Here is a 70423-nt window from a genome sequence, read left to right as displayed (position 1 = left end):
TATATAATAAATATCTATACTTTGATAAAAAAAAATCATAATAAAAATTAAATGATTACAATTTTCAAATTACATGGAGCATTTTAACTTTTTATTTTTATTTTCTGACAGAAAATTACATGAGTTATTTTAATTAAATTATTTGTTACCTTTGGGTTTTTTTTTCTTTTAAATTTTATATGGTTAATTTAATGATAATGCGAAGATGTGAGTTGGGGGGTATTAGGTAAGAGAACGAGATGATAGTTTTGGTGGGAAGGAAGAGGCGTTATTTAATGTTGCCGTTTCTGTGGGTCCCAATAATAACAATGTCACTTCTTTTCTTTCGCCACTTTTATATTGTTTTCCCTTTTTTGCTTAAATAATATTTCATTTCCACCTTTTTAACTTCTTTGATGAGTAGGCCCACCATATATATCAAAAATTGGAATGGGATGAATCGGAATGAAAATGTTATTTTTCGATGTTATTTATCAAAAATTTTCTTAAATCGAAATTATAATTCTTTTAATGTTGTTTACTATAACTATTTAGAATAGGAATCGATTTTATGACGATTAATCGTATATCCATTTCTTTGCTAATTTTTTTAATTACAATAATTTTATTTATTTTATTACTATTATTATTAATAGTAAATATTTGTTATTATAATAATTTATTTAATATTAATAATTAAAACAAAATTACAAAATTAGAATCATCAACATTTAATAATAAATTTTATTATTATAATATTTAATAATGAATTCTATTTTAGAAAACCAATTGATATTAATCAATAACAATAAAGTAAAATTTAAATTTAAATTTAAATTTAAATTTACAATATTTTATAATAAAATTACATTAACTAATAAAAATAGTACAAAATTTTATTAGAAAAAAACGATTAGTATAAATGAAAAATAAATAACTAAAGTATACAATAATTTAATAAAAAAAAGTGATTGGTCTCCGAGAAAGGGTGAAAATAAAAAATTACTTGCAAGTCGTAATCAACACATATCTTCAACTAATTGGTTATAAGTTTGAATCTCCACCCACATATATCAAATAAAATATATAATTACAACTCGATATCTATATATTATCTTCTTATTTAATATATCCACGCCATTTTGGAAAGTCATTGCTCACGCAAGTTCAACGTTATCCACTGAAATGCATGGCTTTTTCGGCGACCAACAAAATTTCTTCGTCACATTACCAATGACTATCTCAAAATCTGCCCTTCCAATATTTTAATTAAATAACAATGCACAAAATTAAGTCCAAGCAAATTAATGTGTTAGGTTGACTATTAAATAAATCTCCCATAACTCATGTCTCTGCTTGTAAAATTCTTAGCTTAGGACCTTTATTTGAGAGGTAAAAATGTCTTGCAACACTGATCGATGTTTTTCTTTATTTCAATAACATGTGAGATTGGGGATTCAAACCTTGACGAACCTCTACCTATACTCTAGTATAGAATGACTTAAATAAAAATGTTTTATATTTGAAAGAAACAATACTACTTAAGTATTTTTCTTAAAAGCAATTTTTTTTGTAATTTTCAAAATCACTTTTGATTATATGATCCAACATCGTGAAATTTTTTAATGAAGAAAAAAGTTGCAATGGGTAAAAAAGACAGTGTGGAATGATTTGAGATTTGAGTCAAAACATTTTGGTTGAAACTTTAGACACACATGTTATGTTCTAAGGAGTAATATTTAAGTGTCGACTGTTAGCACCTATCTCATGATCGCTATTATTTTTTTGACAAATAAGATCGATAAATATAAAAACTGATAATAATGAATTATCAAATTTTCAATGGATCAGCCTATTCTAAAATTTATCTTTTTTTTTCTAAAACTTCTCTATTTAAATTTAGTCGCTCAAACATTTCAATCTATATAATTTTTGTTTCTTCTCTATGGAAAATATTTTATTTCTAACATTTTGCTCCTTCTATTAACGCTAAGTTTAAGAATAATGTAATTTAAAAGTCAAATTACAAAAACAATGTAGATTTAAAAATAATAGCAAAATAAATGTAATTTAAATAACAAAATTACAAAATTAAGATAAACATCCAAACTATTGACAAAAATAGATTAGAGGCTAATTATGTATGCAATTTATGGGCCAACACCTCATAGATGAGGTGAATATTGGGGATAAGTTAGCAAGAGAAATAACATATATTGTACGCTATTTTAGTGGAAGTTTCATTTATAGAAGTCGGGTACAATGTACGCGATTTTCATTTAAAATATTTACATATTTTGTTTGGAAAGGAAAATATTTATATATTTGTGTAGGTAGTTTTATTTATTTATTTTTCCTATAAAATAGTATTTATTTATTAGTATTTTAGCTATTTCATATCTACATGCATACACATCAAACAAAAAAAAATATAAGTAAAAAGATAATTGTCCAATTTATATAAAAAATATCACATATATGTAATAGCAATATATAGATTTAAAATAAAATAAAAAAAATTTACAACAATTAGATCAAGGGATCAGAAATCTATTTAATAAACAAAGTAATCAACCAATTGTATTGTATACACTAATGTTATTCTGAAGTAATTACATGCAATAACAATGGTACGTAGGAAATTAATAAAAAAAAAAGTGTCAATATGCAAAATGAAAATAAAAGAAAAAACAGAAAGTAAAAGATGACATTGTTTTGGATGGCAAACAAATGTTAGGAAATTCAACTATAGATGAAAACTTGAATGAGGTGGTCCATTTTATATTCATACTAAAAATGATTTCTAAAATCAAGCGAATTCATCTCATTATCGTGTAATATTCATCTTTATATTCATATTAAAAATGATTTCTAAAATTGAGCGAATTCAATATTATATACGAGAGTTAAAAATGATATTCTAAATTTATAGACCAAACATATTTATTTGAGAGAAAAGAATTCTAAAAAAAATATATTTGGAAACAAAGTAATAAACTAAAGTGATTAACGTAGGTTTAAACTCAACTCTATCTGCGCGCCAACGAATTTTGAATCTTGAAAACTAATACGATTAAGATTTTGATTAGAAAAGGAAAAGAACCCTACCCTAACTCTATTTAAATCCTCATAAAATATATATATATATATATATATTTAAATCACTCCCCATTTTATCACAATAGACGTATTCTTAACCAAAACCAATCCGTACTTTTTCCAAATTTCAGTAAGAATACAAATTAAATAATATTTAAAAATAATTGTAGATAGTTTTATAATTTGATAATTTCAATTTAAATCAAACAAAAAAATTATTAAAAAACCTGACAAATCTTAAGTTAGATTTTGAAATTCAAAGAAACGAAAAAAAAAGTTTAGATCATCTGACAAATCTGAGTCTTCTTACATGCGGAATTTAAAAAGAAAAAGACAAATTATGGAATATATATATATATATATATATATATATTATCTTTACAAAATTGAATAGAATTCAAATACTATTTTGAAACTAAAAAACGTGTAACTAGTTTTATAAGTTAGATATTTATAATTTTCAAATAAATAAAAATTTACAACTAAACAAGGTCAAGATAGTCCTATCATTTCAAATTTCAAAATCCAAAATAATAAATAAATAAAATCTCCTTATAAATAAAATCTCCTTTTTCTTAAAAAATTATGTTTAAAGCTAATCAAAACGTATTAATTAAAATCTTATATTTTCCATTCAAATTTGGGTTAAGTTGAAGGATAACTTAAAAAACAAATTATTTGGAAAATATCATAAAATAAATGTAATTTAAATAAAAAATTATAAAATTAAATTATGCATAAAAAATAGATTAAATGTTGGTCAAAGTAAAAATTCGCATATTGGGTGCGATTTTAGTGGGAGTCGCTGTATTTCCATTAAAATATGTATAATAAAAATACTCATCATCTTCTAGTCATATATATAGTCTGTTGAACCATGTCTAGCATAGAAAATAATTACTCGCTATTCTCTTGATTTTTTTTTTTGAAATAACTCTTAATTTTTTAATTAATGGTTAAATAATACAAGTTAAAATGCAGAAAAAATTACTGTATCTCATTATTTACTATTTACAATAATTGCGTTTATAAAAATATTTAATGTTCTTTTATTCATTTATTTTGTTTGATAGAATAAGTTTTATTAATATGAACATATATTGAGAAAAAATTTATCGACCCTGAGTTAAATTAGGGTTTTTTCATGAAACCAAGCATTTATTAGATTAATCGAGACATATGTTGCAGAGCATACCAAGATTAAATAACAAAACACTATCGTGAATGTATGTGTAGCTTAACTAGTTAAAATATCAATATTTGATTAAGAGATTAGAAGTTCGAACTCACATTCTACATATTGATGTATTAAAAAAACACACAGAAAACAAAGACATAACACTACCCCTAGATAAAAACATTAAATATCATGTCATACGAAAGGTACAGTCTAGACTACCAATTCGAATATGATTTCATAGATAAGACACCTAAGCTATGTTTGCTAAGTTGTTTTATGAAAAGTAAGTGATAGTTATTTTTACCAAAAATTATAAGTCAAAGTTAATATCTCCGAGAAAACTCAAAGATGATCGAGGATCGTACAAAACAAGTTAGCACTTAGAAGTTCTTAACAGTACAAGATTCTAGAGAATGAGTTTCAAATAAAAAACGTTTGCATACCTCTTTCCTTTATCTCCCATGTATTTTAAAAGGGATGATAATCGTTGGAGTCGTACACTCAATTTAACATTTATCTCCGTAATTTCGGACACGAGATGTATCATAAGACGGAAATATAATTGAGCAGTTTACCATTCAGATGTTGGCGATTACTTCTTATTGTAGAGTCGTTAAAGCTTGGAGACTCGACGTTTATTATTTAGGAACTATATTGATAAAAAACAAGTGTCTAGTCTAGCTACTAACCGAATGATAACGCGTCTTCTCATCCATTAATATTGAAAGACATTTGAAATGGTAGGGGTATTTAAAAGAAGAGAAAAATAGCAAAAAAAAAAAGAAGAAAGAGAAAAAAAATTAAAATAAAAACCTTCCCCTCCTGATTATTCGTTTAAATCAACGGGGCAACCGTCTCTGCACGCGCCTCAAGCCTGCGAAGGAAAAACAGAAAAAAGAAAGTAAAAAAAAAATGTGCCGGCAAAATAATAATATTCCGATAATGGGCAACGCGCCAAAGGCAAAGGGGGAAAGGAAAAACGAACTGAAAGCGAAGCGAGTGAGAGAAAAAAGCGAGTGACGGAGCATCCATTCTCTCTCTTCATCACAAAACAAACACCCAGCGGCGAGTGGTTTACAAACCCTAATTTCCCAAAATTCCTCAACTCTCTGCCCCACTCGCGGCGACAATCCCCACTCGCCCGCGCTCTCTGTTTCAGCTTCTTCACTCCCCCAGAGATTCTCTATATCCCCTGCACTTTCAGGTTTTACTTTGTTCCGCCTCACTCTCTTCAAACCCATCACGAAAAAATGTTTCTTTTAGATTTTTCTTTCGTTTTTGACTCTGTGATTTGCTTGTCATTTTTGGCCACGTTGAATCTTGTTATGGTTGCTGTAATGTCTGCTTGCGTTTGTATGGGGTGAAATTACTGTCCGTGTCAATCATGTTGTTTGTTTCTCGAGAAAGTGCGGGAGAGTGGAGGTTGGTGTTTCGGGTTTTTCGTGTGGAGCAATGGAAGGAATGTCGACGACGGTGGAAATTTTATGAAATTCCATGTCAAGTTTTGAGCTGCTGGCAGTGTATGTGTATCGTGTTCTCTGGGCTGCGTCTAAGTTCAAGTTCGATCTCCTGTGGTTTGATGGTGGCCAAATTACGCGGGGAATTTGGCGAATTTTAGTATGAACGATCTCCTCTGGCGAACTTCAACACCGAGAGGGATGCTACTAAATTACTGTGGCGTCAGATTGAATTCGAGGGTAACCTATAACTTTACTTAATATCATGACTTACTGCCTGGGACATGGGGACATGGGTAGTGCCGGAGTCACCTTGAATGATCCTTCAACTTTCTAATTCAATGGCTTATGATGCCTAAAATTATACTTAGTTGATCTGTTCATAATACAAAAGTAGCTTGTATCTGGTCACTTTTGATATAATCTTTAAGCTACGTGCCAGTCCAAAGCTCAGCCCAATGACCTTTCTCTTAGTTTTTGTCTCAAAGCTGACCAATTTAGGTAACGACAGATTGCTAAGTAAACATGTATGAGTGAAGCGATGGTACCATTCTAGCGTCTTGTATTACGTGAAGTTGAATTACTTTATGTGTCCTTTTCCATTGTTCAGTAGAATGCTCGAGAGGAATGCTTTTGGCAACAGGGGGAAGGTTCAGTGGAGTAGGGTTCCTATTATATAATTTCAGGAAATATGGATATAATGTACCAGTAGAAATCTACAATTGATGTATCAGAAATTTGCTTCTTTGTGTCTAATAGTGTGAGCTTTATTTACAAAGCACTTTGCAGATATTCTATTGTTTTTATTTGTCCCTTTCTTCCTATTCTTCTTTTTGTTGCAGGTAGAGGACTAATCATTGTCTTTCCTACTATATCGAGTAAAAAATTATGTGTGTGTATAGCTTTTCCTTATTTATTGTTACCTTGCAAAGTGTTCTGCCTTCATTTTAAATTATTATTATTATTTTGTAAATAGACCACAATGGAGGTGAGGATAATAAAACCTCATGTGATATTCCATGCATGGGGCAGTTTCTTTGGAAGAATTATGTTGTATGTCTGACTCGAGTATGATTTCACAGATAAAAAGTAGTAATCTTGTACAGGTCTTTTTCATTTGTTGTGAAAGTTTGCAATCTTGACAGCAGATGGTTCAAAATATCATTATCTAGATATATATACGAGAGTGGACATATTCTGTTGCTATCCCAAGATATTAAATGTTATTTTCTTTACAAGCAAACAGCCTTTGATTTCGTGAAATAATGTTATTGAGTTCACTAGCAAGCAAGCAGCAAAAACATGTGACAACATGCTCCATAAGTTATGGGCATAGTAGGTATTGACCCTATAACTTAAGAGGCTGTGAAATTTTGTTGGCAGGTTAGATGGCCATGCTTTATATGTAATCAAGTAAAAATCAAAATTTAGTCTTTGAGATGTTTACTATTTAATTAATTAATGTCCATTTCAGGTATCTCCGAAGTTCATTAGCCACCGACGCTTCTCATCATGGATATAGATCTTAGGTTACCTTCCGGTGAGCATGACAAAGATGAAGAACCAAATGCAATTAATAACATGTTGGATGTAGAAGAGAAACTTCATAATGGAGATATTGAGAGTGGAAATATGGTTGATGCTACAGATGCAATGCACGTTGAAGATGGTGGAGATTTGAATTCCCCAATGTTAGATATGGCAATGTTTAAAGATGACACAAATCTAGAACCACTTCCTGGTATGGAATTTGAATCACATGGTGAAGCATATTCCTTTTACCAGGAATATGCTCGCTCTATGGGATTCAACACGGCAATACAAAATAGCCGTCGTTCAAAGACATCAAGGGAATTTATTGATGCAAAATTTGCTTGTTCTCGTTACGGTATTAAGAGAGAGTACGATAAATCCTTCAACCGGCCACGTGTAAGGCAAACTAAGCAAGAAAGTGAAAATGCAACTGGTCGACGAGCGTGTGCAAAGACAGACTGCAAAGCAAGCATGCATGTGAAGAGGAGGGCAGATGGTAAATGGGTTATACATAGTTTTGTTAAGGAGCATAACCATGAGCTTTTACCAGCTCAAGCTGTCAGTGAACAAACAAGAAAGATGTATGCTGCAATGGCTAGGCAATTTGCTGAATACAAAAGTGTAGTAGGTCTCAAGAATGACTCCAAGAATCCATTTGATAAAGTTCGTAGTTTGGCCTTTGACGTGGGAGATGCAAGGACTTTACTTGACTTTTTTACCCAGATGCAGAATTTGAACTCTAACTTTTTTTATGCTGTAGATATTGGTGAAGATCACCGGCTAAGGAATTTATTTTGGATTGATGCAAAAAGTAGGCATGACTATATTTATTTCAATGATGTAGTGTCTCTTGATACTACCTATATCAGAAATAAGTATAAGTTGCCCCTTGCTTTCTTTGTTGGGGTGAATCAACATTATCAATTTATGTTGATTGGATGTGCTTTGCTATCAGATGAAAGTCCAACAACATATGCTTGGCTGTTGCATACATGGTTGAAAGCAATTGGTGGACAGGCTCCAAAAGTTGTTATCACTGACCATGATAAAGTCTTGAAGTCAGTTATTCCAGAGGTGCTTCCAAATGTTTATCATCACTTCACTTTGTGGCATATATTCGGAAAGATTTCCGAAAACCTTGGTAATGTAATAAAACAGCATGAGAATTTTATGGCAAAATTTGAAAAATGCATCTATAGGTCATGGACAAATGAAGAATTTGAAAAAAGATGGTGGAAACTGGTTGAAAGATTTGAACTCAAAGAAGATGAACTGGTTCAGTCCTTGTGGGAAGGTCAAAGACACTGGGCACCAATGTACGTGAAGGATGTATTTTTGGCTGGAATGTCTGCGGCACAGCGGTCTGAGAGTGTAAATTGCTTCCTTGATAAGTACTTGCATAAAAAGACCACTGTGCTGGAGTTCGTGAAACAGTATGAAACAATTCTACAGGATAGGTATGAAGAGGAAGCAAAAGCTGACTCTGATACATGGAACAAACAACCCACTTTAAAATCTCCTTCACCATTTGAGAAAAGTGTTTCAGGGCTGTACACACACGCAGTATTTAAAAAGTTTCAAGTAGAAGTTTTAGGTGCCGTTGCTTGCCATCCTAAGAGGGAAAAGCAAGATGAGAAAAGCATTACCTATCGAGTTCAAGATTTTGAAAAGAATCAAGACTTCATTGTTGATTGGAATGAATTGAAGTCAGAAGTTTCTTGTCTATGCCGGTTGTATGAATATAAAGGTTATCTTTGTAGACATGCAATGATTGTTCTTCAAATTTGTGGCCTATCTGCTATTCCAGCTCAATATATTTTGAAGCGGTGGACGAAAGATGCTAAAAATCGACAATTAATGGGAGAAGAATCTGAGCCACTACAGTCTCGGGTGCAGCGTTACAATGATCTATGCCAGCGAGCATTGAAATTGATTGAAGAGGGATCTTTGTCCCAAGAAAGTTACAGTATTGCAGTACATGCACTTGATGAAACGCTTGGAAATTGTATAAGTGTCAATAATTCCAATAGAACTCTTTTAGAACCTGGTACATCAGCAGCTCATGGTCTACTCTGTATTGAAGAAGACAATCAGATTAGAAACATGGGCAAGACAAGCAAGAAAAAGAATCCAACAAAGAAGAGGAAGGTTAGTTGTTTTAAGTGTGGGTGTCTGTGATTTTTTTTAATTTATTTAAGTATTACATCTTGAAAATGATATCTTTGAATCGCAGGTGAATGCTGAGCCTGATGTCATGACTGTTGGAGCACAAGACAGCTTGCAGCAGATGGTTTGTCTATTATTATTATTGTTGTTGTTATCCATGTCAATTTTCAATTTTTGCTTATATTTGCCCTACTCATTTTTGGTATATTATAAAATACCTAAACACCATAATTGGACCCCAAGGGTTGACTCTTGGAGTTAATAAATTTATGTTAATTTCAAAATATCTTGGAGCAACCTACCTGAGATACTGAAATACTATGATTTCTTTTTCCTTTTGAAATTGGTACTGAAGAATAAATATCACTCCATAGAAAATTAAATCAATAGAAGTAAGAGGGGATCAGTCGTCGCCCCAATTTAGGCCTCAAGGATTTGTAGGAACATGTTGACATAATTTCTTTTGTCTTCAAACAGTCTTTTGCTTCTTTCAATCAATCATAATAATAGATTTAATATCATTCCTTTGTAAGATTTGGCTTTACCAATTATGAACTGCCACCAAACAAAATAAATTTCAGTAATTAAACTTGTTATACCATTAGGGAGAGTCGGAGATGGTTAGAGAGATAAACAGTTTCACGGAAATAGTCCAGCAAGAAAAAACTAGCAAAAACTCAAAAAAAGTGATTAATGTTTCCTCCACCTCATTTGCGGTCGATAAACATCTGAGAGGAGAGGGGCAGGCCCTGATTTCCTTCTTGTAATTTGTCCCGAGTGTCGTTACTTTTGAGAACTAAGGACCAAAGGAAGAATATTTCTCATTCAGAGCTTTTCCTTTCAAAATCAGCGTGAAAAGGTCCCTTGATGTTTTTTTCTGTATTCATGAGGTGCAAAGTCAGATTTTGAGGAAAGAAAAGTCTCCAGAACCTGCAATCTTCCAAATCCTGCTAAAAAATTGAGATGACCACCCAATCATTTTCTTATTGAAGTTGATCGAATCTTCCACTTCTATTTTCTGGAAACTCTTTCTAATTTCTTAATTCCAGCAATCTTTCACAGTTAAATTATTGGATGTTCTAGTGCTAGTCTCTGGTTTTGGGCTTTGCCAATGTACAAATTTATATTTGGAAAAAAAAAAAAGAAAGGACTTGGGCATTATAATTGATTAAAGGTTTTTTTAAAATATGTTTTTGTTTAAAGATAAGCTACAAAGTATTATCATTATGTAGCCGATTCTTTTCCCTTTCTTATTTTCAGGATAAATTAGCCTCAAGAGCAGTAACCCTTGATGGCTATTTTGGCACACAGCCAAGTGTGCAAGGAATGGTATGATTTTCTTGAGTCTCTTTTTACTATCTTAACTAGTGAACTGGCAAAGTTTTTAGTTCTATGAGCTCTTATCTTCGCAGGTACAGCTTAACTTAATGGCACCAACCCGTGATAATTATTATGGAAACCAACAGGCCATTCAGGGGCTGGTAAGCTTTATGGATACACAAAAAAATATATGCGTGGGTACAGACTTTAGTATAAAATACATAAACTCTTCATTTATTTCTTATTTATTAGTAACTATTTGAAATTCTGGGTTCTTCTATTTATAGGGGCAATTAAACTCAATAGCACCTAGCCATGATGGTTACTACGCTGCTCAACAGAGTATTCACGGACTGGTATGTTACATTTTGAGACAGCTGTTGTTCAGCCTATTTGTATTCAAGTCGTCACATTTTACAATTCCTGCAGGGACAAATGGATTTTTTCCGAGCGCCAACTGGTTTCACCTATAGCATGCGGGTTAGTTAACCGAACACAATGGATATCTTCCACTGTATTATGCAATTTTTATGTCATCCACATTCAATACATTTCCTTGTGGCAGGATGATCCAAATGTACGAACTACTCAGTTGCATGATGATGCATCAAGACATGCATGATTAATCACTAATCTTAGTGAAGGTGCTTCACAAGTGGAAATAAATGTAATCTATTTGTATTTAGCCATAAAATGAACTCTGCACATTAAGAATCAGTAATAACAGATCATTTTGCAGGTGCAGGGAACAGCACATTCTTCTAGTGTCTTTAAAATAGAATGTACCTTGCCAAGTTAGTGGCTGGAGATGTACCAAATGTTGGTCCTTCTTAAGTGATTGTATCATATAAAAGAGTATGCTGTATCTCATCATTGCCAATTATTTTACATGGTTCTTACTGAAAGATGATAATACCAATACAGCCTAGAGTTATTTGTATTTGTAATTGTTTGACCCAAATTGAATTAGTTGGAAACAAAACGTATTCGAGTACGAGCTGAACTGTTAGTTTCTTGTTTTAAGGTGTAACTAGAGTAGGTAGAGCTGGAATAACTGGTTTCTGGTTCAACAATTTTTGAGTAAGATGGAATAGAACTTAGAAGGAACACTTGCTCTGTGGACACAGGTCCAAGGAGAAGCAAAAGGTTTTTAAATCAAAGCCTTCTTATGGAGATGGTGGTTAGAGCAAGATATCAGAGTTTTTTTCCATGAGAAATAGGAAGTGGGAAGGAATTTTTTGGTCTCAATCCCAATCCCTTTTGTAGTTATACTCTTTTGTCATGAAATACTCCTTGGAGCAGTGTTTTGTAAGCTCATTTGGTTTTGAGTTTATTCTGGTTTCTGCTGTACATGAATGAAAAATTTTGTTTGTTAATTTGGGTTGAGTAACAGGATATGCATTTTCCATGTGGAGCAACTCAGCATCACTTTGGAAAGGAATAGAGTCTGATTTGGAACTGAGCTTTTGTTGAGGAAGTCAAGCCATGGTCTCTCTCTCTCTCTCTCTCTCTCTCTCATTTAGATTAAGCATTGGAAGTTCATTAATATGGTTCTTTATTATGAATATTGTATTCATATTTTACAGGAGTGATGCTTATGGAGCAATTCAGAAGGTATCGCTGGAGCATTTTCAAGTCAGAAGAGTAATATACTTGCAGAAAGAGGAGCAAAATAGGTTTGTTGCATGTGGTGTAGAGTTATATTTCTCGACCTCTATTTTTTTTTTTCATAACATCCTTTTTTCTTTCAACTTTAATTCAATTTATTGACTTGAAATGCAAGTATACATAACATATATATGTATGCGTGTATAATGATATTTAGACACAAAAGAGCATGTACCAAAAAAAAAAAAACAAAAACAAAAGAAAGTTTGAATAAGAGCTAAAATTTTGTTTTACGGAAGATTAGAGGAATTGTCTCATGGATAAATTAATTGACATATTTATAATTATAAAACTTTCTTTTTTAAATAAAAGAAAAACACTCCAAGGTTTTAAATGTTGATAAATGCAGAGGTTTAAATTTCATGAAAATGTGGATGGAAATATTAAGAAACTATTGATAGATATTTTTGGAAAGGTTTAAAAAAAAAAATTCTAAAAAAATATTTCAAACAATCATTCTATCATTTTAAAATAACTTGAAAAATGATTAATATTAATGTTATGATGACTTTTTTTTTTTGTTATATCTTTCATATTTTGTCCACTTTTTTCAATATTAAGAAAATGTCGATTTACTCTTAATATTGATGTCATATTTAGGGCAAATGACTACTTGTCAAATGGATGTTTAATATTTTGACTCTAAATTCGATGTGTCTAAAAATTTGATAGATAATTTGATTATATATATATATAATGATTATAAAATTAAAAAGGAAGAATAGAAAAGTTCAATAAAAATTGTTGGCAATTATAACAAAAGTGAAACGTCTGAGATTTCAATTTTATGAAAATGTTGATGGAAATATTGTGTTTATGAGTATTTTTTAAAAAATCATAAAATAAAAATCTAAATAGATAAAAATTTTCCTCTTTTTAAATAGATTAACTATTAGTAATATCAAATATAATATTATGTTCATGTCAGGGACTGTATTAGGGAGATCCAACGATGAACAGCAGTCCAAAAAAGCTATGTTAGTGATATTTTTATATTTTTACATTTTATCAGATTTTTGTGATACCATAGAAATTTTGATTCACTTCTTTTATATTGATTTCAAACGGATATGACATGTGCACGGAAATTCAATATTCTACTACCAACCATCTCTTTTTGCTTCCTTTTTTTTGTAGTTCAACAATTTATAATGGTTCTAAATATCCGTTGAGTGTTTCCATGGATTTGACATCAACATTAAGGGTAAATCAACATTTCTTTTATAGTACAAGATAACCGACAACATATGAAATATACCAACAAAATGTCACTAATATATACCTAATATTAATATTAATTATTTTTAGCTAATTTAGAAATAGGAAAATTTGTTTTTTTATTTAAATAGTTTTTTTATCATTTTTTAGTTTTTCTAACTTTTATAGAAATATCAATCGACATCTTTGGTAGAAATTTCAAATTAGTAAGGGATGAGGAGAATTTGTTAAGTCCCAAAATATCAATTAAACTACTACTCTCGAAATTCTAACAAAAAATACAACTTTTTTTTTTCGGTATATTACAGTTTAGTGTTATTTAATACATTTGATAACTTTTAGCTATAAAATAAAAAAGAGAGCATTTGTTTTTTGTAAAAATATTTAAAAAATTGTTCTATTTCATTAGTTTTCTACATTAAAAAGTTTTACTCCTAAATAAATTGTCAAACTCATTTTTTTTTTTTTTTATCTTTTAATGTTTGGTCCTTCTTGTATATTTTGTTTTGATTTCTAAACTCTCTCCACACAGTATATTGTTTTTCTATTTACTCGATACAAATATTTCTTTTATGTAATACCTATATATATTCATCATATATATTTCAAATCACCTATTGTAAGTTAAGATTGAAGTTACAAAATTATTTAAGATTTTTGTTAAAAGATTAAGTTAGATTAGATTAAGTCAACACAAAGTTAGCTCACCTCAAAAACGAAAAATAAGTAGGAGAATTTGTATAAAAAATTAAGGGACAGTTGCAAATATGATAAAAAAATTTAGTAAAATTAACAAAATAACAACCACATTTTTTTTTCAAATATAGCATTTAAAAAAGAAATAGAGGTCCAACGTTCAAACTGTAACTTTACCTAAATGATATACATTTGTAATATATCTATAATATATCTATAATATATCTGACTACTAGTATATATGTGATATTGAAAATTTATGTTATATTTAAAAGTTTGAAAAAACAAGTCACATGTTTTGAAATATATAGAAAAAAAATTTGCTATCCGCACTTTCTAAAAAATGAATAATTTTAAAATTAGTTTTTCTAGAAAAGTATATTACGAAGCATTTTAACTAAACTAAACCGAAAAACTTTGCTTTATTTTTCTATTGAAAGAAAATAAAAAAAAAATGTGGATTTTCAGTCCCAAAAAAAAAAATTCAGGACAAATAGGAACCGTTAACTTTTACTATTGACTGTCAATTCATAAATGATTCTTGGATTAAAATTGAAAATTAGATTTACGTAATGATATAAGAAAAAAATCCCCAAGGATACCTTACCTAACTAAATAGCACGCGCTGATATATAAACGCGCGTGGCTTTAGAAAGAAAAAAGAAAAAAAAAAAGAAAGGAAAAAGACGTTAATATTTAATCCGAGATGAAAAATGATGTCTGTTTCATTGTCACGCTCGGGAAGAGGGGTGGGTCTGGGTTTTGCGACGGAGCGTGTGAAAAGCGAGTGAATTTGACCCAATTCTTCCCCCACGGTTTTCGATCGGCGAGTGAGTTTCAAACCCTAATTTCCCAATTTCAAGAACTTCCTTCCCCACTCGCGCAATTCCTCCACTCGCTGCCTTCGCTCCCCAGATTCTCAACAAATTTCTTTCTTCGGGTATTTCTCAACTTCGCGCCAACCTCTCCATTTCTCTCTCTTTGTTTTAGTTCGCAACTTGCTTACTTTCTGTGTCATCTATCTGCGATTCTGATGATATTTTGATGGTGTTTTCTTTCTGAATTTTCCGTTTTGTATGTCTGTTTGGTTGCTGAGAGAGTGTCCACGGAGAATTGCTTCTGTATGTTTAGTGGACTCAATGTGATTTGGAAAATGTGACGTACTACTGTTTTCTCCTCCTCCCCCTCCCCTTGATTTTAGCTAATTTGAGAAGGGGTGTTTTCTTTTTTTTTTTTTAAAAATCGAGAACCCAATTGGTTTGGAGTTTGATTTTCTTGGTTCTTCTGTTTGATTTCTCTATCCACGTTGGAGATTTTGTCGTTATAATATTCTGGACTTCTGAATAGGGAATTCGTCGATAATCACTTTTAGAGTTTTGCCTTTGAGTCGCTATCAAATCTCTGTTTCTTGCTGTCGGTGTGAAAGTTGGCGGTTTAGTTGTTATGTTAAAGTGGGAACCTTTGATTTTCTTTGGATCATCTGTCGCTGTCTTCTCTATGCAGTAGTTTCCTCTGATAATAATACCCCCTTTAACTAATCTAGGAATGTGTTTGAACTTGAAGTATTTGATACCTCATATTTGTTTGTAGTTGAGTTACTGGAAAAGTTTCCATAATGTTTCTTTATTGGGCGAGCTGTGTTTAAAGTCTTCAATCATTTGAATTTTGGCATTTAGCTAGTTATTGTCAGCTGGTAGATGATTTAAAAAACGAAAGATGTAAATCATATATTGGTAATGTACATTCCTAGAGAATTGGATCTGTAGAGAATAATTGATTTGAAAGTTCAAGGATGAACGATGATGATGTATGTCAGGTGCACTTCATGATAGATTCTGCAATATCCGGTGATGTCTTAGTCCTTTCAGGGCTATAAAAAATGAGTAACTGGCAAATTCAGTCAAGATAGGTAAACTATGCTTTTGATGAAAAGGAATGGGCTATGTGGCTGCATCTAGGTGAAATGTGAAGACTCTACTTCGTACTGCTGAAACAATGGTTGATGTTGTGGCTGAAATGCATCATGGAGATGGTGGAGTAGTTAGTTTACCTAAGAGGGACATATTGTTTGAAGGGGATATAGATTTTGAGCCACACAATGGAATTGAATTTGATTCCCATGAAGCTGCATACTCATTTTATCAAGAATATGCCAAATCAATGGGGTTCACAACATCTATTAAGAATAGTCGACGTTCGAAGAAGTCGAAAGAATTTATTGATGCAAAATTTGCATGTTCGAGATATGGTGTTACTCCTGAATCTGATAGTGGAAATAGTCGAAGGCCCAGTGTGAAAAAGACTGACTGTAAAGCCAGCATGCATGTGAAGAGAAGGCCAGATGGAAGATGGATTATTCATGAGTTCATAAAGGATCATAATCATGAGCTCTTACCTGCTCTTGCATATCATTTTCGCATCCATAGGAATGTCAAGCTGGCAGAGAAGAATAACATCGACATATTGCATGCTGTTAGTGAAAGGACACGGAGGATGTATGTTGAGATGTCAAAAAAATGTGGCGGGTATAGAAATGTCAGTTTTCCTCAGATGGACATGACTTGTCAGTTTGACAAAGGCCGGTATTTGGCTCTTGATGAGGGAGATGCCCAAATATTGCTTGAGTACTTTAAGCGTATCCAAAAGGAGAATCCCTACTTTTTCTATGCTATAGACTTGAATGAAGAGCAGCGTCTGAGAAACCTGTTCTGGGTTGATGCCAAAAGTAGGAATGATTATGTTAGTTTCAATGATGTTGTTTCTTTTGATATCTCATATATTAAAAGCAATGATAAGCTTCCCTTTGCTCCTTTCATTGGGGTGAACCATCACTCGCAGTCAATGATGCTTGGATGTGCACTGGCTGCAGATTGGACTAAACCAACATTTACCTGGTTGTTCAAGACATGGCTTAGAGCAATGGGTGGGCAAGCTCCCAAAGTTATTATTACTGATCAAGACAAAGCCTTGAAACTAGCCATTGAAGAAGTGTTCCCAAACACTCGCCATTGCTTTTCTCTTTGGCATATATTGGAAAAGATTCCCGATAATCTTGCTCATGTTATCAAACGGCACGAAAACTTCTTGTCAAAATTTAATAAGTGCATTTTTAAGTCGTGGACGGATGAGCAGTTTGATATGAGATGGTGGAAGATGGTTACTAGATTTGAACTTCAAGATGATGACTGGATACAATCATTGTATGATGATCGAAAAAAATGGGTACCAACTTTTATGGATGATATCTTCTTGGCTGGAATGTCAACTAGTCAACGTTCTGATAGTATGAATGCTTTCTTTGACAAATACATTCATAAGAAAATTACGCTGAAAGAGTTTGTGAAACAGTATGGAGCTATTCTGCAAAATAGATATGAAGAGGAAGCAATAGCAGATTTTGATACATTGCACAAACAGCCAGCACTAAAATCTCCTTCTCCCTGGGAAAAACAGATGTCTACGATTTACACCCACACAATATTCAAGAAATTCCAAAATGAGGTTTTGGGGGTAGTTGGTTGCCATCCGAGGAAAGAAAGTGAAGATGGTGCCATTACTACATTCAGAGTTCAGGACTGTGAGAAAGATGAACATTTTTTAGTAAGGTTGCATGAATTGAACTCCGAAGTTTCTTGTTTCTGCCGTTTGTTTGAATATAAAGGTTTTCTTTGTAGACACGCATTGATTGTATTACAAATACTTGGTTTTTCAAGCATCCCACCTCAATATATTTTAAAGAGGTGGACGAAAGATGCAAAGAGTAGGCAATCAATTTCTGAAGGAACAGAATTCAGACAGAACAGAGTACAGCGTTATAATGATTTATGTAAAAGAGCAATTGAATTGAGTGAAGAAGGATCGATTTCTGAGGAGTGTTATAATATTGCCATTCGTACATTAGTTGAAGCTTTGAAGACTTGTGTGAATATTAATAACTCCAAAAGTGCTCCAGCAGAATCTAGCGTTAATGCCCATGGTCTACGTGAGGAAGAAGAAGAGAATCAAGGAAGCATAACTGCTAAAACAAATAAGAGGAAGAGTACCAGCAGAAAACGAAAGGTCAGTTTTCCAGTCAGTGCTTGATATCCTTCTATTATAGTTATGTAAAACATAACGATACATAAACATTTTTTATTCAACAGTTTATTTGTTGTTCAGGTACAAGCAGAAACAGATATGATAATTGTTGAAGGACAGGAAAACTTACAGCAAATGGTTGAATTGCCCTACTATTTACTTCGTTAGCAATGTGCATGTATCATCATTGTTAAGAATTTTATTCTTATTTGGACTTGCTACTTGCAGGATAGCTTAACGTCGGATAGCTTGACCATGAACGGATATTACGGAACTCAACAGAATGTTCAAGGATTGGTAGAATGGTTTATTAGCTTCCGAGTGTATAAGATTAACTGAAATTATTAGTAGTGACTTCACAGATGCTATTGTTAAACTACTGCTTATCGCAGGTACAGTTGAACTTGATGGAGCCTCCTCATGATGCGTCGTCGTACTATGTCAGTCAACAAAGCATTCAAGGGCTGGTGAGTCGTGCTATACGGTTCTGCCAGGTATTAAATCACCATGAAGATGGGTTTGTTGCATCTGATTCAAGTTCAATATATTATTTTTTCAGGGACAATTAAATACTATTGCAACCAATCATGATGGATATTTTGGGGCTCAGCATAATAGCATTCATGCGCTGGTATTTGGGATTACCATTCAATGAACTTGCTGGGGGAACCTTTTTTTTTTTTTTTCTTTTTTTCTTTTCCAACCTGTATCTGAAAGAATTATTTCTGGTTGTGTTCACATGCAGGTGGATTATCGGCCAGCGACGAGTTATAATTATAGTTTACAGGTTTATTTAGAACACCTTATTTTATTTGAGAAAGATGTTTCTGATTTCTGGTTTCTTGTTGTGGTTGTTTAACTATTCTTGACCTGTCAAAATAATTGCAGGATGAGCAACATTTGAGATCTGCACAGCTTCATGGCAGTACTTCAAGACATACCTGATGAAGCAGTACTCAGCAGACAACTTTCCATGGTTGGTTGAGTTGTACAAAAAGGTATATACAGGGCCCGGACGTCATAGTTCTTAGTGCCACGTAGTTTCATACTCGAGCCTCTTTACTTTTCAGAATAGAGATAAAGAAAAGTTCTGTATTTTTATCGGTAAGCTACCATGTTATTTAGGCTGTCTAAAAAATAGTTCCCATATCCCCATGAAAGATGAAGGGGAAACAATTTGGCTGTATAGTTGTAGCAGAAATATCATTTGGGTATAAACCTCTGGCTTCTTCTATGAAGGGAAATCTGTTGTAACGAGCCAAATTCTGCTCATGTATAGGATTATAATTGTTTTTTTGAAGCAATCTAGACTAGCCTCTGCCAAAGTAATTTTGTTGGCAACAGATGACATTCGTTTTTTGTACACAACGTTGATATTTGCATAGTTCCAGTAGATACTTTGTTCATTGAGTGGTGTGTTATCCCATACCATCTCAACTGGTATATTTCTGCTCGAGGCAATGGCTTACTCTTGCTGCAGTGAAATTTTGCAATTGATTTTGAGGATCTTGTAGTTGGTCTTGGAATCAAATCCCAGACCAAAAATGCATCATTCTTAGTGAACCGGCATTCCACTAAATAAATTCTCTTTTTATCAGAAGAAAGAAATTATTCCCCAAGCATTGTTATCATGTATCATAGTGTACCATATTCTTGGGGGGTGACAAGAATGTTACATATCAATTTACTTGTGATCTTCTTCTCAGTTTGCACCACAACCCATTTTTGGTGTGAATAGTGGCCCCAGTAACAAGTTCTACAGATTCTGGACCTCCTTTTAGTTCCACATCAAACTTCTGCAGCAACATCGCCAATGCTATAGTTGACTCCATTAGAGCAAACTGATCTCCCACACATTTTCTAGGGCCTCCACCAAATGGTAAGAAGGAAAAGTCTGCTACAATCTGAGATACTCACCAGAATGAATCCATCATCCACCGTTACGCATCACTATGCAACTACTTTAGATGAGGATCAATGGTTGGTAAGTTACCTCGTTCGGGTATAGAGCTCCAGGGCTTCTAGATGGGTCAAAACCATCCCATCCTTCAATTCCCTCGCTTGGTTTCTTTACCTGAAATCTCTCTGGTTCAAATTCTTGAGGATTATCCCAGAAGTATGGAGATCTGTGGAGATTGTAAACCTGAAACAACAGATTTATATAAAGTCTAAAAGCCAAATGGAAGAGTGAAAGTGACATCCTCTGCTTAAATACTTTCAGCTTTATAAAAAAAAGAACAAATGAAATTGCCACCTCAATTATAAACCCTTAGAAATAAGCGTTTCCAATGGAATCTTTCACTTACAGAGATGAATATGTCAGTCCCTGCAGGAATTGTATATCCATTTTTGTCACCATTGTATCCTCCTGCATAGTTACCAGTGCATACATGGCTTGAGTGTATAATAACAGAATCGGGAACTCGCATCTTTAAGCTCAAGAAAGCAAGAGACGAGATGCCCATTATAACATATCACATCCATACAGCAAACTAACAAGCAGGGAGTGACTAATTCATCAAATTTCACAAGACAGTTTTTCTTCCTTCCTCTGGTTAATCAAATTATAATCAGAAAATATTGAAAACATCTTTTGTTTAAAGTATATGTCAAAAGAATGATGCTCTATAATCATGAAATCATGTCTTCACTTCATACAAAAACCGTCTTCTGCTGTTAACATATTCAACCGGCAAAGTCGAACACCGCTTCTTGGCTAGAGATGGGTCCTCATAACATATTCAAGACATGTTGATCGAAATGGAAAATTTTACCTTCGATTTTCTCTTAGCACCACTTACATGTGCAGGTTGTTTTCAATTAATACCTGGTAATGTATCCGATTTGAGAGCTCGTCTTATCAGCAATGGTGGCTGGGGAAACAAACGAAGAGTCTCTGCAACAATAAGTCTGATGTACCTGACAGAATTATACAAATCAATAAGTACCAAACTTCACTCAAGCTAAGAATTTTGTGGATAATTTTTTTGAGGAAGGGATGGGTAAGACAAGGGAATGAATGTTTTAGCTGTCGTGGCTCGAGCTTGGCTCAAGAGGGAGACGTTTGAATTCCTCAAATTAATTGGGATTATTTCGTTACTCGGTTTCTATAATTTAATGGGAAACAAAAGAGCATAAATTTCAGAATGACTACCATGAAGGAGACTGGATTTTCTGAGTTGGGTTCAGATTTTTTGCTTCATATTTATACTATCATAATGGGTTCAAAATCCTGAGAATGTGATAGAAACAAAAGTATATAATCTAAATAATTTAGACTGTTAGACCAATCTCATCGAAATCATCCATAATTGAATGCTTAGAGCCAGTTTCATAATGGTTTGATTTTCAAAAATATGCTTGTTTATTTATATTTTTATTTGTTTCCTAATAGTCGTATCGTAATTAAAACATTTTTGAAATTCTAGCCAAATTTTGAGAACGATTTTTGTTTGTGAAATTTAGCCAATAAAGATTATCAAACTGGTTGACAGTTCTATTTGTAGAAATAAATCCTTCAAATTTTAAAATGGAAGTATTTCATGCCATCAATGAAAGTTGTCTCCTATCAAAAGAATAAATAAATAAATGGAAGTAGAACAGCTTGAGGAAAGATTCAATGCCATAGCATGGACTGAATAAAAACTAAATGCACCTAGGAATCCAAGTAAATCTGAATAATGGTATTAATGCGTCTCCATTTCATCTACTAAGCTTTGAGAAAGATAAATCAGTATTGAGCAGAATACTAGGAAACAGATGATTTGCTTACTTCAATGCTTTAAGTGATTCAAAAGTTAGGCTCCCCTTGCCAAGAACCAAATCAATCTCTGCCTGAGCCTTTTTCATTTTTGAAGGATTCTGCAAAACCAACAGTGAAGGCTTTAAACAAAAGAGACCATCATTCACTTTATAAGTGATGGTAAAAAGGCAGAGCCAAGTGCTTACTTGTGCAAGCAAATAAACAGCCCATGTAAGAACAGCAGCAGTTGTCTCATGACCAGCAATAAGCATTGTCATCAGATCGTCCCTAAGCTGTTGATATTACATATCTAGATGTGAAAATGGATTCAAGAAAATGTATTATGGTCATTTAATATCCGAGTGCTAATGAAGAATTCGAGAGCTCCCTATCCTCCCGAACACCTTTGGGACTCTTACCCAAAAAGTATTGTCCTCTCTATTGTAACCGAGCTTCTAAATACTCCCCAACTCACACCCTTCCCACCAGTCTAACTAACTAGTTACATTGGATCCCGCACCTTACATTTTGCCAAGCCATTCCACCCTTACTCTCTTATGGCTATACAATTTTAACTATCAGGGTCTATCATGATCATTATACTACATTTGATTGTATAACAAATTGTACCGAGCAGCATTGACTATGATATGTAAAATTGGAGGAGGTTCTAAAATCAAAATGTAGGTCGTTTACTTGGAAACACATTATTCGGAGCATGTTTATGGAGCACATGGAAAGAGAGAAATCATAGGATCTTCACAGATAAGGATCTTCCCTTCGATAGAATCTTTGACAACATTATTTTTCTCGCTATGTCTTGGTGTAAAAATTCTCCCCTCTTTCATCATTATAGTATTATGACACTTTTGACCAATTGGGGAAGTTTCAAACTCCTTTGGTTTGCGGATGCTTTACCATCCCTTTTGTAATTTCACTCATCAATGAAATTGTTTCTTACAAAAAAAAAAAATGTAGGTCGTTTACCTGCCGATCATCAACATCAGCTCCCCGCATATCAACTAAGAAACGCAAAAGACTGGCATCCTGGAAAATATTAGGTAACACAGTAAGCTGTTTATGATTTTTGTGAAGTCTCTAAAGTAAAACACCAATACCTGAAAAGTAGACTTTAGAATCATTAATTTTCTCAGGATGATAGAAGAGACACCTTGAGATTTAAGTAGTCCCTTTGCTGCAATTTCTCGACATCGGCTTCCTGTTAGGAGATGCAACCAAAGTCAAGTCTAGGCTGTTGCTTCAAACAAATTTTTTCTGACAAGCACACAGTGAGTAACTAAGGTGTGTACTACTTAAATAAGGCACCTGTGACATGGAAAACAAAGTACAGATCTACGCCTTGCTTCAACCACGGAAGGAAAAAATACTGTTAAAAAAGGTTTAGACAAAAGAGTAGATTTTAAAACTACCTTGCAGTTACTTCTTGTCTCAATAGATTTTTCGATAATGGGTATTTGGCTCATACTGGAATATGAACAGAAAACAGAATTTTGAAATGGAAAAAGAATCATTCGCGAATCTTGAAGTCCTAATTAATAACCAACTATGAGATTTTTCAAGGTTTTTTTTTGGTGAGAAAAAAAGCATCTTTGAGAAACAAAATGCCGTATATTTTAGTTTTACAAACTTGATCTGGATATGTAGGTTTAGAAATTCCTGCAAGCATGCATGACAAATATTTCCATATTTTCATGGTACAGCACATTGTGCATGCTAGTTAAAGGTTTGGAAGGAGGGGAATAGAATAATTCTTCAACTCAAAACAGGATTATTGGTGTTTGAAATAGAGTCCATTTTGTGTCCACTGTTTCTGGATATCGCCCGCACAAAAATGTCATCCAGAACAGAGATAGACCAACAGGTTTAACTTCAGATCCAAACCACACGAAGCAGTCTTTTCAGGCTTATTGATCATCAGTAATAAACTAAAAAGTTATACAGCGGCAACATGACAAGATTTCCTACTTTCTTAGAAAATAAGACATTACCAAAACAATTAGCAACTTAAGTCTTAAGGCTCTGCTCACCTCACGGGTTTCTCTTGCATTTCGTATTAGGCCATCAAGACACTTGTTAATAACCTTAAGGTCACTATGGAATTTACGCTGCCTCGGGACTATCCACTTCGCTAAAGGTAATTTCCAATATGGGATATAGAAAGTTGATCTATGCTCTGCTTCAAAAAGAGTTCCATATACAGCCTGTAAGATATTTGTAAAACTGCTGATTAAGAATGCATAATGTTCATGTTTTAGGTATGCACTAGACATAAAATTTATGATGACAAAAACCACAGGATCTTTTTCCATCATAAATTATTGTAAATAATGAAAAATATTAATAAGTGGACACCAGAAACAACTTGGATCATGTTATAAAGATGCTCCAAATCCTAGTATGATAATGTAGTAGTAAATCACCAAATATATATAATTCCTTCTCTTAGTTCTGACAGCACTTTGAACTGGAACATCGCCTATTCTTACTGGCTCTCCTCTTCAGAGAATGCAATTAAATCAGAGTGTGGCACCATGTGTAAAGTTAACAGCACTAAAAATCATTATTAATTGGTAAAAATTAAAATATCATTCAAGTCACTTTCATTATTAATTGCTTTTGAAATGGTTATGGAGGTTTACACAAGAGGAAGATGCCTTGTGGAGAAGAGTTATTGAAAGTATTTACGGGATAGAGCCCCTCGGGTGGCTGTCTAAAAAGCATAGGGGTAAGTTGACGGGCAAACCCTGGGTTGCTATAGCTAAAAACAGCATTTTCTTCCTCAAATTTCTTTCTTTTAAAGTTTCTCGCGGCGACAGAATCCGCTTTTGGTTGGATAGATGGACGGGGAATACTACTCTAGCTCATGACTTCCCCGACATTTATGCTGTTTCTTTGAAAAAGGAAGCTTTGGTTGTTGAATGTTGGAAAGAGGAGCAGCTTGCTTGGGACCTTGGTTTAAGAAGGGGGCTCCATGATAGAGAAGTAGAAAGCTGGGTGGATCTTATGGGAAGGCTGGACACTATTCAAATTGGGGAGGGAGCCGATAAAGCAGTTTGGTCTCTAGATTCCTCTGGAAAGTATACAGTAAAATCGGCCTTCCAAGCTGCTTTTGAAGTTCCAAGCACGACACCTCTCATATCTTCTCTCTTATGGAAGTATTCTATCCCTAAAAAAGTTAAAGTTTTCCTATGGACTCTAGCTTATAGAGCTGTAAATACCACAGAAAGACTCCAGAGAAAGTGTCCAAATTGGACCCTCTCTCCTTCAGTTTGTGCTTTATGTCAGAAGAATGAGGATACTATGGACCATGTCTTCCTTCATTGCCAGTTTGCTTCTCGTGGATGGTCCTTTTTGTTCCAAATTTTTGGTTTCTCCATTTGCCTTCCTCAGAATATTGAAGGGTGGTTACATGAAACTCTAAGAGGGTGGCCTTTTAGAGGGAAAGCAAAAATCCTTTGGAGTCGTGCAATTAGAGCTCTTCTGTGGAATCTGTGGTTGGAAAGGAACGCTAGAATCTTCGAAGATAAGATTTCTTCTTTTGAAGTTTTTTGTAATACAGTTCATTTACACACTTCATGGTGGTGTCATAGGCATAGAAAATACTTCTGTAATTATAGCCTCTCTTCGATTATGCAAGAGCTCTTCTTTTGTAGTTCTTGGGAGTGGGATCCCTCTTCCCCCTGCCTTTAGGCTGTTTCTTGTGTTTCTATGCTTTTGCTAATACAAAGTTTCTTATCCAAACAAAAAAAAAATAACCAAAGTTTGTGTAAGAAATGAAAATAGATAGATAGACGGATGTGTATGAAGTGGGAAAAAATGCTGGCTATTTAAAATGCAGATCGTATTCATTTCTTCAAACCTTAATCACTGGAGATTCTTTGGTTACAGAACCAAAATCATAGTTGAAAACACCAAGTCCAATGATATCAAGAGCCAAACTTGAAAACTCTGCTTCCATATCCAACTCAATGGTTTTATCCTCCGCTCGTTCACCTTCTCCTAGAAGCTTCTCCAATTTCAACATTGATCGTTCTGAACAATCAGTGAATACTTTGGTCATAGCTTCCAAGTATAAGGCATGGAATCCTGGAGCAATAACTGTAAATCAAAATGAAATAAGTTAACATCTCTAACAGGTTATAACCACACCAAAGTTAACATATCGATAAAATTACCCAAAAAGAAGTTCCATTCATGCTAAAAGAAAAAAAAATAATGTTTTTCTATTCTAATTTTTTCTAAACGAACTTGCAAAATGATGATTACGTTGCAGCTTTCCTTTAACGGTGATCATGGTGCTACAAAATTATACAAGGTATAAATATTACTGATGATGGAAGGCTCGAAGCACATTTTATGGACTCGGAAGAGAGTGCACAGAAATCTTAGCTTCAATTTGCTCACCTCGTCTCCTCTGCTTCCAAGTGTCAAGGTCAGCTGGTATTAGTCCTTTACCCATTATTGGTTCTAGAATATCAGCAAGCACTCCCTAGTTGAATATATTTACATTAGCAATAAGACATCATGAAAACTCAAAGTGCTAAAAATAGTTGATTAATATGGAAATTTCGCATCCATATTGCTGATAATCTGAAGAAAAACTATTCAAGGAATTTCAACAAAATGGAGGCCCACAGTATCAGTTGTATCAAGAAATGACCAAATTCACTCTAACCATAAATCACTGCGATGTTATTTTAGCAAATCTTTCGTCTAGTTGATTACATGCCCATTAACTATCTAAATTCAAACTTTACATTTTCCTTTTGAGAAAAGAGACAATGCTATGATTCATGATAGTACAAGAAATAGATGGTCCATTTCCTCTGAAGTCTAACTGAATTATCTACACTGCCTAACAAACAGAAAGAGAGAAATGGATTCAATATATTACCTTGTCATAACCAAATGCATTTTCTCTAAGAACATATCTTGCCACAATGGGATCTGATACAACAACAAAGGCTTTTGGTCCAAAAGCGAGTTTATAGACAGATCCATGCTGCAACAGGAAAGAAAAAAATTAATAGAAAGAAATGGGTATCTGAATCCTATGCCTAGAAAGAAAACTAATAGAAAAAAAGGTGTACAGAAAGATTTTGCACCATCAAATAACGAGCAGAAATAAGACTTAATAGGTACACAATTTAAATCGAATTCATGAAGGAAGATTATAATGTCTAATCACTAAGTCCAATGGTTAAGCATATTTGTTAGGAATCTTGTCTTAGGGGACATACTTGAAATTATCGATATCACACAAGTTCCCAACCATCAAAAATATCATGAAATCAAGAGGCAATTGTCATTTCAAACTCAAGGAAAACAGAATTATTGGAGGACTTTTACATACTAAAAGATGTCCAACCGTTTTATGCTAGACAACATCTATTGAGCAACAACGTTATTAGGCACACATGAGAGTAAGCGTCGTCATAGGGATTTAATGTTTCAGTTGAAGAAACTCATGAGAAATTTATGAAAGGTGCATGTATATACCTCTAAGAACCAATCATACAGAGCAAAGAAGAGTGGGCGACCAAACAAATCCGAGACTGCACCTTCAGCTATTGGCATAGATCCCAGATTTCCACCACTCAACAAATTGGTAAGGAGATTGCTTGCATTGTCGAGTAGATTTCTTTTTGTTTTAGGTTCATCGGTTCGAGCTGATTGGCACCTACAAAAACATTTCAACACAAATTGTTCCATAAACACAAGTTCAACTACAGAAACACGCCACAAAAACGATGGGGAATTTGGATGAATCCAGACTGGATTATGCCTCCTAAGTTAACAAGAAACCTAGAGTAAAGAGAAACCATATGGATAAAAGAAATTTGACAATTATGAACAATAATGATATTTATTACCATTTAGAAAGAAAAAATTGCAAAAGGATAGCAACTGGAAACTATTAACCAGTGCTGAGTTCAGGAGAAACGTGAAGATACCATAGAAAATTTAGAGTTCAGACCAATAATCACCTTTATTGCAACATCATTTGAACAAATAATGAAAAAGACAATCCCAAAGAGAACAAGAACTGAAAATTAGAGACCCAAAAGCTGAGCTCGGGACAGAGACGAAAAAGGCAATGATCGGTTACTCCAAAAACGAGTGAAAAAACAGGAGAAAACGAGCATACATATGTTACCTAGCTGAGAAGCAACCTAAACTTTCACCCACTTATTCAGAGAAGCAAAAATCCGCAATAAAGAGAAATAGAAATGATTACCTCACAACCGAACCTCTAAGATTAGATTTCCGAAACTTGGCGGTGGCGGTAGTGGCAGAGCAAACCGACGGTTGTCTCGCCATACCCACAAACCCAAATTCATTTCTCTGCAGATTTCCATGGAAGACAGCCGAAGGCAGGTTCGAAAGGGAAGTGGCAGCCATTGCCACTCCCATTCCCACGGCCCCAATCTTGAATAAACAAACTGGGTAGTGATGCTTATCAAGTGAATCACCGAATGTACAAAAAGGGGGGATGGAAATTTGGAAATACTCTAAAAATCAGTGAAGATATGAACGAAACCGCCCTCAGATTACTGGGTGGGAGTGGGATATAGAATTTTTTAATTCTTCAAATAGAAAACCACTTTTTTCTTTGTCTGTTTTCTCTAATCTAGAGTAACAAAAGCCCACTAAGGACTGTCATTGCCTAACCCAATAGAGCACACCGTTAAAAATGGTGGCAATTGGCGCTTATTTTTGGCGATTGTTGCAGCCCCACTCGCAGTTTTTAGAAATGCTCATATATTTTTGGCTGACAAGATACGGAACTGAATTTTAGCGACACATGATGCTTAAAAGCTGTCCACAACCTCTCAATTTTAGGGGATGTTTGATTTGATGTTTACATGTATTGAGGTTGATGGTATAGAATTGGAGTATTTTCTCAAATATTTTGATGATAACTAATCATTTTTTTGTGATGATTTGATGTTTAAATGTACTGAGACTGATGTTATAGAACTCAAGTATTTTTCATAGATGGTTTAAAACAGATCAGTTTAAAAGTCGATAGGAATATAATTCAATCGATAACTTTCTTTAAAATTGTAGTTCCGAATTCTCGCCTCTTTTTTAATTAAAATTATATTTGTATCTTTTTATAATTTTTAGTTGTTATTTCAGAAAATTTTAAACTACTTAAATGAGTAGTTTTAAATAATTATCTTAATTAGTTTTTTCAAATCTGATTTTAAAAGGGTTCTTTCCCGAAGAAGCGCACATTTTAAATTCTACTATTTATCTTCTTTTTAGATAAGCTTTTGCAAGATCATGGCAGAAAACTCTATAGTTTTTTTCTTTTAAATAATATTATAGTTCAAATAAGGGTAGAGATTTAAGCATACGACAAAGAGATTACTAATTTTTCTTACCAATTGAGCCATACGGACGGTAAAAAATTTTGTGAAATCTATTTTAACTCTATGAATGTATGTATGTATATGTGTATATATAATCTTATTTTGATATTACATATTATTAAGTATTAAGATATGAGAGTAATAGGACTTGTAGGAGAAATTTGGTTTTGAATTTGGAATCCCAAAAAGAATCTCTTTCCAAAAAAATTAGTACAAATATGGTGTTGACCGATATGTGCATTTTTTCTACCTTTATCCAATATTTCATATAAAAATTAGTGGATTTTAAAAAGTTATTTATATGTTATCTTTTTATTACTAATAAGAATTGGTCAATAAAACGTGCAAAATAATTGTCAAAATTTTGTTCTTACTATTGTATCTCTTTCATATTTGTTGATATTTTTTGCAAGCCATGTAAACATAACTGGTCGAGTTATATATCTTTGATCATAAGTTTTGAGGTTTGAATCCCGTAAACTCAAACAAAGAAAAATATACATATATATATATATATACACTTAAATTATTCTTTCTCTTATATGGTTATTTTTTTTTGGGATAAAATTATATGATTAATGTTAAACCAACTTTCATTAAAAACTTAATTGCATGTTTGCTATTTATTTGATCAAGATTTTTACCAAGTCTGCGAAGCTCGGCTTCGACTGTGACTGACTTTGACTCTTTGAACGAGTTGACACGCTAACAAGTAGAAGACCTACAAAAAGGAGTAAATACTTTGACGCTCAAGTCAATAGCTAACCGATTTATACTCGAAAAAGAATATAGTTTCGCGTACCTGAAAATAACGCGGGAGGTCTCTATTTATAGGCAGAGTTTCCGACAAGCTTCCAACGACTCTTCGACAACCCAAGAATCGGATTGTGTCGGAATTCTATTCCTGAACAAGTCTCCTTTGATTAGCTCGGTTGGTAACTCATGTGTCTAATGTAGAAATTTGGGCTCGACTCGACTGATATCTTAGGTGGCCGATGCAAGAGACTTTGGTTAGCTCATCTTTTATATGACTTGAGACTGCCTTCAATAGATCGACTTGGCTTCTTTAGGAAGGTCTGAGGTGTATAGTTACTTCTAGGTACGAACCTTTGTGCTAACTCATCAATCTTGGTTGTATCATAGGATGACATGTGGCTAGTGAAAAATCACCTCAAGCACTATTAATTACTTTTTTTAGCAAGTGCTTTACAACAATCAAACTAAATTTTGGGTTAGTTGCAAACTTTTTTTTTGTTTTCTAACATTGATTAAAAGTTCTACCTCCCACTATAGTTTATTTGAGTTCATCTTCATCCTGTACTTTCAAGAGGTTTATTTTGGTTTCTATATTTTCAACTTTTATTTATTTTAGTCTCTGTATTTTTAAAGAATAATCTTTTAATTTTTACTTTTATCTTGTTTATTTATATCACAATTTTAGCATATCACTTCACTTGCCAATTTTTTTGAGATTTAACCATAAATTTGTATTAAAAATTTTCATTTTGTATAAAATTTGTGTTAAAATTTTGTAAATAGAGATCAAAATATTCATTTTAGAAATACACAAGAATCAAAATAGTCGTTTTAAAAATATAAAAACTAAAATGAACTAAAATTAAAAATATTGAGATTAAAAAGGAGTAACGTGAACCCATGTCTGTAATCCAAAATAGGATATAAACCAGTTGAGTGCCAGTAAAACATGACGATTATTTAAGTGTTTTGTTTAAAAAATAAAAAAAGGGAAGCGAGCATTTTATTTTATTTTTTTCATTCTACATTAAAATTGATTATTATTATTATTATTATTTTAAAATAATATCGGTTTGATTCCTTCATCAAATGTCTGCATTTATGATTACATACATTTTCTAAAAATGTTTTAAAACATAATTTATTTAGAAGGTGTTTGATAATAAGTTTTAGAAACTATTTTTATTTACTTAATTTTGTTGTTTATTTAATTCGTATTTTATATTAATAAAATTTTAACAAATTAATAATTACTAAAAAGAAACATTTGAAATAACACTTATGATATAAGGGAATGAAAATGTGAGGAGATCAAATTTGAATATACGGCAAGAACTCATTAAAAAAAATACATTGAGATAAAAATTTAAATAACTTTTGAGGGTAATGCTCTTAAGTGATTTTTTTTTCTTCTCTAAAATAGCCCTTCACTCAATGGGTAATGTTTAAATATATTTATAAATTAGTTTTCTAATAAATATTCAAGACTACTGAAAAAACCTAAAATATGAGTAAAGGAAATGAGATTAAAATAAGAAAAATGTTTGGTTCCTTTACCGACCAATTTTCGGTCAATGTTTAACAATTATGAGAGAAAAATGTAAATTTTTTTTTTAACTAATGAGCTGTCAATTTTTCAATATTGAATAAAGAATTTTATTATAAATAAATAAATATTTTTAATTGATAATAAATCCAAATTCGATGCCAAAGCGAACATAACTCAACGCTAATTGACATATATCTTAAATTAGGTGGTTGTGAGTTCCATCCCCATACCCACACGTTGTACTAAAAATGAATCCAAATTCGATAAAACTCCAAACTAATTTTAAATTCAAACTAATTTGAATAACTTTATAATCCGACTCAATAATGACACAACTTCCAAGTTGTGTCAACATCATAAATTTTGTAATTGTTACGAAAAAGCATACTAAAATGATAATTGAAACAAATTAGTGTACTTTGTGACAATATATATGAAATGTCTTAACGTATAAGCAAGGCAAAATTGTGAATGTTAAAAAAGTATAAAAGGAATGATTTTTATATATATAATTTTTTTTTCAAAGGTGTATATATATATATATATTTCCTTATCTAGGAGTTATCATTTCATTTTTTGAAATTATGAAGTCTTCTTTAGCTCTTGAAAGCATAAAACTTTTCACTTCAAACCAAAAAGGTCAATTCATTTAATCCAAATTTGGTTAAAATATTCAATGAGCCAGTCCAAGTATTTTTGTTTCTATAGTATTTCCTCATATTTTTATTATATTAATTGTTTAAACATTTTTCAACTTCATCATATTTCAGCTGATTGAGATTGGGACATACATTTTAGATAAAAAAAAAAAGTATGAATTCTTACTCTTATTCGTGGTTGAACTAAAAAAACATTTAATATTCACATTATTTAGAATATGAAAAATAGATCATTTCAAAAAAAAAAAAAAAAAGAAATCGTTTAACTTACTAATTTAGTCTGTACTTTTGTTTCAATTTGATCCCAATAGTCTCATAGATTATCTTGATTGTTGCTTACCTTCTTAGAAAGACACTCATTTATTTTTCAATTAGGTATAAATTTTAGTTAAAACGAGCATAGGTTAGTGGTAATTGACATATATTTTTAATCAAGAGGTTGTAAGTTCGATTTTGCCACATAAATTGAAAACATGTCACGTATATTGATTGGTGAGATTTTGCAAAATCAAAAAGACCAAATTGAAAAACTTTGAAAACTAGGCCAAATTGAAATTAAGCTGAAACCATAACAACCCAATTGAAACTTTTTAAAATTGTAGGGTCTGAATTAAGACTAAAATGGAGAATAAATCTGTACTTAAGCCAAATAAAAAGTATAAGCACCTTTTTATTTGAAGAGAAAAAACTTAAAAGAAAGAGGTTGAAATACTATTTTTGTCATTCTACTTCTAATTTTTGTTCATTTTAGTTCATGAACTTTGGAAACGTCAATTTTAATCCTCGACTTTTAAAAGTGACCATTTAAGTCAATCATTTTCAATTTATTTTATCATAATTTTAACATGACACTTTGACTCATTGAATTTCTTGAAATGTACCAATAAATTTGTATTAAATGGTATACCATGTATATAAAATTTAAGTTAAAAGATCAAATTGAAAGTGCAAGATCATAATGTTGTTTAACCATAAATAAAATAGTGTGATATGATTAATTTGGGTACAGTAAAAGGTATTTAAAACATATATATTTATTTATAAAGAAAAGTAATTGAGAAGGAAGGTAGCAGGTTATTTCCATAAAAAGAGAGACCAAGTTGAAACTTGAAAGTGAACTTTAACCTTCTTGGAAATTTGGAACGAAACAGAAGACTTTTTTTTTTTTTTTTTTTTTAATAAGAATCAATAGTAAAGTTTGAATTTATGTATAGTTTGAAAGTTATAAAGTTTTAATTTAAATATAAATTGTATTTCTTTTGGGGTGTAACAGATATTTATTTATTTATTTATTTTCTAAAGGGAGAATTCATGGTTAAGTGGAGACAGGGACGAGATAGGAGAGACTTTTCTTCCTCGTTTAAATTTTGAAGACGTAAACAAATAATGCATTTTTTTTTTGTCTCCATCGTCAAATATAAATTAATGTAATTTATTAGGTACCATTTGATATCAATTTCATTTTTTATTTTCTGTTTTAAAAAATTAGGCTTGTTTTTTACGTAAATTTTTCACCTCTCTTGAAAATATATTTAAATTTTTAGAGGAATATTAAAAGAAAGTTAAAAAACACATTTAGTCAATGTACTTTTACTAAGGTAACAATTTAATCATTGAACTTTAATTTATAACGATTTAACCCCTGAACTTTAGCTTGTAATGATTTTGTTCTTGTCATAAAAAGAATTAATTAAAATTAAATGTTAAAGTTTATATTTGATCATATAACAATTTAATCTTTCTCATTTATAAACATATTTGGTCCATATTTAGTTTATCAATCTATATATATAACCTAACAAAAAAAAGTTTCACAATAAGGAAAAAATCATTACCAACTTTAAATTATAAGAACTAAATTGTTACATATTAAAGTTCAAGGACTAAATTGTTATCAATTTGAAAGTATATGGACTAAATTGTTACTTTAGCGAAAATATAGGGATCAAAAGTGTTTTTAACCTAAAAACAAAAAGAGTTTTTGAGTATTTTTTTTTTCAAAATAACACACTCACTCGCTAATGTTTCTAAGATTAATTAAAGAAAAATGAAATGACTAACTTTAATATTTTATTAGAATTTTAGGACTACGATTTATCCCATATATATTTCTATAGTTAAAAAAGTTATAAAAATATATAAATATAGCTCTAAATTATAATCTAGTTACAATTATTTGTTAGGGTAGAATGGTACTTTATCACAATTAAAAAAATGTGAATCTTAAACCGATTTAGAGAAGCAAAAGATAGTCATCTGATTCTACGCTATTCCGTTGAACTCTTAATGTGAATTATTCAATGTTGGAAGTATTTATATCTAAATTGAGAAGTGTGTTTCAAAAACTTATACAATCTGGTTATTTTGACTCGTAAAATCGAGAATAAACAAACTCACGTGTCAAGTGTAAAATATCGAATAAAATCGTATAATTAAAAAAGGAACCTTGAAAGTCAGCGAAAAGCCACCTACCAGCAACACCAATGACTGGCATCAAATTGATGTGTCCCCTCTTGTTCAAAGATTATGATGTCATTTCACTTCTAATAAATGCTGTTCTTTTGATGTGTTTCCAGGAAACCCTGCAACTCAATTGCTTCCTCCTGTTTGGCTAGCCAGAAAATGAAAGAAAATACCAAACCAATTTTCAATATATTCAACTTCAAGATATTGTGTGTCGTCTTTCTTCTTTTGGTTGGGTGGAGGGTTGGAAGTGGGTTATTGCTTAACTTTTGATTTCCTTTTTTTCTTTCTCTACTGTATGATCATGGTTCCATCTACTTACTATTTGCTGGAATTGAAATGAAAAACTTATCGATATGGTTTACTAAGACGGTCTGGATTCAGGATGAGAATAAGATATGTTGCTATTAATTAATAGGTTAAAATAATATTTTGGTCCCTATATCTCGTTCGGTTCATTTTGGTCTATGTATTTCTAAAATGTTCATTTTGGTCGTTGTACTATTAATTTTAGTTCATTTTAGCCCACGTACTTTAAAAAACTGACCATTTTGACCCCTATTTTTATAAAATCATATTATATGTCTTAAGAAATATATTGAGTGTTGTGTCATATTGAAATTGTGATAGAAAAAATGAGATTAAAAATAAAATTAAGGTAAAAATAATCACCATTTAAAAGTACATGAACAACAAAATATTTTAAAAGTAAATAAATTAAAATCAACTAAAGTTTGAAAGTAGACCAATATGAATAAAAGCTTAAAAATATAAATATTGAAATAGTATTTTAAAATAGCAAAATAAATCTTTGGAGTTTGTGTTCAATTATGAATTACTATTTTAGCATAAATATTTGATTTGTTGTTCAGATAGATATGTACTTATCATTATGGAATAGGTGAAAAAAAATTGAAAGAGAAATGATTTAGTTAGAAAATAGCTTTTAATGCAAAATTTGATAACCAAAGAAAAAAAATATATATATAACAAGCTTGAAACAAAAATCTACTTTGTTCATTGTGGTTAAACTTTTATACTGTATTCAATAAAAATTTTGGATGATTGTAATAAACTTGTTTTTTTAAGTCACGTGTGTTAAAGAATAATTAGATTAGCTTATTCTTTTTAGAATTGAGAAGTTTGAATTTCCGCTACTTAAATTGTAATACTAAATTAAAAAAAAAAAATACTTCACATATTTCAAAACTAACATCAAAATTAAAAATAAATGACTAAATACAATAGAGATGAAAGTAAAATTTTCTTCAAATTTAAATAACAAGATAGAGTTAAAATATAAAAACAAAAACCAAATAAAACGCCGAATTCACACATTAAAATAAGATTCAGCCCCTATTTCTATTTCTCTCTCTCTCTCTCTTTTTTTTTTTTTTGCAAAGAAAAAAAACAAGAGAGAGAAAAATAGAAATAGGGGCTGAATCTTATTTTTCTCTCTTTTGGCAGGCTCCACGTGCTATGACAAACATATTTTTCAAAATACTGAAATACATTACCTACTAATATTTTTATTTTTTAAATATATATAAAAACTTTTTCTGAAATTAATTTTCAATAATTAAAAGGCTAAATTAAAAAAAAACATGCTCTTTTTAACCCCCTGAACTTTTAAATACTATTCCGTAGCCTATACTTTTAAAATATTTATTTCGATCATCAAACTTTTCATTTTTATTATTTTAGTCCATATGCTCTTAAAATGCTCGTTTTAGTCTTTGTATTTTTTAAAAGTGATTGTTTTAATTTTTAATTCATATTTGCAAAATTTTAATACAAATTTTATACACAATGGAAATCCTTGAATACAAATTTATAACTACATTTCAATAATTAGTGAACGAAATGTCATACTAAAATTTTGATCTAAATAAATGAGACAAAAATAAAACAAAAGACCAAAATGGTAACCTTTTAAAAATATAAGAAGTTGAGAACCAAAACCAAACGTTTCAATATTATAAAGACCAAAATAAATAAAAATTAAAATTATGTCACCAAAATAGTATTTAAACATATTTTTCCGCCGTAGCAGAATGATTTTCTCTTTGTTAATATAAAAGTTACCACTATTCTATCATTTTGAGAGAGAAAATTTTATCTATTGATCCCGAGAGAGAAGAAAGGAAAACTTTAAAAGTACTAATAAAATAATTATTTTTTCAAAGAAATTCATAAAGTCAATCTCGAAACCAAGCTAAGTTAAAGTATTGGGATAAGTACACACTATACTATATGGAGATTCAATTTACATTAATGGATTCATGTTTAAGATTTTAAACTTTTGTGTTAAAATGGGTGATGCAACATTTTGCAAATTTGCTATATTAAAGAAAAATTCAAATATGGAAAAATCTATTTTCAATTTCAAAATTCACATGTTGTACTTAAAAAAAACTCAAAAATCACATCTCTCTCCCTCTTTCTTTCATTCAGTGTATGAAACCCTAATCTCTTCCTTTCTCTCCCACCCAAAACTTGTAACCCCCTCCCTCCCTCCTCCGGCGAGAATAAGCAATGATGCAACACCCACGAATTCAATCAAATATGTGGCTACCTCCACAACGACATAACACCCATAGCGATGTAATAACACACACGAATCTGATTAGATATGCGATTACCTCCATAGCGGCACAACACCCATGAACTCGACCAGATTTGCAGCACGAACGAACATTATGATGCAGTCGCCTGAGAGTCGTTGTCAGTGAGGGAGGCTGTGTGGTGGCTGTAAGAGGGGGCAGCGATTTGGTCAAAGGAAGAGAATGATAAGATGTCTAGGGTTTATTTTTTCCAAAGAAGAAAATAGAGATATCAAAATTGTATATACCGATATATAAGTATATATTATATAACCTTTTAGTTTCATATATAACGTAGAGTATAAGATTACAAGGAAAAAACTTATTGTATAAGAGTCGTTGGAATATATTAATATAATCTAATAGTTTATATAAACTAATAAAAAATATATATTTATATAAGATTTTAGGGGAGAATATATTTATCATACTGTTAAAAAAAGATGTAAAAAAAGCCACAAAAAAATAATTTATGTTGAAAAATTCAAACAAGAACCATCGGAATTGCTGAAAAATTCGAACGAGAGAAAAATAGGGAGAAAATTAGAAAAATAAATGAGTTGAACTATGAAAAATTAATATTTAAAAATCTAAATATATCATATTTAATATTAGAAATTTAAATTGGGAAACATTTAATTAAAAATAAAATCTAAACATTTAAATAAAAAAATATAAAAAAATGAGGCAATCTTGATATAAATAAAAAATTTTAAATCTTTGAAATCTAAATATGTAATATATGAAAACACAAATCTATCTGTGAAAAATAGTTTCAAGGGAGACAATTCCTCTAAAATATTTATATTAACTGATTAAAACATTACTTGAACTTTAATTCAAGTATTTTATTTATAATTTAGTCAAATTAATAATATTAAAAAAAGAAAGAGGAAGAAAAAAATGTTTATTTGGTCTTCTTGCATCAATTGGGTCTTTACTTTGACCACACTGATTCCATTCCACCATAAATATGACTTCTGCTTCCCTTACTTTTCCTTCCCTCTTACCAAAAACCACAACACAGAGAGAGAGAAAAGAAAAAAAACCAGTAGAGAGAGAAAGAAGAGAGAGAGAGGAATAGTATAATTTACTTTTCCTCTTGGCGGTGCCGTTAGACCATGTCTAACCCTGGCGACTGGCTTCAATTTTACCATCACAACCTCTCTAACACGGCGGCAGCCGCGACGCCGCCACCGTCTTCCGATCAACCCGCCTCCGCAATGATGTTCGCCGATCGAGTTTCCGATGCCACCGCCGTCGCCACCACCTCCACCGCCGTCGGAAGTTCTGCCGGGAACGCTGGGGTTTCTGCCGGCTTGAACCCGGATGGTCGCGTCGGAAAGCCGGTTCGCCGCCGGTCCAGGGCGTCTCGCCGGACTCCGACGACGCTGCTCAACACGGACACCACGAATTTCAGAGCGATGGTTCAGCAGTTCACCGGCGGTCCAACTCCGCCGTTCGCGTCTTCGATTTCGCACCACGGCGGCGCCCCCAATTTCTCGCTAGGCTTCGGGGGGATTCGTCAATCGAATTTCGGCAATCTGCCCAACGTCGGGATGTCTCCGCCGCCGTCTGGTTACCTACAGCAGCAGCCGCAGTTCTACCATCAGAACCACCCCGAGCCGTTCATGTTTCCGGCCGGCGCGCACGGCGGCGACTTTCTGCAGAGGCTATCCGCGACTAGGCCGGCGAATGGCGGAGTCGTCGTAGACGGATTTCTGATGGAAAGCGCGGTTTCTTCTCAAATTCCGTCCGCCGGAGGTTCTGCAGATTCCTCCAACGAGAGCAATGACGGCAATGGCGGATTACTGTTCTGACGACGGGGAAAGGAAGTTGGACGGCGGCGCCGATGACTGACCTGAGAAAATTTGTGGGCCTTTGAAGAAATTTGTGGGCCTTTTGGGTTCTAATTATTTACACTCATTGGCAATGGCGAAGGCGAAAGGTTACAATTTTTTTTTTTATTTTTAATATTTTCTTAATTTTCTTAGATTTTTATTGGGTGGAGATATAGGATGAAGACTAGGAAAAAATAGGGATTTTGGCTTTTATGTTTTGGTTTTTCCTTCATTTATTGATGTTTTTCCGTAGAGAAAAGAATATATTATATATTATATACTATATATCATATATGTTGTATAAAATTGTAAATTATAAATATTTTGTTTAAGTTAATTTACGAACACGAGCCTAATTCAACAGTAATTAGTACATACTTATTTTTCTAAGGTCTGAGGTTGGATCTCTCGTACTAGAAATTTATTATACTAAAAAAAAATTGGATTGTTTATATAAAATCATAGATAATACTCCTCCAAAATATATATATATATATTATCGTTTTGTACATTTCAAATATTTTACTTTAGAGTTTGAAAATTTCCATGATAGTCATTTTAGTCCTTTTAACATGACTCTTATGTATTAATTATGGGGACTTCTGCCATAGATTACTAATATAATTTTAGATTCCTGTTATGCAAATTAAAAATTTAATAGTAATAGAGGAATTTTTCTAATAAATATTGTGACCAAAATAAAATTATTGAAGTTAAGGAACATATTGATATAAGTGTGAAAGTAACCTTAAATTCACCTCTAGTTTGGTATACTAAAAAAAAAAAGCCTTTACTTCTATTTTTATTTCTTTAATTCAAGTGAAAATTAAAACATCGACTTTTTTTCTATTCAAAGTATGCCTTAATTAAATGAACTATGTTGTCGGTTTATATATATATATATTTGATTTTTTACGAATGCAATTGGACGTGGAGGGTTTGTACTCACCATGAATATTTTAAGTAATAATGTTTTTATTTTTCGTTTCTTGTTAGAAATATAAGGATCTGAAAATTGTATTTGTTTTTTGTTTCTTATATAGAAATGTTTCTAAAATTTAACATTCATTCCTTATTTCTCATTTTAAGCTTTTGAGAAATATAGTAATTAAAATTTTGGAAACAACACGAGTCAAGTTTTTTGTTTCCTCCAATTTTTAATTTTTTCAAAACATGAATAAAAATGTTATTTTATCATTCTTCACTTATGGAAAAATCAATAACAACTACTAGGAAAGAAATAAAACATAAAAATTTTGAACATCAATTTAAAAAATTAATTTTCATGTAACTATTGATCATTTTTTTTATAATTTAAAATTTTAGAGAACAAGAAAGAGAAAATGATTACCAAACACATTTATGCTTTTTTTTTACTACAAGTACGTGAGGATGGAGATTCTCACTCTCAACCTCATGATTGGATATATGTACCTATGCTCTGGTTGGTAAAAAATAAGAATTAGTTATTAAACATACTTCTATTTTTTTAATTAAAGAACAAAAAAAAATATAAGAAACAAAAGCATTATCATACACGCCCTAAACTTTGGTTTTATAATTTAAGCAATAAGTTTTACCTATAAGATAAAGTTGACAATAATTAGTTTACTAATGGGTAAATTAGACTTTTAGTACATAAGTTAACCATGGGATGTTGAGCTTTTAAAATGCATGATTAAACTTTTAAAATATAGCGGATCTAAGTATATATACCAAAAGGTCGGAAACTCACATGATGTTAGACTGAAAAAAAAAATTAAATCTAATTTGGTGGATAAAATATTTATTGCCATCTTTGAAGTCGATAATTCGATCCTTCTACCATTGTTGAACTAAAATAAAAAAATTTTGAGATTTACATAATATAGGTGTATGAATTTTTTTTTTTCTTTTTGTTTACGATATTAAGATTAAGAAATCCAATCCATATGAACTCGAGAGCTAAACAATCTAATAAAAATATAAAGTAACTTTTTTAATGTAAATTAAAAGACTGAAATAAAATGCTACACACGTGGAATTTAAGGATCATGGAACATTTCACCTAAATAAAATACAAAAAAGCAATGATTTTTTATTCGCACGCGCGCCAACAATCAATGAGAGTACACATAATGGTAGGGCCAAATTATAAATAAATATAAAAATAATGTACTCAATGAATGTATGTATGTATTTATACTTTGATGTCAAAATTACTGGTCCACGTGTCCTCTAATAAAGTCCTCAGACAAGTCAACCTACAACCACGGATTTCGATGTCGATGTAGTGCCCTGCCTAAGATCGTTCGACGGTTGAGTTAGTAAACTGATAGATAGGAGAAAATTGTGAACACTCATATATAGATTTTTCACTTTATTTGTGAGGTGAGATCCTGTCTCTTTCTGAAGTGACAAAGTCGACTAGGAAGGACACTTAACGTGTGACGTGGTGGGCTCCATTACAGGCTCTGACAGATCGTTAGGAGATATTCTTGACTCGTGATATCGTCCCCATCGTCTGCCACTTTGACTTGCTACAGGCGCTACACAGCAGGACGCGTCGTGTAGCTGCCTGTATGCCATTGCCAATCCTAGCATTGCTCCCTCCACCGGTCCTATGTCCGTATATCACATGTTGCCTTGAGCACTCCCCACGTCCGTAGCTCAATTTTCACAAAACAGTGTATACATATATAATTCAAAATTTTTTTTTTTACAAACCTTGAATACCATGACTATGACTTAGTTTGATTAATTTCACGACCACATTTCATAATTTGGAGTCTAGATTATAACTCGTGTTATGTTTGTTGCTTGTTGATTTTCTATTTCAAAATTTTATTATAGTATTTTTAGATTTACGTTAATTATTTGATTTTATATTTTAAAAATCTGATACAGTATTAAGTAGGATTTTTCCAACATGAATTTATTTTAAGTATATTTTATAATTTTGGAAGTTTAATTTACACGATTTTGCCTTCTTTGTTTCACTCTCCATGTTTCATAACTCATAAGCTTAATTTCATAAAAATACAAAAAAAAAAAGTATTTTATTTTCATTACCTTCACACTCTTCCTTGCATTTTCTTCGTTTTTTTTCTTTTAATTTTTTATTATAAAATAGTTTGAATCTGGTTCTTATTTTTCATAATATTTCAATTATATATAAATTGATCTTCAACAGAAATTTATGCTTATTTACTCCAAACAAAAAGTGAGCTTTATATATATTTTGAGTTAAAATGTTGACTTTAAAGACAAGTGCATAATATCTCAACCAGAGTTAAGCTATATTTAGGTTGATGTATCTTAATTAGTGATCTTTCTACTTACTCATTTACCTTATGGGTTAGCATCTATATGAATAAATTCAAAGCCACATCGAATAAGTAAGTCAAATAAAATGTTACTGATAAAGGAAAAAAAATGTCAAATAAAATATTAGATTTGAAATCAAATTCACACACACATATATAAAAGACTAATATAATCTCTTGTAATCTAAAATGGAATATCTCATGATTCAAAACGAAATAGGCGAGTAAAATTTTATATATTATTATTAAGTTTTTTTTTCCAATATATGGTGTGTGTGATCGAACTCACAACTACTCAATTGGAGATGTATGTCAATTATCGCTCGTTTTGACTATATTATTATTAGGTTGATGGACAAATTAGAAGAAAATGACATAATTAAAATGGTGAAATTTTGATTGAAATGGGATGGAAAGAGGGGGTGAATCCAAGATCATACACATCATAAAGACCCCACTAAACCCATCAAAAGGATGGCCAAAGTCAAATCCCCAACACTAATCTCTTGTGATTCACTAAGATTTCATCAACCTTTATTGGTGGAAAGAGCATAATTTTGATCCCCTTTTGTTTTCAAACTTATTAGAGGTCATAATTTCCACTTAAGTCAACCACGTGGATTTACAAAATAATACACAACTTACTTTTTAGCTCTATATATCTTGTCTTTTTTGTAGCTGCGTTCTCCTTCTAGATGCATGATTATCTAAGATGTGGAATATTATTACTCGAATAAATTCAAAGTTTCCTAACATTCACTTGAATTATTAAGGTAATGTAAAAGTTTATACTATTGTTATGTAGACTTTTCGTTGGGGTAAATTTTGCTTGATACGACTGTTTAGGGTTAAAATCAATTTCAACTCTTCTAAGACGATCCTTTGATTATAGCATGAAATTCGATTTCAAAGTGTGTTCACTACTAGAAAAATGAGTAATATTGGCGCCTCTCTAGGACATGCTTAATTATTTGGTAGAATGAATCCTTATTGAACAATTGAAGTAAGCCTCAAACTAAGCTTTATAATGTATTAGCTAGACTAAACTTTTAAGAGTACTGTATTAATCGATTTTAGGTCACGTTTACTTATCCGCAATCGTATTGGAAATCAATCATAATGAAAATCAATCGGAATCGTAATGTTATTCCATTGATGTTATTTACTAGAAATTTTCTGGAATCGTAATTAGAATTTTTTTGACGTTGTTTACTAAAACTGTCAGGAATCGGAATCGGAATTGGAATCAAATATATAACAATTACTAATAGACCCCTTTCTCTTTTTTAGCTAATTACAAATATATTATTGTGCTAATCTTTTTTAAATTACAATAATATTAATTTAATCTATTACTATATTATTGATAGTAAATATTTTTTATTATAACAATTTATATAATATTAATACATTAAAGAATAATTAAAATAAAATTACATCAAATAAAATATTTTTTATTTGAACAATCAAACTTTAATATAACATATTATTAAGTTTTATTATTCTAAAAGTAATAATATCTATTTAAAAAATTTATTGATATTAATATTAATTTATCCTATTACATAATAAAATCACATCAATTAAAAAAAATTGGAGCAGAATAAATTATAAAAGTATAAAAAAACTAATTAAAAATTATAGGGATCTCATCCATAGATGAGAGAGAAAAGGTAAAAGTGGTACATTAATTATAATATATATGTGAGATCGACGGAATAAGGAATGAGAATGAGATTGGTGGGTTGTAGGAGTGTAATGAGATCACACATTTTTTATGCAATGAGATTACAAAGTCTGAGGTGAGTCTTACCATTTGATCACATTCCTACAATTTGATAAACACCTAGAATCAAAGTTCTCATTACGATTCATTGATTACAATTGCGGGTATGTAAACGAGGTCTTAATCTTTCTTCAAGAGTTTGACCCTCATAATCATAACTTCTTATCATCTTTCTCATCTTATAGAGTAAAACCACTTAGAAATTTGAACTCTTTAATCCATAGATCGTAGATTTTGCCCTTTTTTTCGTGTCATACCGTAATACTCGACCATTAATTAAAATCACTTTGCCAATTGATGTTTAATTGAGTTATGTGAATCATTTATTTCAAGCCTTTGTTCTTGTTTTTGTTCTGTTTTTTTTTGTCGGTTTCACATTTGGAGTAAATTTGATTTTTTTATGAGTCATTGAGAAGATACAATGTTAGGAATGAATGAGTAAGAAAAAGGAGCCTTAAAAAATAACATTGAAAATGATGGAAAAATAGAATTTTGTGGTCGTTGATACGTAACAGAGCTTTCCTATCAACTCAACTGCTTTAATCGTTCTGGTTGGCTTTCAGTGGGTCATGACCCTGGCCCGACCAATTCGACTTGTCAGTCACAAGTTTTGATCCCTATATTATCCCGTTTTGAGGGTGTAGTTCTTTAGCGTTTAATCCGTTGATCATGATTCCTAGTCTTGATTTGTATAACTTAATTTTGCCCTTGACAACCTAAGAAAATGAAAAGAGATTTTGCTAAATTTTATTGAGCATTCAAGATGGTAAACGTGCATAAGACAGGAAGAAAAAGGATCACAAAACTTATTTGTTAGACGATTTAGTAGAATAATTGAATTTTAAACTTTTAAACTTTGAGAAATTAAAATAATATATATCTTTTTTCAGGACAAGATTAAAATCAAAAGATAAACTTTATTGATCAAAATCATATTTAAATAATTATCATGTTTAGCATTGAGAGAATATAACCAACCCAACCTAACTTAACTTAATTAACATAATAGGTTAAGGTAGGTATAAATTGTTATTTATAAAGTAAAATTACAAAAATAATTTCCTTTATAGTAGGATATATCTTTTATTAATACAATAAGTGGGGTGCGAGATTCGAACTCATCTCTTGATCAGAAATATCCACTATGAAAATGACAAAAAATAAAAACAAAATTCAATTAGAATAAAATCAATGAAAATAACATTCCTAGATGCTATTTACTAAAATTATTTGGAATAATAATTAAATTAATTTTCATACTAGTTACTCCATACATAAAGTAAAAATCATAATACACGAGATCTTTTAATTATAACATTATTTGTAAGGATGGGTTTTTTTAATTGTTGATTTTTGTATTATTTGATAAATTGCCTTTCTTTCTTTTTATCTTATTTAAATATGTAAATGACTAATTAGCATTTTTAGAGATTTTCCATTTTGGGATAAGGGCAAACATGACAAAGTGCTCAGCATCCCTTTCACATTCTCAATCCATTTTACTCATGTTTTTATCATTATCACTTTGTTTTTTGTTTTTTTGTTTCAAAAATTAAATATAATAATTATTTTTTGAACATTTTAGTTGTGTTATAATTATTCCCTCTCGTGTCACATTACTCTAACAAACTTTCAAAAGGTTGTCCAATTGAATAAAAATACTTGTGAAGCATGAATTGCTATGGAGCCAAGAAACTAACAATACCATACAAACAAGCAAAATGTTGCCCAAATTGCAAAAAACTAAAAATAGATTCACAAATTGTTTTTAGTTTAAATCCTATTTTGGTTTGTGTCGATATGAGCAAAGTCAAGTTGATTTAAGACACATTTACTTACCTCTAAAAAAAAATTTAGGAGTTTGTGTGAATCGTGGTTCCACTCATTATTATTATTATTATTATTATTTTATACAACATGTGAAGTGGTGGATCGAACTCACAACGTAATGGTTGAAGATATATGTCAATTACCACTGAGTTATGCTTGCTTTGACTCTAGGTTTATACCGCTGCAAATTACCGTTGAGTATATGCCAATTATCATGGTTCCACCCATTATTGAACAAAAAGAAAAAGAAAAATTCTATTTTCGTCTCTAAGTTTTCATTTTTGCCTCTAAACTTTAAAACATTTAACTTTTAACACTTAAACCTTACATTAAAGAAAATATCTTAATCGTTACTACTATATAATTTTTGTAAATTATCTAACAAAAACTTTACAAAGGCAGGTCTTTGATTTTTTTTTAGTACAACATATTGGAGAGGGGATTCAAACTCACAACCTATTGATTAGAGGCATATGTCAATTACCGTTGAGCTATGCTTGGTTTGACAAACATGTCTTTGATTTATATACCTATTGAACAAATATATATATTTTTTTTGTTCATATATTGAACAAATATTTACCCATAATTAGTTCAGTATTTAAAGTCATATGATAGGTTAGATAGTTTCAAAAAGGATTTTCAATTTTAGTAATGACTAATGAAAAATTTATGGAAAGAACTAAAATAAGGTTTTTTGAGAACATAACGGCCAAAGTTAAATAAGTATGAACGTTTAGAGACTAAAATGGGATTTAGATCATTTTTTTTTATTTGATGATATTTAATGTGAGTGTAAGGGTAACAACTAGATAAGTTAAATATCCTAAAAAAAAAAATAATAATAATAAAATAAAAAATATGTTAAAAGGGCATTTGTGGAACATTTTAAAACGGGCTTAAATTCAAGGGCCAAGCCCAACTTACATGCGCTTCCACACATAGGCTGCCTTGCTAGTCTTTGTAATTGTTACTCATGTTAATAATTTGTAATACTTTAATTTGAAATAATAAAACCAATAAAACCAATAAAATAATTTTAAGATTTTTTCTTTTTTCTTCAATTATTACTCACAACTTGGCAGTATGTGTCGATCAAACACCCTCCAAAATAATATTAGAAGCAATGAGTAAACGCGTGAACTATAAATTTAAATGAGGATGACAAAAAATGAATTTTTTATATAAAGATTATAGCCTAAAATAAAATAAGTATTGTGACCCAAATAAAAGTAAGATTAATAAAAAAAAATGCAAATCATATTCATTAATGCTTGTTACTAAAATTTTGTTCTCTTAGGTTTTGCATTTTTTTAATAATAATAATTGAAACTGTTTATAGTTTAAACACGAGAGAAGTGTGACTTCAAAGTATGGTAATCTCATCCGGAATTGAGGTAAGAGAAAGTGTTGAAAATAAAGACTTCAGTGTGGCTCCTTGCAACCATTTATATATAATACGGTAAAAATTGTATCTAACATGTACATCTCTATTAAATGATACTTGGTAACCCTAATCACAAGTCACTCAATTATAACTCTACAAACATAATTCTTCAAACAAAACACACAACTTTTTGTTAGAGAAGGATAAAGACTTTTATTTTTATTTATTTCTCAAAATCAATATCTTGTATGAACTTACATTAGCAGATCTCCCTATAATCGAGACTCGTGATCTGGACTGAGCAACACTGTGACCAATACATACACATGACTCAAACTTGAGATCTCAAGGTAGGTTGTACCTCAAGGTCCCAAACGTTTGCCATTGTGCCATCCCCAGAAGCCTAGAGAAAGATAAACACTAACATTTACACAACTATATGCATCCATAAATGATTTTCTTCTTGGCAAGTAATCCAATAATGATTACAATTTCGTAAAAAACTAAACTTTTACCACATGCACCATACCCATCAACCGTTTTCTTCTTGGACAAGTAACCCAATTATGATTACAATTCCGTATAAACTTTACGACAATAAAAACTCTCCATTTAAAAATACATATTTCATCAAGTGATCATGCCAAAAGAGTAATAAAACGTGCACACTTAAACTATACAAAAGAGTTGGTTACAAGAACTAGCTAATTTCTTTCATACTGATAACTACTAATCAAATTAGCAAAATATAAACCTAATAACACCTTAACCATTGGACTTGTTACAAGAAAGTGAGAGATGAGACAGAAGCCATCGATAAGCTTTATAAGAAACTTCATATGAAAGAATTAGATGAGAGACAGCCAATCAAATATTAAAACTCTTATAAGTATTGAATATAGAGAGAGAGATTGGTGGATAAGTAATAAGGTCCAGTAAGAGTGGTGGTTTGCAAGACATGCCATCTCAACCCTTTGACTTGAAGTGCATCCTATTTGCGCATTTCCCTACTAATATTTATAACACATCCCCTTCTTCAATCTGCATTTTCTAATTGCATTGCATTTCTCCCCATTTAGTAGTCACACCATGAATAATCTCAACAATCTCATGACCATTGCTCTCTCTTCTCTCATCCCTCTCCTTGCTTTCCTCCTCATCAATCATCCCGCTCCTCGCTTCCTCTCCGACCTTGACTTCGCCTTCCTCCGCGATCACGTCACGTGTCGTCGTCACCACCACCACCATCATCATCACCGTCGTCATGAAAGCCCGGCCGATGAAGAAGACCAGGCGGCTTCTAGTTCCATATGTGACATGTTCCCGGCTAGCCTTCTCCCGACAGAAACCAACACCACCTCCGTCTTTTGCGTCGACCGCAACGGGTGCTGCAACTTCACGACCGTTCAGGCGGCGGTCGACGCGGTGCCGAACCTGAGCCTGAAACGAAACTTGATTTGGATCAACAGCGGAATCTACTAGTAATTATAATGCTAAATATGTTGATCGAATCCACAAACTCTTGGTTGAAGATATATGTTAATTATTGTTGAACTGGTTCTTGATTTTGGTTATGGATTATTGTATGTTTGTTTCGCAGTGAGAAAGTGATGGTTCCCAGATCAAAACAAAACGTGACGTTTGAAGGACAGGGCTATACAACGACGGCCATTGTTTGGAACGACACGGCCAACTCTTCTCATGGCACCTTTTACAGTGCCTCTGTCCAAGTCTTCTCTTCCAATTTTATTGCCAAGAATATAAGCTTCATGGTATATATATTAATTATCATTTTTAATATTTTAAATCACATTTTTAATATTATCATTTTTTTAGTTCAACCAAAATAGGGATTATTTAGGTTTAGATTAAAAAAGATAATAATGCTTATTGGATCTTTATAACTCATTTTTAAACGTAGTCACAAATTATTTAGTCGAGTGTGCCGTAATTATTATAATAGGATGGTAGAGATTTGAAGCTAATTTGCCAGAGTATTTTTATAGCTATATTTATTTACAGTTAAATTATAGTAAATGATAAATATGTTGGTTAGAACGAGTTTAATTGAACGATAATTAACATATATCTCTAACCGAGTTTGTGAATTCGATCCACTGAATCCAACTAAAAAACTGACAAACATGTTTAATAACTTAAAACTATGATAACTATTGATTTTTTTTCTTTTTTTTCGAGGAATGATGAAATTAGCTAGGTTAAATTTTAACGATAAAATATATGTAATTAAACCTCAATTTTAGGTTAATTATATTTACTTTTGTCGACCAGTTTTTTCTTTTTCTTTCTTTTTTTTTTCAGAAAATTTTGTCTGCCAGTTTGATAACGGTTTGATAATTATTCTTTTTTTTTTATACCTGGTAAATTTGATGACACGATTCTTTTAATTTATAATCAAGGTGTGTAAAAACATTTTTTAAATTTTAAGACCTGTTTTTAGTTTCTGAATTTTGTTAAAACCTAAAAGTCAATTTTATAAAAAAGAAAAAACTTAAAAGTCATTTTGTATGGTGAAAAATGTAGACAAAGATCTAATTATTAGGAAATAAGGTTAATTAAAAAAAAACTTCACACTTAAGATTCAAACAAAATAAATTTGTTGTTGCCTTAAAAATTTTTTTTTGATAATTCATGATTTGAACCTACAAAATTAGCCAACCTCAATCTCATGATTATAATAAGATGTTCAAATCTCCTACGCTCGCTCCCATCGATGAATTAAAAAAGAAAAAATATTGAACCCTAAGTTCTGTTTTAATTTCGTTAGGATTAATCAATAAATGTAAATCCAAAAAAGAAATTCCCCAACAAAAACCAAAATCCAACCAAATTAATTAACAAAATTTGTGGCAGAACGTGGCGCCAATTCCGGGGCCGGGCGATGTGGGAGCGCAGGCGGTGGCGATGAGAATCGGCGGAGACGCGGCGGCGTTTTGGAGCTGCGGATTCTTCGGAGCCCAAGACACGCTCCACGACGACCGCGGCCGCCATTACTTCAAGGATTGCTACATCCAAGGCTCCATCGATTTCATCTTCGGCAACGGAAGATCCTTCTACGAGGTAATCGCAATCGGAGCCCTAATTAATTAATTATTTATTTTTAATTTTGAAGCGCTAAATCAAATATAAAATAAAATGAAATCGCAGAGTTGCCAGTTGATTTCGATGGCGAATCCGGTGCCGCAAGGGTCGAAGTTTGTGAACGGAGCGGTGACGGCGCACGGCAGAGCCTCCGCCGACGAGAACTCTGGTTTTGCTTTCGTTAACTGCTCCGTCGCCGGGACCGGCAGGGTGTGGCTCGGCCGCGCGTGGCGTCCCTTCTCTCGCGTCGTCTTCGTGAATACTGTCATGACCGATATTATTGCACCCGAGGGGTGGAATGACTTTAATGACCCTGCCAGAGACCAGTACGTTCCCTTCCCTTCCCTTCCCTTCCCATAATTTTAAACTTAAAAAAGGAAAACAAACAAATAATCTAGTCACTTATATTATAAATAAATAAATTTAAATTTAAATTTAAATTTATTTATGATTTTTTTTTCTCCATTGAGCTTAGCAAGAGAAGTGTAGCTTTTAAATCTTAATATTGCCATTATTTCTTACTAATTTTAACATGAAAATCTTTCGACAAGAGTAATTTCAATATGGAAATCAAAACCTAAAAAAGATAAAAAGATCACAATATTAACTATGAATATACAATTATTTGTTAATGTAGGTTGAGGATCCCACATCGATAAGGTAAGAGATCTAACAAATATTTATAATATAAGTGTACTCCTCCTTTGATTGTCAATTGAATTTGAATGAATATTAATAATTTTAATAGGGTATCATAACCCAAAGGCTCAAATGGACATCCGATCCATAAATCAGATTCGATCAAGATCAATGAACTAAAAGAGCCACGATCTTGAGGAGATCATTGTCATTGTCAATTGGTTTTGATATAAAATCCTATAAATATTAATAATTTTAGTAATGCACATGTGCTAACTTAGGTTAAGAAGTCAAAGTTCATGTCTAGTATTACTTCATGTCATATATATTTAAACTTTTAAAAAGTTTACTTTGATTCTTTTAACTTCTAAAAACTACTATTTTGATTTAATTTTTTTCAATCATAAATTTAGTATGACACTCAAAATTTTTTGAAATGTAATCATAATTCGTATTAAAAAAGTTTACATTTTGAGTTAAAATTTTGTAAATAGAATAAAATTGTTTCATTTTCTTAAGACCAATAATTAAAATAAACAAAAAATTGTAACATAAAAATATAGAGTCAGAAAATATTATTTAAAACTTTAAAGTATTAATTGAGACAACTGATTTGATTTGATGTGTTGATATTTCAGGACGATCTTCTATGGAGAGTACAACTGCAGTGGCGCAGGCGCCAATACCGGCGCCAGGGCGCCGTTCGTTCAGAGGCTCAACGACACACAAGTTTCTCCTTTTCTCAACTTGTCCTTTATTGATGCAGACCAATGGCTACATCCCTATTGATTTCATGCCCTATTCTTTTATTCGATTTGTATATATATTCTTTTTATTCTCCTTACATATTATTTGTTTCTTAAATATAAATTTAATTATCCTTTCAATTTAGCTCATGTTATTAACATTATTAACCAACATTATGTTGATTGATGTCTTGTGCGACGCTTTCAACTATTTGTCATATTAAAATCGACTCTCGACCAAAAAAATATAGTTGGCGGGCAAATCATGTTTATTATTTTGTTAATGATAATTGTAAAGAATGTGGACTAAAAAAAAGTTAAAAGTTTAGAGAGAGAGTTGGTATTTTAAGAAAGATATTTGGTTAGATTTCATCGAAAGGATGGAGCCAAAAAAACTTTTACAAGGAGGGACAAAGGTGTACATGTCAACCTTTTGTATATAAAATATTTCAAATCTAATATTTAAAAATATTGTAGTTTTAATCCGGTTGAAGCGAGGGCATTTCTTCAAAAGACAACTTTATCCAAGTTGCAAAAGTTCTTCTCTTGTTTAAGTGGCAATATGATATCCCTTTGCCAGACGACTTTGCTAACCAACTAAACGGATCCCTTATCCAAAAGATCAAGGTGGCTACCAAGTTTTATAAAATATATGAGTTACTCTTTCACTACCTATTCATTTTGGAATGAAAGTTGAAAAATAGAGAGGAAGGAAGGTGTGATTGAGACAAACTAAATCTAATAAGCTAATTAAACTTAGAAATGAATTATAAAATAATCATATTTTTTCACAATATTACAAAAAAAAAAAAAATAGTCACGCTGTAGGGAAAGGAAATTATACCAACTTGAACGTAACTTAATTCGGATAAAACATCTAAACATCTTCGCAATTCCTAAATATATATTCATTCTATTATCAAACAAAATTTTGTATGGATAGAAAGGGGTCAATTTCATGATTAAATTAAGATTTTGTGTTTGTTATGTTCTTGTACTCTTATATTACATTAGATAAGATTAAGAGTAGGTTAATCATGGTTTTTTCATCCTTAAATCATGTTGTTATGTACCTTCAATGTAAGACAAGAATTACCCTATTTCCTTTTTCTCTCCCACATTTTCCAAAAGCCAAACCGAATTATCGTCTGTGTATGTGCTCCCCGGAAATGTATTCTATTATAAGAATCGAGCATAATAATAATAATAATTAAAAAAAAGTCTCTTATTTTGTCTAGAATACTCAAAATTGAAAATTTAAAGACATTTTTTAAACTCTTTATATTAAAGCTAAATAATACATCATCTCGCCGATATTAGGTTCAACAGTTAAGGCAATCCACTCATTCCTTTGAGATTGGACGTTCGATCCTCCATCCTCATCTTTATTGTACCAAAAAAAATACATCATCACCAAATTTATACTTATATTAAAATATTATTTTGTTCTCTACACTTTGAGATTTGTTCTATTTCAAATTTAATACCATCTCGTGTTGAAATGTAATTTATATACTTCCCATAAATATTTGAAATACTCGATATTAGTTCGAGATTAACTTTGGCATAACGAATTTAGTCCCTCTTAGCCTTGTTTTTATAAATTTGAAAAATATATTCACTCTTGTCTTTTTTTTTTTTTTTTTTGTCAAAGTCAAATAGAAATTAACATTCAAATTACCTGTACAAATTTAAACACAATTCAAAGTAGTGAGTAGATAAGACACTTATTATTATTACTACATCAATGGTTGATGGTTCGATGTTATCCTTACAATTTGTTTGAGGGTAAAAACCGACTTCCCACATGGACCAATGACGATAGTTCAGACATATCAGTAAACCTCAGATACTGACGTGTGGAATTCGTAAAGACCATCTTAGTGTCATTGACTATGTCTATCCGAGCTCACTCGATATCGAGCTAAGACTCGACAGCTTGTAACTGCCAAACCACCTTGTTAGAACGATTCTAACAGACTTGTTCTTTTACTTCACCTATAAAAGGAACTCACTCCAACTTATAAAGTACCTAATTTTATCTAAAGACAACTTATTAAATTTGTGCTCGTCCTGACTTTAACTTCGTGTTTGTTGTTATACTTAAAACAGGAAAAAAACTAAAATAATTTATTTTATAGTTAACTCAAACTTAACCCAACTAAGATGTTTATTTAATTAAAAAAATCCATTTATTTAATAAACCGAAGAAAATAGGAAAAAAGTCGCATGTCACGACCTAGAGCAGTTACAGGCTACTGCTTTTGAAAGCAAACGTACGTCGCCATTTCCAAAAGAGCAATAACCAGTGACCAAAACCCTAATCGTTCTCCAAGCGACGATATTCCTGGCCGTACGAATTTCTCTGAATCTTCTTCTTCTTCCATTTTCTTTTTCTCTTTATCGCTTTTAATCGTCTTTACAATCATGATCTTCCTCCCGGGTAATGTATGTAGTAGTAGCATATTCTTTGATTAGGGTTTGGATTTTAAGCATTCATGGCATGCCTCTTCTTTGCTACTCATCATCATCGTCTTAAGTTGCTGTTTTCTTTAATCTCTCTGGATGGAAATCGGAAATGTGATGTTCTGGTGACGTTCATTGTTTGATTTTGTCAAACTGTGGAGCCAGTCGGTTTAATGACTCAGTGACTGACGATCGTTTTGGTTCCGAATTCGGAGTTGCTTATGAGGTGTGGATGTTCGTCTTTTTCTGATTATCCCATCTATGTACTGTTTATATTAATCGAAACAGAGGTTGAGAAGTTATTTTATGTTTTGTACATCTGCTTTTAGCTTTCTTGGGTTCCCTTGTGGTTTTTGATGCATGATTTTTAAGGAAGATGTTCATCTGTGGAGTCCTTTTATTTCTCTGATTTGAAGTCTAGGAAAGAAAAATGGCTGAATCGAAAGTGAAGACCATTAAAAACCCCCCAGTTGCAATCAAGCTGGAAGCTGCAGAACGAGGAGATGTGGCTGAATCAAAAGTAAAAACCAACAAAAACCCCCCAATTGCAATCAAGGAAGCTGCAGATCAAGGAGATGTTTACAACAACATTTCCAATTTGGTTACCGAAATGAGGATTGTTGCGAATAGACAGATTGATATGGAGCATAGGAGCAAAATTAATGACTTCTTTGTCTGTGAACCTCCTTGTTTTGGTCAGGAAACCGATCCTTACGCTGCTAAATACTGGATTTTGAAGCTGGAAACTATCTTTGATTGCATAGATTGTTCAGATGAGCAGAGGGTTTCTTTTGCTGTCCTGAAGCTAAATGATTCTGCACTCTCTTGGTGGATAGTGGCAGAAAGACACTTGAAAGATGAAGTTACAGTGACATGGGAGAAGTTTAAGGAATTATTCTTTATGAGGTACTTCCCACGATGGATGCAACACCAGAAGTATGCCGAACTCTGTAGTCTGGAACAGGGAGATAGAACCGTAGCAGAGTACGACGTAGAGTTCATCAAGTTGTGTTCTCTTGTCTACGATTTCATTGGTAGTGAGGCTTGGGAGACTTCCCTGCATGATATTAGGATACAGATTTGCTTATTACGTGACACCACCTACCCCCAGGTGAGGGACATGGCGTTAAATCTGGAACGCCGCCTCAACGCTCAAGAGGATCAAGATTAAAACTATTGATTGAAGTAGAATGACAGCAGAGGGGAAGTTGGAGTTGGGGATCGATCACCTTCATCACCTTTCAATGGTGATCTTTTTGAAATGTGGTATGGTTCTGATTGCAAATAGTTTAGTTTATAGTTTCATAGGTTAGGCTATGAAGTTCATGATAGTTTCTTGTTTTTTCACCTCCAAAAAACAGAGTTCCCCACTCCCCATCTGGTCTGGCAATCACTGCCTTATACTGTTGTTTTTGTTTGTTGGCTTTTGTTAGGTGAAGTCTTTAGCATCCAGCTGCTTTAAAAGCTAATGCTGCATTGTCTATTGCTTTAATTTGATCTTTTTTTTTTTCCATTACTCATGTTTTGCTTATTTTATTAAAAATTAGGGGCGAAAGAAACCGAACCGACCCAAAAAATTGATCCGACCTGAGTGGGTTTGGGGTTGGTTCGGTTTAATCAAAATATAGATCGAACTTAATATTTTCGGTTCGGTTCGGTTCTAACTGATCGTAGGGTTTCACTTCCAGTTGTGCCGCCCTCCCCCTCTTCACGACTCAACCCAAGGTGACCCTCTCCCTCCCTTCTCTCTCTCTATAAACGGCCCAACGATAGCTACCCACGATTTTGAGTGGCCCAGCGGCAGCGACCCAGATCTTACAACTTTTCTATTTGGCAACCAATGGAACCCAACAACCTAATAACGTCGATAACGTCAGATGTGGATTTTGGAGTTGCAATGACCAATGGTTCCTTCGATAACATCGTCGAAAATTCTAGTGATTCGTCCACAGTTACTGCGGTTGAGAGCTGCAATTCCTCGGTCTCTGACGGCGGCAGTCAATTGTCGAGAAATTTTGACTTCAAAAGCTTGTATGTGGGTGGAGTGAAGAAATTTCTGGATTTTGGAATAGTTTCATTAAAGAGGAAAAATAATCCTAGGGTTAGAAGGAGAAGAAGAAGAAGAAAGAGATGGGAGGGATTAAATTAAATTAAAAAAAAAAGAACTGAATTCAAGTTGGTTCAGGTCGGGTTTGACTCGAAGACTTTCGGGTAGGTTCGGTTTTGGCCCAAACAAATTTGGTTCAGGTTGATTTATAAATCCATCTTTTGGGGAGAGGAAAGATCCAAGAATTTGCAACTCTAATATGTAGATCTTTAATAACATAACCCTCTCAAGATCAAAGAAAATTTCTACGTAAAACCTTCATATTCAAACCCTAGCTCGTAATTTGTTGGCTATGAATAATGATTGTAGCCATTCTTTGGCTGTTTGTTAGACGTCTCTCTCAATATTTCTATACTTTTTCGTTCTACTTTGAATTTTTTTTTTCCATTTGATTTATTTTCAGATCGCGATAAAAGATTCATTTCCCTTTTTTTTATAGTTAAATTAATATTTGACTTTATATATTGTATATGTTATTCTTGGTATTTGTTTTCCAGATGTATCTCCTAAGTTGTGACTAATCCCGATTTTATTATTTAATAATTGGTATCTGATGTGTACGTTCTTGATGTTTTTGTTATGGTTAATGTTCTCCAATTTACGGATTTTTAGTTAGAATTTATTGTGGGTTGGAGTTGACATTTTAAGCTTAATATATCTTATATGTTTTGTGAGATTATTGTAATGTTGGACGTGGATCTAAATAATTTCTACTGTTCTTTTACACGGTTAAAGAATAAAGTCTTACTTTCAAATATTATTGATTTTGTAAAGTGGGTGCTTGAAGCGTAAGTTTCATATCTCAAACTATTTAGTAAATATCGAGTTTTGGTAGAGAGTTTAAAAAGTCGTAAAGCAAAGAGTAAAAGTTCCATGGTTTTGTCGAAATCTTTAAACAAAGGCAATTAAGGTACACAAGACTTTGTTTTTTTTTAAATATAACATATGTGAATAATATTATCTATATATTTTGGTTTGTAATTATAAATGTAATTTTATAATATAAGATAATAAACAAAAAATTATGTTATAATATGAAAATCATTATTGAATGTTTTTACCAATGATATACTTTTATCTTTAATTAATTTAATTCTAAACCAACTTTTTTTATAATAATAAAAAAGTAATGTAAATACCCTTTAAAAAGTAAATTATAAATTATTAGTGAGCCTTTTCAAAATTTTATAAGAAACCTTGCAAAATCTCTTAAATTATTTTCTTTTTTTTTTATAATAAAAATCTTTCAGTCTCTCTTAAAATACCACCATAAATACATTTTATTAATTAGTTTATATTATTTTATCTCTAGTGATTATCCCATCTTATGAAATATTGTAAACAATAATGAATATATTACTTTGTTTTTTTTTTGTGAAGATATAGTGAATAATTACTTAAAAAATATTATAAAAATTAACAAGTACTTGGCCAAAAGTACCGTTAATCAAAATTATAATTGATGTCTATTGAAAAAATATTTTAATGAATCAAAATTTAATAAATATAATTTTTTTTGTAAAAAACTTAAATTTACATAAATTTAAAATTTAAATACATAATTTCAGTTTTGTCTTCTTAATCTTAAAAGTTTCAATATAGTTTCAATATAGTCCTTAATTTAAAGATAGTTTAAATTTAGTTCATGTAATTTAAAATTTTCAATTAATTTCTTATTATTTAGTCAAAATCTTACAAATTATCTTTCTTATTAGTCTATTAACACCATTTTATGTGATAACATACTGATATTTTCTACCAACCTAACTATATATACACACACATACATATATGTGTTTTGGAAAGTTAGTTTAGTTAGTTGACTATATCAAAATTTAAGATTAAATAAAAAAAAAGTTTAATACGAAATTAAAACTTTTAAAACTATGTGGAATTAAATTACAATCAAATTATAATTTAAGGTATACAGAATTTTGGTTAGAAGTTAGAGGAAGGCCTTTTAATTTCCCCAAAAGAGTGTCCCCCAATGGGGCAACCACCATAATGGGTTTCTCCAGAGTTGGAGAATTTTCATTTGTAATTTTCTTCAGCAGATATTCATATTCTATCTCCCATTTTCTTGTGGGCACAGAGAGAGAGAAATCATCCCTCTGCTTTTGCGTTGCTGCGAGTTACGAGGAAGAAGAAGAAGCAGAGTTCAATGGGGGAGGAGATGGAGCAACTGCTGAATATGGGGTTTCCCGACGAGCTGGCGGCGCAAGCCTTGGCCGCCACCGGCGGCAAATCCACTCTCAAAGCTACCGAATGGATTCTCAATCATAAATCCTCTTCTTCTTCTTCTCCTCCTTCCTCCAAACCCAATCCTAATCTCCCCCTTCCTCAACCCAACCTCCAGCCCAAACTCGATCGCTTCTTCCTCTTTCAGTCCCGCCCTCCGTCTTCCTCCGCCGCCGCCGCTCAATCGCCTCACAAACGAGACTCTGCCGCCATCGACTGCGCACCGGAACAACCGGCCGACAACGGCCACCCTACCAAGCGTCCGAAACAATCGGAATCGCTCCGGCAGCGCCAGATTCACTCCTCGTTCCTATTGCCGCCTGATTCCTCCGACGGGAGGCTGAATCAGCCTCACGAACCTCTATCGGAGCGGATGCGGCCTCGCACCGTGGACGGTGTTCTAGGGCAAGATCACCTTCTCGCGAAGAATTCCATCCTTCGTTCTGCTCTGGAATGTAATCGATTGCCGTCGATTATCCTTTGGGGGCCGCCTGGTACAGGTAAGACCTCGATTGCGAAAGCTATTGTAGGTTCCGCTTCTTCCTCTCAGTCTTTTCGTTTCGTTTCCTTGTCTGCTGTGACTTCCGGCGTCAAGGACGTTAGGGATTGTGTTGAGGAAGCTAGAAAAATTAGAATCAAGAACAATAAGAGGACTGTTTTGTTTTTGGATGAGGTTCACAGGTTCAATAAATCCCAACAGGACTCCTTTTTGCCTGTCATTGAAGATGGAAGCATCATCTTCTTGGGGGCCACTACCGAGAACCCTTCCTTCCATTTGATCACTCCATTGTTGTCTAGGTGCAGGGTTCTTACTCTTAACCCCTTGAAGCCCCACCATGTTTCCATGATTCTGAAACGAGCTGTGGATGATTCTGAGAAGGGATTGGCTCGGACTGTGACCATGGCTGTTCAGGTTGGGGAGGAAGCTATTGAATTCTTAGCTGCTAATTGTGATGGTGATGCCAGGACTGCTTTGAATGCATTGGAGATCTCTGCTATCACTGCAGCTGCCCGGTCCAGCCCCGCCCACATCGATGATTGCAATCAAGAAGATGCCAATGGCGATACTACTACTGTGACGAATCGGGGAGACGCATCTTCGTCGTCGTCGTCCGGGGCCGTTGTTACTCTGGATGATGTGAAGGAGGCTCTTCAATGTAAGCATCTTGCCTACGACAAGGCAGGGGAAGAGCACTACAATCTCATTAGTGCACTTCACAAGTCCATGAGAGGAAGTGACGCAGATGCCTCAATTTACTGGTTGGCAAGAATGTTGGAAGGTGGAGAACAGCCTCTGTATATAGCTAGGAGACTCGTAAGATTTGCGAGTGAGGACGTCGGGTTAGCCGATCCCTCAGCTCTCAACCAGGCTGTTTCTTGCTATCAAGCCTGCCATTTCATAGGCATGCCCGAGTGCAACGTCGTTCTGGCGCAATGCGTCGCATACTTAGCACTCGCTCCGAAGTCGGTGGCGGTGTACCGGGCCATGGGAGTTGCAGAGAAGGCAGTGAGAGAATCAGTTGGGCAGAACGAGGGCGTTCCTCTTCATCTGAGGAATGCTCCAACAAAGCTGATGAAGGAAGTTGGATATGGGAAGGGCTATATTTACACTCCAGACGATCCCACTGCAACTCAGAGCTATCTTCCTCCATCTCTTCAAGGCCATAAATTTCTCAAATGGCCAGAGCCACAAGATAATACACAAAATTGACCACTTTAGAGTATGTAACTGTAACTTTGCTGGTGATACTCTTATTCCTTTTGGGGCTTTACTATTCTCTTTAATGTGGAGTTTTTGGGACCTTTTGTTTTTGACATTTTCTTCGTTGGGTCCTTTTACCATTACATTAATGCGGATGTTTGTTGAATGTGATGATGATGAATTCTGTGTGCCCCATCTTCTGCCTTACTATGCCTTACTTTTGTATTGTTCTGTGCCTCTCCCTCACGTGCGTTTTTTCTTTTGTAAAGTTTTTGGTCATCAAAATCTCGAGATATTAAGATTTTTTTTGTTTAAGTACACAAGTGGAGTGCAAGATTCCAAATCTCTTGGTAAATATCAATTACCACTAGAGATTCACGGAAGAAGATATTTCTCCTTCCCTTTTTTCGGAAGAAAATGAAGATCCGGACAAAATCGATGAAAGAAAAGAGATTCGAGTGAATGGAAAGGAAAAAACAAAGGATGAATTCCACTTTAAAAGGACATGCTATCAAAATATAAAAAGATCTGTTTATGAAACTTCTTACCGTGCAGTATAAATGATACGAAATCTTCCATTTCGATACGAAATCTTCCATTTCGATGTATATATTGAGTTAAAACTTATGTTGGCCAGTACATATTAAGTCTCAAATGCTTCTATAGATGGTACTAGTTCAAGCCTTATTCATTAACTTTGAATCTATATTTTTAGTTTAATTTTCATCCTTTCAATTCTCATTTCTAAATTTATTATTTTTGTTTAATTTTGTTATTTTTATTTTTTTTTGTTTTATATCAAATAACAATTATGGAACAAAATTTAAAAATTACTTGGACAAAATAGGTATCTACGTGCAAACATGGTAATTAGATTTTCATATTTAATTAAAAGAAAAAAAAAACAATAACAGACAATAACTTTACAAACCGTTATAAAATTAGAAAACAATTAAAAAAGATTTGACCTATAAACACTCAAACAGAAAAGCTTAATTAAAACATAAATAAATATTATTAGTATTTAGCAGGTTGAAAAGTTTTGAATCCAAAATATTGATTACACATGAAAAAAATGAGATCAAACAAATATATTTAGAAAAATAACAAGTTAAAAGGAAAATTAAAACCCATAAAACTTCACATATGGATTTCTCAAGTAACGGAGGCAACTATATATATAATTCGTCGGGGATAAAACAAGTTAACTAATATTATTTCAATCATATATAGTTTTAGACATGGTTTTAAATATTCATCGACATGTTGATATTTTCATCGACATGTACGTGATTTCATGGATTCGACATCGACATAAGGGACAAATCGACATTTCCATCATAATATAAAAAAAATCGACAAAATATGAAAAATATCAACAAAATATCAGTAATATATACATAATATTAATATTAATTATTCTTTAACCAATTTAGAAATATGAAAATGTTTATTTGTTAATTTAAATATTTTTTACAATTTTTTAATTTCTATAACTTTTACGTATCGACATCGGCATTTTATCAATATTTCCATAAAATTGAGACTTCAACATTTTCATCGACATTGATATTTAAAAACTTGATTTTAGACCATAATTAAATCAAACTAGAATTATGATAAACCAACCTATAGTACTAAACCTTTTCCTAGCAACCTGAACATAAGTCAGCGGATAAAGTCAGGGGATAAAGACACATATTTCCAACAAGAATGCTGTAAGTTCTAAACAAAGTCTCGCTCCAATTTTATTGCCACATCTCTAATATCGGCGTACTGCATGCTGTCAATTTTTAGCTTGAATTCAGACCTCAAACCATTGAAAAACATGGAAGATTTCATTGCATCATTTTGAATGCACTCACCGGCAAGATGAAACAATCTATCAAATTCTTTATCATATTCAACCACAGTTTTATCTCCTTGTACCAGCTTGCAGAGCATAGTAAAGTTTTCTTTCTGCATCCAAGATGGATGGTACCTTTCAAGGAATTCCTTCTTGAAGTCCTTCCATGTGATTGGAGGAGCTACATTTTTTTCCAGCCAAATCGCCCAATCGATAGCATCGTTTTCGAGCATGATAGTGGCAAACGAAACATTTTCTTCGTCGGAGCAATCTAAAAACTTAAACAATCTCTCCAACTTAAGAACCCAGAGTCTGGCCTTTAGGGGGCCATCCTCGCCTCCAAATTTAGGACTACGAGCATTAAATCGCCGAAACTTGTCTCTACGTTCATGCTCACTGTAGTAGCATGCATATAAATCCTCATTCTGTTCTCAAATTCGCAAAACTCGTCGTAAAAAGTCTCTAAAGTGACCATTGCTGGCGGAGCTTCTTGAGCCATTTTCTCTCTTGATTTTTCCTTCCTTCTGCGGGACAAGAGATTGGATCTAGCCAGCTGTAAGAATTAAGAATGTTTGGCTGATAATAAATAACTCACTTCTCGATCGTCAACCCCCTCATCAGTCACTACGAACATCCTCGATCAATGCAACTTCTTTCCCTAGAGGCAGATTGATCAATGTCCCATCGAGAGAGAGAGTTTGAGCTTGATGCACTTGAACCCCGATCCATCTTGACCTAGGCTAGTCCTGAAAGCTGCTTACTGTCCATCCACTCATCCGATCCCTTTAAAAACAACCTAACGAGGGCGATGGAGAGGTTAATTAGGGATGCATTTACTATATTTACTATTTACTATTTATGTAGGAGAGATGTTGGGAGAAAGGCATATTATGCATTGCGCAGGTGAGCAAAAAGGATGGAAATTGTTGCGAAAATGAGTGATGATCCGGAAGAAGCAAACATCGAAAAGTTTTACGACGAGTTCTGCAGATTTAAGGGGGAAATGAATGGTGCGATAGCCGAGTAGAGGGAAGAAGATAATAGAAACAAACTGGAGTTTGTTTCAGATGAATGTCCTTTTTACAGGCACCCCATGAATGGCAAACACTGGATTTTCACAATGGAAAAAATGTTTGATATCATAGGATGCTGTGATGACAACCAAAAGCTTGATTTTGCACTCCTCAAGCTGCGAGATGATGAACTTTTATGGTGGATGGGAGAGCAAAAATGTGCAGAAGCAGAAGCAGAAGCCATGACGTGGGAGATGTTCAAGTTCTTATTCCAGGATAGGTATTCCAGGATAGGTATTCGTACAACCCATAGATCATCTCTCTACATTCAAACTTTGCCGGTTAATTAGAGCTTGTTTCGTAACGTTCATGTTTTCTGTCTTTGTTTCTTCATTTTTAATAAAGAAAAATAGGATTACATGTCTCCAACACACATAAATTCAAAGATAATCTTTGTGACAGAGTGGGAATGGAAACAAAAAACAAGAAACTTGTTTTGGTTGTTTCAAAAACTTTTTGCTATATTATTGACAGATAATTTGTATTTGACTTTTCTTGTTTTTTAATCAACTAGGTGGACAGATGTTGGTGACTCAGCTCAAGTCTTTTTATCCAACTCATATGGGTATTTTTACCCATCCAAACAAATTCGGTTCGGGCTTTTTATTCAACTGGGCCTTTACCCAAGAAGTTTGTTATGCCACCTACAGATAAATGGTTGTTGGGGTGGCAGAGTGTGGTGCAGAGTGCGTAAGAGAGAGAGTGAGAGAGATTGCAAAGAGAGAGCCATTTTTGTAATAGGGTGACAAATTCTTCTTCCATCCTAGGGTTCTGATTTTTTCAATCTTTCTGGAATTTTTGTGGGAGCTGGGTACTGTCCAAGAATTGGTGTTTAGTGGCTGTAAATCTCCATGGGAGTGCATGAAGAATAGAAGCACTGATTTGAAGAGAGTGTTGCTTCGATTCTTTGTTTGAGCTGCTGATTTCTTGATCATTGTTTAATAGATGACCTTCAACAGTGGATGTAGATCTTTTTGATCGAACCACTTTAAATTTGTGTGTCCATCTCTTCCCTTAAACTCCTTTGTTTTCATCTTTATCGTTCTTTAATTTTGTTGAACACTGTTTTGGTTGGGCTGCTGTTTAAGATTAAACTTGTTAACTGTTATATTAGATCTTCTATTAGCAAATTAGATCTAATATTGTTTATCAAATTGGTATCAGAGCTGGAATCGATTGTTTGAGTCTATTTGGTAAAGTTATTTGAAACTGAAAATGGCTGCAAAGTTTGAAGTCGAAAGGTTTGATGGGAAAGGTGATTTTGCCTTATGGAAGAAGAAAATGAGGGTTCTGTTAGTTCAACAAAAGGTTTCTAAAACTTTAGATGATAATCCTACTTGGTCTGAAGCTCTAACACCCTTGGAAATTGAAGAATTTAAAGAAATTGCTTTTAGTACTATAATATTGTATTTGGCCGACAATGTTTTGCGCCAAGTACATGAAGCCAAGACTGCTAAAGAACTTTGGACCAAATTAGACTCACTTTACCTCACAAAATCATTAACCAATAAGCTTTATATTAAGGAAAAGTTTTTTGGTTTCAAGATGGATGTTAGCAAAGACCTTGAACAGAATTTAGATGAGTTCAACTGGATTGTTCTTGACCTTAGCAATATAGATGAAGTAATGTCTGATGAAAACAAGGCCATAATATTGCTTAATTCTCTTCCTGACTCCTACAATGAGGTGAAAACTGCTATAAAATATGGAAGGGACAGCCTAACATTAGACATTGTGTTAAATGCTTTGAGATCCAGAGATCTGGAAATTAGGAAAAACAAAGCCAAAGACTCTGAAGCATTGATGGCTAGGGGCAGAACAGATAAAAAACCAAATAAAAGCAGTAATAGAAACAGATCTAAATCTCAAGGGAAGGTTAAGAAGTGTTTCTATTGTCACAAAGAGGGGCATATAAGGAGAAATTGTTTTGAGTTGAAAAACAAGCGGAAAAATGAAAACAAAAGAGATGAAGAATCACATAATGTAAATGTGACAGAAAATTATGATACTACTGAGGTCTTAATAGTATCTGAAGGGAGTTTTAACTCTGAATGGATCTTAGACTCTGGATGTACTTTTCATAAACATTGGTTTAAGAAATTTCAAGAAGTTGAAGGAGGAAGAGTGCTACTAGGTAATCACCATGAATGTAGCATTAAAGGGATTGGGAGTGTCTTTGTTAAAATGTTTGATAATCAGGTCAGGGAGCTTACTTCAGTAAGATATGTGCCTGATTTGAAAAGAAACTTAATATCCCTTGGTGTCTTTGATAAAAGTGGCTACATATGCAAACTTGAGAATGGAACAATGAAAATTATTAAGGGAGCAATGGTTAAGGCCAAAGGATATTTACAAAATGGCCTTTATGTTCTGGATGGAAATACAATTGTTGGAAGTTCTGCAGTAGCCTCTTTTAAACCTCTTTTAAAGACCAATAGCAAACAAAAATGTGGCATATGAGGTTAGGCCACATGAGCGAAAGAGGACTAAAAGAGTTGTCTAAGCAGGGACTTCTTGGAAAAATTACCATAGATTCACTTGATATTTGTGAACATTGTATCTATGGTAAACAAACTAGATTTTCTTTTGGCAAAGGAAAACATTGCTCAAGAGGGATTTTGGAGTATGTTCATGTTGATTTATGGGGTCCTGAAAAAACATCTACTATGGGGGGAGCAAGGTATTTTTTGTCTATAGTTGATGATTTTTCAAGGAAAGTATGGACATATCTACTAAAATCTAAAGATGAAACCTTCAAAAAAAATTTGTTGAATGGAAAACATTAGTAGAAAAACAGACTGAAAGGAAGGTAAAGAACTTGCAGACTGATAATGGGTTGGAATTCTTGAGTAATGAATTCAAAATTTTCTGTGTAAAGGAAGGGATCAATAGGCATCTAACTGTTAGAGGAACTCCACAGCAAAATGGGTTGGCCGAGAGGATGAATCGAACGTTGCTTGAAAAGATAAGATGCTTGATGTCAAATGCTCATTTGCCAAAGAAATTTTGGGGTGAAGCACTGTCAACAACAACTTATTTAGTAAACAGAAGCTCATCCTCTGCTATTGAATTTAAAACACCCATTGAAAAGTGGTCCAAACACCCTCCAGACTTGAATAATCTTAAGATTTTTGGTTGCATTGCTTATGCACATAGCAGAGAGGGTAAGTTGGACAATAGAGCTAAGAAGTGTCTATTCTTAGGTTATCCTAATGGTGTCAAAGGTTATAAACTGTGGTGCATTGAAAAAGGTGAAGAAAAATGTATCATAAGTCGGGATGTAATCTTTGATGAGTCGAAAATGGCTTATGAAAATGTAACATCAGAGGATAATCAAGAAAGTATCACTAGACAAACTTTTGAAATGGAGTTGGAACTTCCAACTATTAAGACAAATGTTGCTGATCAGATGCAGAATCCTAATGAACCAGATAGTCCTGATGATCAAGATAATGATACTGAACCAGCTACAGAACCTTCTATCACTCAGCCTTTACAAGATTATAGTCTTGCTCGGGATAGACAAAGAAGAGTAATACGCCCTCCAACTAGATATGCTAATGCAGATTTAGTGCACTATGCTTTAGTCACTGAATTAGAACAAGATGGAGATGAACCATTAACCTACACAGAAGCTATAAACTCCAAAGAATCAGACAAATGGTTGGCAGCAATGGAAGAAGAAATGAGCTTTCTTCTTAAAAATGAAACATGGGAATTGGTAAAGAAACCACCTAACCAAAAGCTTGTCGGTTGTAAATGGATCTTCAAATTGAAACAAGCTGTTGATCCTTCACAACCAATTCGATATAAGGCGAGGTTGGTTGCAAAAGGCTTTACACAGAAGGAAGGAGTGGATTATGGAGAGATATTCTCTCCGGTTGTTAGGCACTCCTCAATAAGAATTCTCTTGTCTCTAGTTGCTGCATATAATTTGGAGTTGGAGCAATTAGATGTAAAGACAGCATTCTTACATGGGGATTTGTCAGAAGTTATTTACATGCAACAACCATTTGGATTTATTAAGGAAGGTAATGAAGATCAAGTATGTTTGTTAAAAAAATCTTTATATGGATTGAAACAAGCTCCTAGGCAATGGTATCTAAAATTTGACTCATTTATGATATCATGTGGTTACTCTAGGAGCATGTTAGACCATTGTGTATACTTTAAACATACTAGAGACAAACCTTCTATATATCTTCTCTTATACGTGGATGACATGCTACTTGCTTGTAGTGATAAATTAGAATTGTTGAAACTTAAAGAAAATCTTAAAGGGGCATTTGAAATGAAAGAGTTAGGTGAAGCTAAAAGAATCCTTGGGATTGATATTAAAAGGAATAGAGAAAAAGGAACTCTATTTCTTTCCCACGAGCAATATTCCTTAAGGATGCTTGAAAAATTTAGGATGCTGAACAGTAAATCAGTTGGTACTCCCCTTGCTAATCACTTTAAGTTGTCAGCAACTCAATCCCCTAAAACACCAGATGAAGAAAATGAAATGAAATTTGTTCCTTATGCAAATGCAGTGGGTAGTCTCATGTATCTCATGGTGTGTACTCGCCCAGATTTAGCTCACGGTCTTAGTGTAGTAAGTAGATACATGGCTAACCCCGGCAAAGAGCATTGGACTGCAGTGAAATGGTTAATGAGGTACATTAGAAGAACATCTTCTCAAAGGCTGTTATATAGCAGTGAAATGTCAAAACAGGGGAAACTTATTGGTTTTGTGGATTCTGACTATGCTGCTGACAGAGATAGAAGGAGATCATTATCAGGGCTGGTATTCATGTTTTTCGGTAACACAATCAGTTGGAAATCTTCACTGCAGTCAGTAGTATCTTTGTCTACTACAGAATCAGAATATATGGCAGTCACTGAGGCTTTCAAAGAAGCTTTATGGTTAAATGAACTGATTGAAGAACTTGGTGAGGAATTAGAAAATCAAGTTGTGGTTTACTGTGATAGCCAAAGTGCTATTTTTCTCTCAAAAAATCAGACCTTTCATGAGAGAACCAAACACATAGATGTGAAATTTCATTTCATTAGAGATGTGATTGCAGAGGGAAAAATAAAGCTTGAAAAGGTAAACACCAAAGAGAATGCAGCTGATGCTTTAACAAAAACTCTTGATATCAAGAAGTTTGAGAGTTGTCTTAAAACTCTCAAAGTTACCAATGAGTAAGTTGCTAAGGAGTTAAGGCCAAAAATCCTTTTCTGGGATTTGAATGATCATGGTTTATGAAATTAACTGTCAAGGTGAAGATTTGCTATTATTGACAGATAATTTGTATTTGACTTTTCTTGGTGTTTTTTAATCAACTAGGTGGACAGGTGTTGGTGACTCAGCTCAAGTCTTTTTATCCAACTCATATGGGTATTTTTACCCATCCAAACAAATTCGGTTCGGGCTTTTTATTCAACTGGGCCTTTACCCAAGAAATTTGTTATGCCACCTACAGATAAATGGTTGTTGGGGTGACAGAGTGTGGTGCAGAGTGCGTAAGAGAGAGAGAGAGAGATTGCAAAGAGAGAGCCATTTTTGTAATAGGGTGACAAATTCTTCTTCCATCCTAGGGTTCTGATTTTTTCAATCTTTCTGGAATTTTTGTGGGAGTTGGGTACTGTCCAAGAATTGGTGTTTAGTGGCTGTAAATCTCCATGGGAGTGCATGAAGAATAGAAGCACTGATTTGAAGAGAGTGTTGCTTCGATTCTTTGTTTGAGCTGCTGATTTCTTGATCATTGTTTAATAGATGGCCTTCAACAGTGGATGTAGATCTTCTTGATCGAATCACTTTAAATTTGTGTGTCCATCTCTTCCCTTAAACTCCCATGTTTTCATCTTTATCGTTCTTTAATTTTGTTGAACACTCTTTTGGTTGGGCTGCTGTTTAAGATTAAACTTGTTAACTGTTATATTAGATCTTCTATTAGCAAATTAGATATAATATTGTTTATCACTTTTATATAATTGTGAGAATGTTCCAGAAAATGATAAACAAGAAAGCAAAATACTTTATATTTCTTAATAAAATTTGAAAACAAGAAACAAGAAACGGTAACATTATCAAACGGGTTTTAATTTTCATTCTTCACTACACATATTCATATATTTTTAATATTTTTAATCCTTAAGTTTTAGAGACAATTTCTCTTAATAAAAAGAATTGTATTTAATTGGGATTTTAAACTTTATGCAACTATTTAGTTTCTCGAGCTTATGAGAAGGATGCTTTACTGTTCATGTAGATTTCATTTTTGGGACAACCAGTTAATTTTCTGGCGGTTTGTTTCACTTTTCCAACTAACATTAATTTTTTTCTGGTACGATTGAAAGTTCAACTATCATTATACAATATATTTTTCATTTTAATCTAATATACAACGTGATAAAAATATATTCGTCAAAAGTTATTTGATATGTACATAATATATATTTTTTATTGCTACATACTAAAATATTAGTTTATATAATATATACCTTGAACAATTTATTAGATATATCTAAAATATACTTCAGGTTAACTTACTACCTTAACTTAAACACAAAACTGCTTAATTTAATTAAAAGAAAAATAATAATTTAAAAAAATCTAGATGGAAGGTTCAATCGAACGGATTTTTGTTCTATAAGTATTTCTATTTTCTGTAAATTCAAAGCTTGTTGAAGAGAAAAAAAAAATCTAAATATTAGCCCAAGATAATGTCAAAGAACACAACAAAGCACAGAGACAAAATTTCATAACAATTTCGTACGATGTTTTCATGTTAAGGATGATAAAATA

The 70423-nt window shown here is 32.5% G+C and overlaps 8 protein-coding genes across 18 annotated transcripts; 6 read left to right on the top strand and 2 right to left on the bottom strand.

Annotated features, from left to right (window-relative positions):
- The first annotated feature begins 5235 nt into the window (after positions 1-5235).
- FHY3 (far-red elongated hypocotyls 3) lies at positions 5236-12640 on the top strand. Of its 5 annotated transcripts, XR_002601066.2 has the most exons (10): positions 5236-5462; positions 7190-9396; positions 9482-9538; positions 10675-10743; positions 10827-10895; positions 11022-11090; positions 11164-11214; positions 11300-11401; positions 12128-12222; positions 12321-12640. XR_002601066.2 is itself a non-coding variant. In XM_022280717.2 (9 exons), exons 2-8 carry the CDS (start codon positions 7228-7230, stop codon positions 11354-11356), a joined length of 2541 nt encoding a protein of 846 aa, XP_022136409.1. In that variant the 5' UTR covers positions 5236-5462; positions 7190-7227; the 3' UTR covers positions 11357-11401; positions 11474-11728. The 5 variants fall into 5 exon arrangements, 4 of the variants coding, with proteins under 4 accessions (XP_022136409.1, XP_022136406.1, XP_022136407.1 ...); XM_022280717.2 differs by lacking the exons at positions 12128-12222; positions 12321-12640 and adding an exon at positions 11474-11728; XM_022280714.2 differs by lacking the exons at positions 12128-12222; positions 12321-12640 and having other exon boundaries at positions 5237-5462; positions 11300-11728.
- Positions 12641-15043: 2403 nt separating this feature from the next.
- FAR1 (FRS (FAR1 Related Sequences) transcription factor family) lies at positions 15044-19738 on the top strand. Of its 3 annotated transcripts, none has more exons than XM_022280720.2 (8): positions 15044-15256; positions 16133-18375; positions 18475-18531; positions 18622-18690; positions 18792-18860; positions 18953-19024; positions 19139-19180; positions 19282-19738. In XM_022280720.2, exons 2-8 carry the CDS (start codon positions 16312-16314, stop codon positions 19336-19338), a joined length of 2430 nt encoding a protein of 809 aa, XP_022136412.1. In that variant the 5' UTR covers positions 15044-15256; positions 16133-16311; the 3' UTR covers positions 19339-19738. The 3 variants fall into 3 exon arrangements, with proteins under 3 accessions (XP_022136412.1, XP_022136410.1, XP_022136411.1); XM_022280718.2 differs by having other exon boundaries at positions 15045-15256; positions 18786-18860; XM_022280719.2 differs by lacking the exon at positions 15044-15256 and having other exon boundaries at positions 15265-18375; positions 18786-18860.
- Positions 19739-19962: 224 nt separating this feature from the next.
- CYP97B3 (cytochrome P450, family 97, subfamily B, polypeptide 3) lies at positions 19963-28889 on the bottom strand. Of its 2 annotated transcripts, XM_022280724.2 has the most exons (14): positions 28395-28886; positions 27656-27836; positions 27051-27158; positions 26561-26645; positions 26016-26254; positions 24184-24357; positions 23307-23354; positions 23123-23182; positions 22342-22428; positions 22166-22254; positions 21221-21312; positions 20700-20761; positions 20387-20536; positions 19963-20297 (listed from the first exon to the last, which is right to left on the bottom strand). In XM_022280724.2, exons 1-14 carry the CDS (start codon positions 28568-28570, stop codon positions 20073-20075), a joined length of 1776 nt encoding a protein of 591 aa, XP_022136416.1. In that variant the 5' UTR covers positions 28571-28886; the 3' UTR covers positions 19963-20072. The 2 variants fall into 2 exon arrangements, with proteins under 2 accessions (XP_022136416.1, XP_022136417.1); XM_022280725.2 differs by lacking the exon at positions 24184-24357 and having other exon boundaries at positions 28395-28889.
- Positions 28890-38555: 9666 nt separating this feature from the next.
- Positions 38556-39698, top strand: LOC111008134 (uncharacterized). The gene has a single exon (XM_022280733.2). It carries the CDS (start codon positions 38687-38689, stop codon positions 39383-39385), a length of 699 nt encoding a protein of 232 aa, XP_022136425.1. The 5' UTR covers positions 38556-38686; the 3' UTR covers positions 39386-39698.
- A 9047-nt stretch (positions 39699-48745) lies between these two features.
- LOC111008131 (Pectin lyase-like superfamily protein) lies at positions 48746-52346 on the top strand. Its single transcript, XM_022280728.2, has 5 exons — positions 48746-49195; positions 49315-49486; positions 50589-50795; positions 50883-51142; positions 52094-52346. Exons 1-5 carry the CDS (start codon positions 48804-48806, stop codon positions 52242-52244), a joined length of 1182 nt encoding a protein of 393 aa, XP_022136420.1. The 5' UTR covers positions 48746-48803; the 3' UTR covers positions 52245-52346.
- Positions 52347-54418: 2072 nt separating this feature from the next.
- LOC111008132 (uncharacterized) lies at positions 54419-56159 on the top strand. Of its 4 annotated transcripts, none has more exons than XM_022280732.2 (2): positions 54419-54554; positions 55089-56159. In XM_022280732.2, the coding sequence occupies exon 2, from the start codon at positions 55098-55100 to the stop codon at positions 55836-55838; it is 741 nt and encodes a 246-aa protein (XP_022136424.1). In that variant the 5' UTR covers positions 54419-54554; positions 55089-55097; the 3' UTR covers positions 55839-56159. The 4 variants fall into 4 exon arrangements, with proteins under 4 accessions (XP_022136424.1, XP_022136421.1, XP_022136422.1 ...); XM_022280729.2 differs by having other exon boundaries at positions 55084-56159; XM_022280730.2 differs by having other exon boundaries at positions 54445-54893.
- A 2518-nt stretch (positions 56160-58677) lies between these two features.
- Positions 58678-60907, top strand: LOC111008297 (AAA-type ATPase family protein). Its single transcript, XM_088117589.1, has one exon. The coding sequence runs from the start codon at positions 58936-58938 to the stop codon at positions 60721-60723; it is 1788 nt and encodes a 595-aa protein (XP_087973715.1). The 5' UTR covers positions 58678-58935; the 3' UTR covers positions 60724-60907.
- A 1532-nt stretch (positions 60908-62439) lies between these two features.
- LOC111008300 (uncharacterized) lies at positions 62440-63194 on the bottom strand. The gene is made up of 2 exons (XM_022280954.1): positions 63156-63194; positions 62440-62985 (listed from the first exon to the last, which is right to left on the bottom strand). The coding sequence occupies exons 1-2, from the start codon at positions 63192-63194 to the stop codon at positions 62440-62442; spliced, it is 585 nt and encodes a 194-aa protein (XP_022136646.1).
- Between the last annotated feature and the right edge of the window lie 7229 nt (positions 63195-70423).

This window comes from Momordica charantia (assembly GCF_013281855.1).
Source record: "Momordica charantia cultivar OHB3-1 chromosome 10 unlocalized genomic scaffold, Mcharantia_2.0 BLBB01000010.1, whole genome shotgun sequence".
NCBI classification, from domain to species: Eukaryota; Viridiplantae; Streptophyta; class Magnoliopsida; order Cucurbitales; family Cucurbitaceae; genus Momordica; species Momordica charantia.
The sequence above is the reverse complement of the archived record's forward strand: the minus strand, read 5'-3'. Positions and strand labels throughout refer to the sequence as shown.

Coding starts and splice junctions, on each gene's coding strand:
- FHY3 (XM_022280717.2), top strand. CDS start 7,228: ATGGATATAGATCTTAGGTTACCTTCCGGTGAGCATGACAAAGATGAA. Junction 10,744..10,826: donor AGCCAAGTGTGCAAGGAATG/GTATGATTTTCT, acceptor TTATCTTCGCAG/GTACAGCTTAACTTAATGGC. Junction 11,215..11,299: donor GTTTCACCTATAGCATGCGG/GTTAGTTAACCG, acceptor TCCTTGTGGCAG/GATGATCCAAATGTACGAAC.
- FAR1 (XM_022280718.2), top strand. CDS start 16,312: ATGGTTGATGTTGTGGCTGAAATGCATCATGGAGATGGTGGAGTAGTT. Junction 18,376..18,474: donor GTACCAGCAGAAAACGAAAG/GTCAGTTTTCCA, acceptor TTTGTTGTTCAG/GTACAAGCAGAAACAGATAT. Junction 18,861..18,952: donor AACAAAGCATTCAAGGGCTG/GTGAGTCGTGCT, acceptor TTATTTTTTCAG/GGACAATTAAATACTATTGC.
- CYP97B3 (XM_022280724.2), bottom strand. CDS start 28,570: ATGGGAGTGGCAATGGCTGCCACTTCCCTTTCGAACCTGCCTTCGGCT. Junction 23,183..23,306: donor GGGACTACTTAAATCTCAAG/GTGTCTCTTCTA, acceptor AATATTTTCCAG/GATGCCAGTCTTTTGCGTTT. Junction 21,313..22,165: donor GAATCACTTAAAGCATTGAA/GTAAGCAAATCA, acceptor TAATTCTGTCAG/GTACATCAGACTTATTGTTG.
- LOC111008134 (XM_022280733.2), top strand. CDS start 38,687: ATGTCTAACCCTGGCGACTGGCTTCAATTTTACCATCACAACCTCTCT.
- LOC111008131 (XM_022280728.2), top strand. CDS start 48,804: ATGAATAATCTCAACAATCTCATGACCATTGCTCTCTCTTCTCTCATC. Junction 50,796..50,882: donor ACGGAAGATCCTTCTACGAG/GTAATCGCAATC, acceptor ATGAAATCGCAG/AGTTGCCAGTTGATTTCGAT. Junction 51,143..52,093: donor AATGACCCTGCCAGAGACCA/GTACGTTCCCTT, acceptor TTGATATTTCAG/GACGATCTTCTATGGAGAGT.
- LOC111008132 (XM_022280732.2), top strand. CDS start 55,098: ATGGCTGAATCGAAAGTGAAGACCATTAAAAACCCCCCAGTTGCAATC.
- LOC111008297 (XM_088117589.1), top strand. CDS start 58,936: ATGGGGGAGGAGATGGAGCAACTGCTGAATATGGGGTTTCCCGACGAG.
- LOC111008300 (XM_022280954.1), bottom strand. CDS start 63,194: ATGTTCGTAGTGACTGATGAGGGGGTTGACGATCGAGAA. Junction 62,986..63,155: donor AGGGGGTTGACGATCGAGAA/GTGAGTTATTTA, acceptor ATTTGAGAACAG/AATGAGGATTTATATGCATG.